Source organism: Hyaena hyaena, unplaced genomic scaffold (genome assembly GCF_003009895.1).
Source record: "Hyaena hyaena isolate Hyena2069 unplaced genomic scaffold, ASM300989v1 scaffold_316, whole genome shotgun sequence".
NCBI classification, from domain to species: Eukaryota; Metazoa; Chordata; class Mammalia; order Carnivora; family Hyaenidae; genus Hyaena; species Hyaena hyaena.
This window is the reverse complement of record NW_024080946.1, coordinates 878,458-947,963: the sequence shown is the minus strand read 5'-3', so window position 1 is coordinate 947,963 and position 69,506 is coordinate 878,458. Positions and strand designations below refer to the sequence as shown.

At 53.9% G+C, this 69,506-nt stretch overlaps 2 protein-coding genes across 3 annotated transcripts in view; one reads left to right on the top strand and one right to left on the bottom strand.

Moving 5' to 3' along the window:
• The window catches only part of EEFSEC (eukaryotic elongation factor, selenocysteine-tRNA specific), a 215,008-nt gene extending 199,663 nt beyond the window's left edge, over positions 1-15,345 (bottom strand). The window contains exon 1 of the mRNA XM_039248618.1: positions 14,850-15,345. Within this exon, the coding sequence (XP_039104549.1) occupies positions 14,850-15,165 (316 nt within the window). The 5' untranslated portion in view covers positions 15,166-15,345. The remainder of the gene's footprint in view (positions 1-14,849) is intronic.
• Positions 15,346-28,463: 13,118 nt separating this feature from the next.
• On the top strand, positions 28,464-67,490 carry RUVBL1 (RuvB like AAA ATPase 1). Of its 2 annotated transcripts, XM_039248623.1 has the most exons (12): positions 28,464-28,691; positions 32,120-32,206; positions 38,690-38,822; positions 46,691-46,842; positions 50,226-50,315; positions 51,065-51,214; positions 52,817-52,880; positions 54,209-54,407; positions 62,159-62,261; positions 66,095-66,186; positions 67,085-67,279; positions 67,325-67,490. In XM_039248623.1, exons 1-11 carry the CDS (start codon positions 28,551-28,553, stop codon positions 67,242-67,244), a joined length of 1,371 nt encoding a protein of 456 aa, XP_039104554.1. In that variant the 5' UTR covers positions 28,464-28,550; the 3' UTR covers positions 67,245-67,279; positions 67,325-67,490. The 2 variants fall into 2 exon arrangements, with proteins under 2 accessions (XP_039104554.1, XP_039104553.1); XM_039248622.1 differs by having other exon boundaries at positions 67,085-67,490.
• Positions 67,491-69,506: the final 2,016 nt, after the last annotated feature.

Sequence of the window (69,506 nt, the reverse complement as noted above, 5' to 3'; positions counted from 1 at the left end):
GGTTCACAGTTTATTTTGTCTTGAAGAAGCCCGGGTCATTCTAGCCATGCTGACCTGTTAACCTGCACACCGACCGGCTCCATCCAGGAGCGCAAGCAAACACTGCCCTCTTGTGCACCGAACGGTCTGCGGTCTGCGTGGAGTTGGGTTCCACCCACCTCCCTGCGGACGGCCTGCAACTGCACGGCTGCCTCCTTGGGGCCCGGAGACGGGTCAGGAAGAGGATGACACCAGGGCGCTTGCTGAAATGTCCCCAGACTGCCTTCAGAGACAGATTTCGAGATAAGAGGGAGAGCGGAGGACTCAGCTGAAGAAATCAAACCAAAAATAACTAGACAATACCCATTCCTCGAAAAGAAACTTCAGTGGTTTTACCATTGCAAGTCTTCTCATTATGTGCCTTAAAAAGTCAGAAATGGTTAACGAATCTACGATAACAAGTGTACAGCACTTCTTTATCTGGGAAATATTTTTCAGGCAAAGAAACTTCACTGGATTCTAGAGGGAAAGAAAGGGCATGGGAAACCCAGGTTGCTCTTTCTCAAAGGGATCCCCCAAAGTTCAGTGATACGGGCCGCTTCTCCTTTCTGAGAAGCCCCACCCGTTACAGTTCCCTGCGACATTCCTCCAAACTGGCATCTCAAGAGGGCTTTAAGGAACGTAAACTACTGTTCCCTTATTGATGCGCTTGAGAAAAATCAAAGGCAGAAAAAATGCCCCCGCAAGCCTGGAGGCAGGCCCGGCCTGCTTGGCAGGAGCCCCACGGTGAGGTCCTGGTCTTCTCTGAGCGGGTCTCCAGCTCTGGTTCTGAACCACAGACCGTTGAAATGTTGCACCCGCCACTCTACCCTTCCGGGCACAATCCAGGAAGGGCCAGACCTCCTGCTAAACTCACTTTCGGGGAAGAAAAGGAAGGCGAGGCTTGCCCCCAGCGCATTAGCTTCCACCCAATGGGCACCCCGGAAGGGAAGGATGGAGAAAATATTTAGGGACGCGTGCTTCGGGGGCTGTGAGCGGGACCCAGGGGGTGGGCTGGGTGCCGGCGACGTCAGCTCCTTCCCCTACCGTCTCCGATATCCAGTGCCTGCTTTAGTGCTTTAGGAATGTACCCTTATACTTCACCGGGCTTGTACATCACAATCCGTCAATGTTAAATGGCCAAACACAAGCACAGAATGGTGGAAACTGTCTAGTTCGCTTTGGGCCAGGACTACCACCAACTCCCGTGTCCCGTCAGCCCCTCCATCTACCACGGGAGGAAGGTGAGGGGCAGAGGACCAGAGAGAGACAGGCCGGGGTGGGGGGTAAAGGCCAGTGGGATGGCCACCCTGAGAGCCTTCCCCTCCGGAAGGCTGGCAGTCTCCCTCCCCCTTGCTCTCCGTCTTCACATCAGAACGAGAAGACACACGGACGCTTTGCCCTCCAGCCGAGCCGAGACTGGCGAGCCCCTCAGGTGCACACGTCCGTCCCACACGGCGGCCCCGCGCCAGGCCACCTGCGGAGCGCACTGGGACACGGTCGGCGAGAGCGGCCCTCGCTCTCCGTCTCCCGCCCCAAAGGCCTCACTCGCGCTCCTCCCTGCCAGCGCTCCGGGGGCAGGGCTCCTGCTCAACCTTCAGGCTTCAGCTCAAACTCCATTTCCTCAGAGGGGCCTTCCCTGGCCTTGGGGAGCCCCCGTGCCCACCCCTGCGTCTCCGGGCCCCCACCATCGCCCACCGCAGCACTCAGTTTCCAGCCCTGCGCCTTTCTGTTGACTTCTGTAACGTCCGCCTCCCCCGCCGCCAGGCGGCGAGCCCCCTGAAAGCACGGCCATCTGCCTCGCCTGCCAAGGGAGACCACCTCCTAATCGTACATTACTCTGAAGTTTCGGGATGAATTAACTGACGTCATGACACACCTTTCCTTCTATCATGTCTGACCTTAAGGAGTACGGTCCCCTAGAATCCTGGGAAAAGAAATGAAAGAAAGCTGAGGACCCAGGCCAGGTGCTCTGACAGCCCCCAACCCACTGCACAGAGTAGGTGACAGAACAAGGCGCTGCCCGGACGGGCCGGGAAGGTCGGGGCTTCGAGGCTGCAACACCGGCCCCTGCAGCCGCAGGGCCCAGGGCTGTGAGCGCGCACATCTTCAGGTGCCTTTTGGGATTTCCCTCAAGAGAACACAAGAAGAACTCAATGGCGACACTGGCCAGCTGGTGGAGGCGACAGGGAGTCTCGGGGGGGCGGGGGGGACAGGACGGCAGGAGCCCCCCTCTCCTTCCCTGACAGGTTTCCTATCATGCAAGCATTCTGTAATGGTGTGTGAGCCCCAAGTTCACGGGAACCGGTCCTCCAGGAAGTTTACATTCAGGAGGAATGCTGGGCCCAACGCTTGACCATCAGAGACAAGAACCTCTTTCTGTCCTGCTGTCAACCCAGGCCGGGGTGGAGCCGGGGTCACCCGCTGGACAGCTAACATGCCCAGTCTGCCTGTGGAGGGCCTCCTCGCCCTTCACCTTCGGAGCCTATTTGGAGAACAATCACTGGCACCGGCCACAGGCCCGCATTATGCTCATTTCCCCGTCCCCGAGCTCTGGGGCAAGTTTAAAAGTCCTCGTCCTGTCTCAGAATCAGGTCTGAATTAATACCCTTCCTCAAAAGAACTCCAGTAGCAAAGTGAAAACAGACGCACTAGACAATGCCCTTTGAAAGCCCCAGCAGGGGCGACCGGTGACAATGCAGCCCCTGGCTCTCAAAGAAACCTTAAGGTTAAAGGTTCACGGAGGCAGAAGAATTACCAAAGTACAAGTTTGTTCAAATTTCCTCCGGCAGATTTAAACAACCAGGGTCAAGCTGAAGATTGCCGGCAAAAACCTATGAGACAACTCGGCCCCTTTGAACTGCGTGGAGAAAGGAAAATATACGGTCTGGGAGGGATCTATGTTATAGCTTTTAAAAATGTTCTTGAAAAGGTCACCCCTGTTAACGCAGAACCGGCCCGCTGAAGGATGTTTGAAAACCGCGGCTCTAAAACAACAGGGCTGCCGGGCCCTCGCCGTGTGCGGCGCGCGGCACCGGGGTCGCCGTGTTCCCGGCACCAGTGCGCTGACCCTCTGTGCGCCGTGAAATCAACCGTCAGCACGGCAGAAATCTGCTCTGAGTTAAACTACTTTGCTACGCAAAGTGGCCTGAAAATGAAATATGAGGACCAAACTTCCACTGCAAGATGAACTTGTCTAACCTGAGGGCAGGCTTCCTCCACTGTGAACTCTGTGTGGCCACCGCCATGGGAGGGGAGGTAGTTGCCGCGGGCGGTGGGGAGGGACCCCCCGTCCATCCATTCGCTCCTTGCTCATGTCTGCAGGCGCTGAACACGTCCTCAGGGCCAGGCCCCGTCCTGGGCCCCCGGAGACAGAGCTCAATGGTAACAGGCTCCTGCCCTCAAAGGGATCAAGTCGGGGGGAAACATACCCCAAGACTTAGAAAATGACAGCAGATGGGGAGCAAATGAGGTCCTGGGGTAGACAGGCTGTCACGGGCCCGCAAATGACGGCCACCGAATTCAGGCTGGGGAAACCCAACAGCGAGGCTTCCCAGAAAAGCGAATGACGCAGCAGCGAGAGAGCACGGCCTGTCTGTCCAGAGACCTGCAAGCAGTTCATGAACCCTGGATCCTGAGAGACACAGAGAGTTAGGGAGACAGAGAGACACACGGCCATCAGGAAAGGCTGATGGCGGCCATGCTAGGCGTTGGGCCTTTATGCCAATGGAGAGCAACTCAGGACTTTCCAAACAGGGAGGTAAAAAACTATCAGCAATTCGGAAGGAGTTCTTGGCCACAGACGGGGGACAGTTTCAGGAGCGGGGTGGCGTCAGAGAGGCAAGGAGGGGCGCTGTCCTCATCCAGTCGGGCACTAACGGAGGCCAGGCTGAAGGGAGCAGCGGCAGTGACGGGGCAGGCTGGACGACACGCAGGAGGGACAGGACTTGGTCACCGACTTATATGAAAGAAGACAGGTCATGTCAAAGGTCATGCCTCGGGAGATCGGACGGGGAGTGAGCAGAGAGGACGGTCTTGAACACGTAGGGTCTGAGGGCCTGGGATGCTCGTTGCTGAGGAAACTAGCCCAATAGGCAGCTGGATACACACGGGTCTAGAACTGCACGTTGAAACTTAACTACAATGACATAAAATGAAAGTTCCGGTCCCTCAGCTGCACTAGCCATGGAACCAGTACTCCTTGGCCACACGTGGCTCTCAGCTACCCTACCGGACTGTGCCACCACAGAACCTTCCCATCGTCGCATCTCGTCTGCTGGAAAGGGCTGACCAAGGCCCTGCAGACGTTTCTGGAAAGCTGTCGCTCGCGGTCAGAGTGTCTGTCAGCCTCTCCCGGCCATGCCGAGTGCCAACGGCAACCACGTCCGAGCCGGCAAACACCAGCTTCCCTCCTCCGCTCTGCCACCTGCTCATCTGTGCAAATGCTCGAGGAACGCTAGTCTTCTCGTGTGGTCTTTTCTCTCCAGAGCACGAGTGCTGAGGCCTCTCCCGGAACGCGCCCGGGCCGTCATTTCAGAGAGGAGTGAACACCGCGTCGGCAAGCGTGCGCAAGGTCCTTGGTGCTTACGGCACGCGGCCCCAAAAACCACCCAGAAATGACCACGAGCAGAGTCCTCTTTTCTTAAGTGCCACACCGCAAGGTAACTGGGAAGGCAGAGGTCTAGTCCCAGTGTCCAATGACCAAGGACAAGCAATGACCCTCCCTGAGCTTCAAGCGGCCCGAATAAATCTACGATAGAGGATGAAGCCATAAGGCCAGAGGGGGCGCATTCCCGAGGCCATGCAGGTCAATGCGAGCGAGCCCAAGCGCTAACTTCACAAGGAAAAAAGTCAGGTTTATCTTTAGGTAGCACCTGTGTACGCCACCAAATAAATATCCTCGGGAAGTAGGTTAGAGACAAAGGAAATTATTTTAGTCTTCCTGAGGCCCCAAGACAAGAGGCGCGTCGCCGCGACACAAGAGATAGGGAAAGAGGGAAAGTCAACTTCTCTCCAACAGCAAAACTTGTCTCTTCTCCTGCCAAGAGAGGGTGGCCACGTTCCCTAAGCCCCCCCAGCCCCTCCCCACCCACCCGACCCACTTCAAAGCCACAGGAGCCTAATCACACCGCACACGAAAATAAAAGACCCAATTAGCAAAAAACAAAACTCAAATAATCCGGGCGAGAAACGAAGCTGGAATCGGATTTGTGACGAACGGCCTGATGCATACGGGGCTCCTCAGGAGCCACCCCTCCTACCGCGGCAGGCGTGGGCGAAGGCAAAGCGGGGGCTCGCAAACCAGGCTGCTGAGCCCCCCCGGGAGCCGGAGCCCGGCCTCTGGGGCCTGGTGCGGGGCGGCTGCACGCCGCAGAGGGAAGTCTCCGCCTCCGGCTGGCAGGCGGGCGTGGGATCGTCAAGGGTCTAGAAGAGACCTGTCCAGAACGTCCATTCCCGGCCTTTCCTCCCGACAGGCAGACCTGCCTCCCTCTGCCCTGCCCCCCAGGTCTGCAGCCCCAGGGCCACGCTGCCCCCCCCCCACGCCCCGATGGTGGCCGTCCTGCCCAGGGTCGCGCTCCCTCTCCCTGCCAGACCTTAAGCCCAGGCCACAGGTCACGGGCCCTCTCCTGGGACTCTTCAAAAGCCAGCAGGGTCTCTCAGCTTAAACCCACCCACCCGCCTCCAACAACAGACTCTCCGAGCTCCTGAGTTCTGGAGCCCGGGGTCTCTGCCGCGCAGCCTCCCGCCCTGCCTCTTCCCCGCGCAGCCCTCCCTCCACGTGGCCCTGCGGCTCTGTCCCCTCCACGCCTCCCACCTCCCCACTGGGAAAACCCAGCCATCCTTCAGAGCTCTGGTAACACAGCCCCTCGCGCCCGCTCGCCTCCTCCCACTTCTCCCACTGGCTGGCTGCCCTCTTCTTCGGCCACGTTTGCTCTCACACCTGTGACTGCTCAGGCTGCTTTCTTTTTCTCTGTCTGGAAAGCTCCAGGCCACCCTTCCAGGCCCAGCCGAGGGTCCCCTCCTGGGGGATCCCCTTCCGGCCTGTCCCAGGCAGGGGCACTCCCACCTGAAGCCCCCCTTTATAAAGCCCTTCTGACTCTGCATCTTATCCCACCTGGCTGTTGGCGGCGCCTCCTGCTCTTCCGTGGCCTCTGGGCCGTGCACTCCTCTGGACAGGCGCGCCCGCATCTGCCCTCACACCCAAGCGGAGCGCACCAGAGGTGTCCGCAGCGTCTCTGAGTACGTGAGTGAAAACTCCAAATAACAGTGCCCTCTCATCCTCTCCCACCATGCGGGCTGACCAGCCCTCAAAATGGGGGCTATGAACCCAAACGTCATGGGGCCTACGCAATCTGAAGAGCACACGCCCCTTCTACCCGGCTCCAGGGCCGTGCCATCACGCTAGGGCGTGGAAATCTTCTTGTGTGTCTAAAGAAGCCAGGAATCGGGCTCATTCAGTGAGGTCTCTTGATTTTTAAATACTCGCGATGAATTTTTCCAACTTTAAATATTAGATGGGCCACCAAGACCCATCTGCAGGCCTGACCCTGGCCAGGACCCTAACATGGGGTGAGAGCCTACCACGAGAGGCACAGACAGGATGACCCAGCCCTGGCCAGGCACTAAGGACAGAAATGGGCATGTCCTGAGGGACCCCAACAGGAAGCAAATGGCGCTTACCTTAGTCTGGATAACGTGCTGGGCACATTTAATCCTCTTAATGTATGTTCATCTATTTAATTCAATTCAATTATTCACGTAGCTCAAATTTTTTGTTTTACTTTGAGAGAGAGAGAGAGAGAGAGAAAGAGCATGAGTAGGGGAAGGGGAAGACAGAGAGACAGACAATCTCAGTCAGGCTCCACACTCAGCACGGAGCCCAACGGAGGGCTCGATCCCACAACCCTGGGATCACGACCTGAGTGGAAACCAAGAGTCAAACACTCGACTGCTGTGAAGACCCACAGAATGGAAGAAAATGTCTGCAAATCATCCATCTACTAAGGGGCTGGTAGCCACAATACATGAAGAAATCTTACAGCTCAATAATAAAAACCAAATAACCCAAGTAAAAGATGGGCAACGCAGCAGACAGTTCTCTGAAGATCATGAGCTGTCAGGGAGACGCAAATCAAAGCCACAACGAGCTACCCCTTCACACCCACCAAGATGGCTGCGATCCGAAACACAGACAACAACAAGTATTGGTAAGGCTTGAACGCAGCTGGTGGGAGCGTGAAGTGGCTTAGCCGCTATGGAAAACAGTCTAGCAGTTCCTCAGTAAGTAGAAATACTTACCCTCTGACCCCGCCATTCCACTTGGAGACGTGCACGTAAGGGAATTAACACGTACACCCACAGAAAAACTTTTACACATATGTTCAGAGCAGGATTATGGCCAAAAAATGGGAACAGTCCAAACGTCCTTCAGCGCGTGAATGGATCAAAACTCAGTCGGTCCATATAACGGAATAAAAAGGAATGGAGTACAGCGGGGGGGGGGGGAGTTACTGTTTAATGGTTATAGAGTTTCAGTTTTTTAAGATGGCGAGTTCTAGAGATGGATGCCATTGAACTATAGACTTAAAAATGGGTAGATGGTAAATATCATGTAATACTGACTTCACTACAATTAAAAATAATTTTAAAAAATATTCTTTAAAAGAGGAAGGAAGTATATATACTTCATGCTACAACACGGATGGGCCTTGAAAGCACCACACTGAGTGAAAGAAACCAGATACCAAAGGCCGCATACTGGACGATTCCACTTTTATGAGAAGTCCAGAAAAGGCAAACCTGTGGACATTGAGCAGATAGATCAACGGCTGCCTCGGCCTAGGGGAGGGCAGCGGAGAGTGGCTGCTAATGAGCCTGGGGCTTCCTTCTGCGGTGGTGAAAACACTCTCGACCTACACTGTGGTGACGGCTGTTCACAACTCTGTGTGACCGCACTGAAGACGAGCAAGCAAACGCTTGGAATGGGCGCAGGTCACCGTACGTGGACTTCAGGTCTCGATGAAAACACTTACAAACATGACGGATGTCCACGACGTGCTGGGCCCCGAGCCGGCTCCGGAGCTACAGGGACAACTCGGGGGCTGTCTCTGCCCCTGCGATCCCTTCGGACCCACGGGAATGACGGGGGGAAGCCGGCCGTCACAGCAGAGCAGGACAGACCCCAGAAGGGCGCAGTCGGGTCCCCTGCCCCTCCCGAGGCCATCTCTGAAATGCCAGGCCCCACCTCACCAGGACACAGGCCTGCGGGTTACCCAGAGCCCCGGGGCTCCGGCCCCCGCCGGGCACAGTCTCCGAAGCCTGCTGGTCAAAGGGAACAGCCTCGGGCCCCAACACAAGGTGCCTCCTCTCTAGCCTGTTCGAGGCTCCAGCCAACAAAAGAAGGACGGAGCGGAGACCGTGTCTCGGGGCTTAATTTGCGGGCTGTTTCCCAGGACGCCTGCCCAAATCTTATTCCAACCTCGATGAAGTGATTTTGAAGAAAAACCCAGGAGACAAAGAAGATCGAAAACAAAGGAGATGCTAAGTAAAAAGTTTAAAAGCAATTAATTTTAAATGATTACAGCTTTACCAAAAGCTGTGGCTATGATTTCCTTCTGACTTTGATTATAACCTTCCAGCGAAATATTTGCCTCCAGAAAGGCAAAGTCTTTGCATTATTTTCTATTCCTAGCATGACTACAAAAATATTCTTTGATTTAACATTTGATATGTTTTGTTCTCAAGGGCAAGCCCCATGAGAAGAAAAATGTACCCCAACAGAATGAAATATGACTACCTGCTTCCATTTCTCTTTCCTGTTGGTTCCTGCTCAAATATTCCGCATTAATTTAAACCCAAGGCTGTGTCTCTGATACTGTGCTACTCCCACACTGTCACCCAAACCGAAGCAAAGTCACCCGCTGTCCAGCACTAGGACAAAGCGCTGCAAACAGAGCTCAACTTGAGAGTCTCCTAGAGACAGCTAAAGGCACTCCAGCTCGGGAGGAGATGGGGGTGGGGGGGGCGGTCAGACAGTGATAAGGGAGCAGGCAAAACAGAGAAACTGCTATGTGAATACAGGCGCACTCGGCACCGAGGGCAGCCCGCTTCCTGCTGGGCATAAAGAGGCTTTAGGCGCATGAACGCAAGAGGTACCAGGACTGGCCTCAGCTTCCCTTTGTGGTAGACGGCACCCCGAAAGCACACCGGACACCAGGCGGGAGACTCTTACTTAGGGTGAGCGCGTCTTAACGAGGAAGAGAAGATACAGGCAGCCGGCCCTGACTGGGCACGAAGGCACAGTGAGCTAAGGACTGGCAGAGTCTAGGAGCGAAAGGAGTTAGGACGGAAGAAGCATTTCCAATTATATCGACTCCTTCAAATAGGTCTCAACATTTTTTTTTAAAACATTTAATCATTTCTGAGAGTGAGATAAAAGAGCGAGTGGGGCAGGGGCAGACAGAGAGGGAGACACAGAAACCGAAGCAGCTCCAGGCTCTGAGCTGTCAGCACAGAGCCCGACGCGGGGCTCGAACCCACGAACTATATAGTGAGATCATGACCTGAGCCGAAGTCGGATCCTTAACCGACTGAGCCACCCCAGCACCTCTAGGTCTCAACATTTTAGGACGCACAGACGGATACTGTAGCGTAACGTATTTCTACACCGAATCATGAAAAGACGAGAGGCAGGGAAAACCCAAACTGGGTTCTTGGTTTGGCAGGCTGGTTTCAGGTGAGAAGAATGCCCGGACTTCTGGCACAGCCGGGCCCCTTTGGGGTCTGTGCTTACACGGCCAGCACGCTGCTTTCTGGGCCCAAACGGTGAGGTTTAAAAAACCTGGTTGAAAACACACCTTCGTGTCCACGCACCTTGGTTCACGCATCCAAAGAGAGCATCTCAGACAGACTGCAGGACACACTCCTGATGAAACAAGCCAGGGGGACAAGCCCTCTCTCCACCGCGGCACCAGGAGGGCAGAGAGTTGGAAAAACAGAGAAGGCCAAGTAGCCTAAGTTTTACAAGGACTGCTACCTCCCAGGCCGCGAGGCCCGGAGCCCCGGGCTGCTGACTGCGCCCCCTCCAGAGAGAGTAACCAAGTCAGACGTGCAAGGCTCTGGCAGCCCATCGGCTCCGGCCGGGCAGGGCCCAGACAGGGTCCGAGCCACGCAGGAAGCACCGCTCACACGGTGGGCAGAGGCGGCGAGGGTTCGGGGTGACAAGTCGTGGCAGAAGAGCTGCTGTTCATTAACAACCAGAACAAAAGACCAGGAGACAATACGCTGTTAATCCTCGCAGCCACCCGAGGACTATAAATTGCCAAGCCAAGATAGCGGCATTTTTCAGCCCTCCTCTCTGCTGCCAGAGTTAGATTGAAGATGGGTCCAAGTCCCTCACCCCCACCCAAGCCTTAAAAACATACATTACTGAATCTTTTTGAAGTTCTAACCCTGAAAGATTTATGCCCTAAAATGGATTCGAGAAAAACACTGCCCTGAAACACTACTCTGGGGGCTGCGGGGGACGGATACACTTTTTCATTCCCGTTGAGAATGCGGTCAGATCAGCACAGGGTCAAGCCCAGCCCCGACCCTTAGGAGCTATTCTTCCTGACTTCTCGGAGCTGGATTTTCCATCTGTAAAATGGGAACATCGCCTCTCACCTCACAAGACTTCTTGGAGCATTAAAAGTAAAAAAAAATAAAAAATAAAAGTAAGAATAAAAATAAATTAAAAAAACATACCATAAGGGCAGCACTAAATAAATGCGAAGCATTACTGTCACTACTAACCTCTCTGGTACCACAGGAGTTTTATCTATGGCCACATGGATCAGGGAGATAAAGCCCAATTTTCTCTGAGTTAAGAAAGAATTCTTTTGGGTAGTGAAAGTGCTTTGGTGGGGGGAGCAATGAAATTAAAGAGAACGGGCTTTAATATAAGATATATTAAACTTCAGAGATACCATCATGGACCTCAGACAATCATTCTAATTTCCTCCAGCCGGGGATAATGTATTCAGCGAAGAGTCTAGATCATTCACAGCAAGCCGGGAACTCTAACGAGAGCCCCGTCTTCCAGCGAGCCCAGGTGCAGGCGCGTCGCCGGCTGCCAGCAGGAGTCCGCCCCGCGAGCTTGCAAAGTTCTAAACCGCGGGCTTGATCCTGTCGCAATCCTGCTTTAAAAGCCTTCCAAGAGCCCGAGGAGAAATCCATACTAAGGGCCTAATCTAAGCCCAACACTTACCGCCTTACAGGACCCGGCCCCCAACCCTGCTACCTTCTTCTTCGCCGCCTCCCCACGTGCCAGGCTGGTTTCCAGACGCAACGAAACGGCAGCAGTTATCTCTGACTCCAACAGACAAAAAGGCGGGTTTAAGCCACAGAGCCTTGCCCAGGGTTTCCTCCACCAGGAAAGCTCTTTGTTCCCTACCATCTCCTACACGGCACCCCCAGCACAGTGCCTTTGGCCTGCGTGCAAAGCGCTCTGCGAGGTCACTGCACACTGGACAGTGCCCCCTCCCCAGCTCTGCTGTGAGCTCCGAGGAGGAGGGAGAAGAACCACATGCGTAGCGTACCTACCAGGGGCCAGGCCCCATGCTGATTGCCTTCCGTCCGCTAACCCGTGGAGAGAGTTCTTTGCTCGCTATCACCATCCAGCCCAGGAACTTACCGAATGCCTAGCGCACACGAGGCTCGGGCCCAAACGCTAAGAGCAGGCTGGTGAAGAAGACAGACTGGATTCCTACTCTATTCTCGTGGAGGATGGAGACCATGGACAAGTAAACACATACAGAGTATCCGACAGTACAAAGGCTGTAAGAAAATAGAACAGGGACATGAGAAAGTCCACGGGGCGGGGGGAGAGGTGAGGACACTTTAGCTAGGTAGGTCGGAGGAGCCCTCTCTGACGTGACACTCAAGCTGAGATCCAAATGAGAAGCCAGATGTACGGAACAGAGGGAGCGGCAGGCACAAAGCCTGGCCCATTCGATAAGCAGAAACGAGGCCGATGAGACTGCGGGTCAGGAGCAAGGGGTGAGGCTCAGAGGAAGACAGAGGCCAGACCGCGGGTCCTGCGGCCCAGAAAGAGGCTGGGTTTTTTACTCTAAGCACAAAGAGAAGCCACTGGGAAGTGCTGAAGCCGAGGGTAGACACGATCCGATGGGCCTCTGTAGAAGGAGTTCGCCGCCTACTGTGTGGGAATGGAGGGGCAGGGAGAGGGGGACAAGGGGCCAGGTGAGAAGAGCAAGGGCCAGAATTGCAGGGGTGCAGCTGTCAGAAGCAGGGGCCATGGCTCGAAGGCAAAGATGGCTGTGACTCTGAGTCATGACGGTAACATGGTAGTAACCAGGTCCAGGTTAGGGACAGCAGAGTTAGGCAGACAACAGCCCGGGGCGCTTTACTTTATCTGAAAAACAGGGCTACCACCCCCCTGCCTTGGGGTTGTGGCATACGTGCAGGTTCTTAGCACCAGGCGTGGGCCGGCGCGGGTGCTCGAATGCGCGTGCCCTTCCCCTCGCTCTTCCTCATTTCTCCGCAAAGGGTGTGAATCTGCTCTCCCGGAGGAAGGACAGGGGCAGCCTTGGTCTCCCCATTGCACTGTGTTCGGGTCACAGTTTAACACCTCTAGGAAGATAAGGAAAGTCTCCTCACTCAGCAAGTAAGAAGAGCCACGATGCCTGTACAAAAAGAGAAAAAAAAATATCCCTCTTCTTTCCTTCTACGGTTTTACAGGCCAAACTAAGGACCCACCAAATCCTTGGGGGCCTTGTCATTTGATGATGGGGGAAAAGGCGGGTGCATGAAAACACATCCTACAAAGAGGCTCTTTCTAAATGCATGCGTCAGGAGGGGCCAGGCCTGGTCTACAGTGACCTGGGGAAGCATGTGAAAGAGCTCCAGCTTCGGGATCAGGAGGACCTGAGCTGTGCTATTTACCGGCAGCCTCCCTGCAGTCCCGATTTCTTCAGCTGTTACATGGAAACCACCACGCTCCTTGAGGGGGTTTGTCTGGGAAAGCGGCAAACGTGCGACAAAAGCAAAGCCAAAATAAAGAACTGCACGGTTGCTAAGTGCCAGCGTGTAGAAGTTCCAAAATTAGGCTCAATGGTCACACAGTAAAGGAGAAAGTCAGGCCTCAAGCCCGGTTCTGACTCCGAAAGTATGTCCTTTGCTATTCACCTACACTATTTACTAAAAAAAAAAAAAAAAAAAAAAAAAGTGCCTTCTTGTTTTATTTTAACCTGTCTCTTCCATCTCCAACCTAGACTGGCTCAGAGTACGTGTCCAAAAATGGACTTGGATGTGACTGACCAAACAGAATTCAGTTATAAGGAGAGGGGAGGAGAAAAGGGCAGAGAGGATCACATGCCCCTTAATATCCATCTGATGACGGAGACATGAATAGAAGACTTTAGGCAGTGTGACCTTGGGCCGGTCCCTTCTCCTTGAGCCTTCGTTTCCTCTACTGTAAAATGGAGAAATGACCTCCGACTGCCTACAGCATGGAGGGGGGGGGGGTTAACAAACAGGAAAGTACTTAACACACGGCAGCTGGGACCCCACGTGCCCAATGACCAGCGAGGCCATCTGTCACCAAGCCCATGAAACCATCTAGGAAGATGTAGATTTCCGCATGTGCCTGTAGGTGTAGAGAATATCATATCACTGGAAGGAAACCGAAGGCAACGGAAAACAGGGAAGATGACCAAGTACCTGGCTCAGCAGTGAAGAAGAGACGTGACTTTCGTACCATGTGCTTATATGATTTCTTCATTTTCCTCTTAAAAACAGAACATGTTTTAAAGCCCTGTCCACAGATTTAACTGTGGCAACATGCGTCCGGAAAACTAATCCGCAAAGGTATGATAGCGGCTTCCTCTGGAGAAATGGGACGGGCATGGGGGAACTTCTGCCTAATGTGTAATGTTCTATTTCACAAGCAGAATGTATTTACGTACTATTTGTATAATTAAAAATTAACTCAACGGGACATCTTCAGAGGGCATTTTGGCAGTACCCACCGTGACTGAAAATGCACGGTGCCCTCGGCCCCAAACGGGTTCAGTTCCAGGAGCCTATTCTACAGACATGTTAGCACCCCCACCAGACTTGTTCTGGAAAATTCACTGACGCATCGTTAGCAAAAACTGGAAACGAGGTGAATGCCCATCATTAGGAGTTAGTTAAGAAAACGCTGGTCCTAGCGGCCAACGGAATTTTCTATGAGCTTTAAAAATTACGCAGCTCTGTGTGCACTGGGTCGAACTCTTAGTGTGGAGTAAAATAGTGTACGTGGTGCTACCATTTTGTGAAGAAGAGGAAGGGGCTACACGCGCACGGGCGTGCTTGTCCCTACGTGGGGTTTTTCTGAAATGACACAGGAACTGGGGACAGCGGCTGACTCTGCCAAGGGGACCAGGAGCCCAAAGAGCCGAAGAGGGGAGGCCTTTTCTTTTCTTCTCTTTTTTTTTTTTTTGGTGACACTGTTGACATACACCCTCTTCGCAGTCTTTGCGTTTTCTCACTTGTTCGTGTATTACAAACGTTATCTCGTGGGAAAAAAAAAAAAAAAAAAGAATAAACCAAAAGCAAAACCAAAAACTTCAAGGAAGCCGCCTTCCTGCGCGGTCGTGCCGGGCGGTCAGCGCTGCCGAGTCGGCCGGGCCGCGAGTTCGAGCCCCGGGGCGGCCGCTCCCTCGCCGCGGGGCGTCGGGCGACCCGGGCGGCCGCGGCCCACGCCCCTCCCCCGGCCCACGCCCCTCCCCCGGCGGCGGCCCGGCCGCCCCGCCCCCCCCCCGCCCCCCCCCAGCCCGGCCCGCGCTCACCGCCAATGATGGTCCGGATGAGGGAGGCGTGCCCGGGGCAGTCGACCAGCGTGACCTGCAGCCGCGGCTCGCCGGGCTCGGGCGCGGCCCCGGGCGCCGCCGGGGACGCGGGCAGCGCCGCCCGCAGGCGCGCGGGCAGGGGCACCGAGAAGCACGAGAAGCCCAGGTCGAGCGTGATGCCGCGCTCGCGGCTCTGCGGCTGCTTGTCGAAGGCGGCGGTGGAGGCCGTGGTGCTCAGCGCCCGCGCCAGCGCCGTCTTGCCGCTGTCGATGTGGCCCAGCACGCCCACGTTCACGTTCACCCGCCGCCCGGCCATGCCGCCGCCGCCGCCCCGCCCCTCCCGCGGCCGCCCCTGCGGTCCGGCCGGGTAAGCCGCCCCCCCCGCAACCCGCGCGCCGGGCACGCCCGTTCCGGCCCCCGAAGCTTCCGCCCTCCCGCCGCCCGCGGGCGCTGCCTGGCGCGCAGAGGAGAGGGCGCGGGGTCGGAACCTGACCCGGGGCCACCGACGGTGGGGCTGGACGTCACCTGGCTCCCGCCGCCCGAGGCCTCGCGGAGCCCGAGGCTGGGTGGATCCGTCCGGCCGTCCGCGGGTTCGTGGCAGCGGGCGCTGCCTACTCCCGGCTCTTTCACGTTGGGCTGCACTGGGGCGGGGGTGCGAGTCAGACGGTAAACGGGACCCTTAAGGTCTGGAAGCAGACCCTTTTGGGGGTGTATGAAGCCTTCCAGGGAAAATGAATGCAGAGATTAAAAGGACCAGAAGCACTTACAACGAATGGTCGGGAAGACCTCTCCCGCCTTGCTGATTGAGCTGAGGCTGGAATGTTGAGAGCCAGCCAGCCCTGGAAGAATCTGGAAAAGACTTAGAAGACGAAGACAAAGATACCGTCTCTGACCCTGGAAGTCTGTAGCCTGGCTTCAGGAGAGGCTGTCGAGCCCCAAATTGTAAAATGTCGTGTGCAGGTGCGTGTACTGGGGAGAGTGCGGAACTCTCAAAAGATTCTTCAAGTGTCTGGAACCACTAAGAAGGTTGTCATCCCCAGGCAGCAGCCGGGGCTCACAAACAGGCGTCTGCGCTGGCTAGGCCGATGTCACTCAAGGAGACAGATGAGCAAGGCTTAAGATGCCAGCGCATGTGGAGACCGGAGCCGTGAACAGCACGTAGAGGAAGCTCTGCTCACCTCCGGACGATTGATACCAGGCAGCAAGGCTAGCCCGGCATCGCCCATCTTCCCATTTTTCGAGAGAAGGGAGCATTTCTATAGGAAATCTGACTTCTTACATGTCAGCAACTAATTTCGCTTTTGACTTCAACACCATGGTAGGTAGCCAAGCACCAAACCCACTCGATTCTGCCTGGCAGCCAGTTTGCTGTCTGCGACGAGCCAGGCCATGCTCTGATATGTTCACACTTGGCAGGAACTGCTCCCTGATGCCTCCTGTGGTCCAGGCCCTGCACCAGCACCAGGGTCCCCGAGAGAAGCAGACACGGTTGGTCAGTCCGTCCCGCAGCACAGGGAAGTCGAGGGCACGTGTGGGACAGCTGACACCACGCAGCTGCCACTCGAGAAGACATGTGCATCACACAGGATGAAGACTTAGGGCGGGGGTTTAGAGACGGGCACCGCTAGGTGCTTGCACACAAGATACCCAGACAGAAAAGAAGCTGCGTGCTAATCTTACTCCGAATAGGCCTTTCCCGGTATAGTTTTAGTCTGCACGTGTGGCCTTCTAAAATGTCACAGGCAGACACGCTGGAGAGTCGATTACAGGCTGTGATAGTGCGATGTATAGTAAATATTGTAGGGGCGCCAGGGGGCTCAGTCGATTAAGCGTCTGACTCTTGGTTTTGGCTCAGGTCATGATTTAGCGGTTTCGTGGGTTCGGCCCGGCGTTGGGCTCTGTGCTGGCAGCCCGGAACCTGCTTGGGATTCTCTGTCTCCCTCGCTCTCTGCCCCTTCCTGTCACTGGTGCTGTCTCTTGTCTCTCTCAAAATAAATGAATAAACTTAAAAAGAAAAAAATATTTATTTTGAAGGGCGCCTGGGTGACTCAGTCAGTTGAGCGTCCGACTTTGGCTCGGGTCATGATCTCGGGGTTCGTGGATTCACGCCCCACATTGGGCTCTGTGCTGTCAGCTCAGAGTCCACCTCAGATCCTCTGTCTCCCTGTCTCTCTGCCCTTCCCCTGCTTGCTCCCTCTCTCAAAAATAAATAAATTTTTTTAAAAAAATATTTATTGGGCCTTCCTCCTGCTCCTGGCACAGAGCTCCAAAAACCCTTGAAACTTCCTGTGATGAGAATGAGGTGCTTTTGTTACGTTGCTGAGGTGACTGGAAAGCACCTAAGGGTGGGGACTGGCTTCCAGAGGAGCCAACCAAAGGATTAGAGTTGGAACTCTCACCTGACCCCGGGGGAGGGGAAACAAGAGGAGCTGGAAACTGAATCAATGGCCAATGATTTTTTCAATCATGCTTGTATAGTGAGGCCTCCCCCAAATCCCCAAAGGGCAGAATTCAGAGAACTTCCAGGTTCAAAGAGAATGGTGAGCTCAGCTAAAGCATGGGAGCCTCATGCCCCTTCCCACATATTTTGACCTATGCATTGCTCTTTCTGGCAGTTGGAGTTCAATTCTTTTTCTTTAAATGTTTTTGTTTTTGATTTTTGATAGAGCATAAGCAGGGGAGGGGCAGAGAGAGAGAAGGAGACAAGGAATCCACAACAGGCCCCAGGCTCTGAGCCGTCAGCACAGAGCCTGACCCGGGGCTCGTACTCATGAACCTCGAGATCATGACCTGAGCCGAAAGTCAGATGCTTAACCAACTGAGCCACCCAGGCGCCCCAATCCTTTTGTAATAAACTTGGAATCCAGTAGTAAGTTCTCTGAATTCTGTGAGCTGCTGTAGCAAAGTAATCGAATTTGAGGAAGGGGTCGTTGGAACTTCCGATTCAGGGCTGGTCCCCGGAAGTGTAGTGACAGCCCGGACTTGCACTTGGCTTCTGAACGGGTTGGGGGCACTCTCCTAGGACTGAACCCTTAACATGTGGAAGCTGATAACATCTTCAGTGTCAGAACTGAGTTGGACACACTTTACCCTTCACTCCTAGGCTCTGTGGCTAGCCTGATAACAAAATTGATATAAGACAGATTCACAAGTTAGCCAGGCAAATTTAGTTTTGTACTTGGGAGAACTCAAAAATATGAGACTCAAAGAAGTGACCAGAGCAGGTAGCTTTTTTTTTTTTTTTTTTACATTTTTAGATAAAGAAATAATAAGTTTGTGAAGAATTGACGAGAAAAAGAAGCTCGGGCTTGGCATAGCAAATTAGCGAAGAGGTAAACAAGGTTTATTTATATAGCCTTCTGGGCCCTGAATTCCCTATCTCTGGGGCTAAGGATGTCTTCTGCCTAGGTACCCTTCATGTGGGAAATTTATTTCCTGTTTTCGGGGAGGCAGAAGCGGGCCAGCATGTTTTTGTTGCACGGTTTCCCAAGTAACTTTAATTCCAAATAATCCATAGGCCAAAATGGCATATATGGGGGCACCCTGCCCTGAACCTTAACACGGTTAAAAACAAGACAACTGGCCCAAAATGGAGTCACTTATGCGAAGCGCTATGTCATCAAACCGAGAATGAACTTAGTTACAAGTTTGGCTCCCCCAGAAATGGAATCTTAAACCAGCTAATGCCTAGTATTACTTCCTTGTTCCTATGCCCTGAGTATAGTGCATTTGAGATTCATCCATGTTGCTGCATGGGACCACATTGTGAGGTCCTTCTCGTCGCTTCTCACCGAGTAGATGGACCACCATTTTTTTTTTTACCTCTTCATCCACTGAAAGACAGGAAGACATTTTACTAGAAGTGCATTGTTAGTTTTGAATTTTAAATTATGCAAAAGTATTACCTTTTCGATAAATAAGTAAATTTTTTTAATGTAAAATAATGTCAGGGTGCCTGGGTGGCTCAGTTGGTTAAGCATCCAACTCTCGATTTCAGCTCAGGTCATGATTTCACGGGCGTGATATTGAGCCCTGCCTTGGGCTTCAGGCTGAGCGTGGAGCCTATTTAAGATTCTCTCCCTTCTTCTCCCTCTGTCCCTCCCTCCTTTGCACGTGCTTCCTCTCTCAAAAATAAATACTTAAAAAGTAGAATAATGTCCTAAAAACACCAGTGGGACTAAGATCCTTTAATTTTTAGTCCTTAAAGAGTGGGAGAGTTATAAATGCTTTCTCACTATTTCCTGTAGATGGACTCTCCCCCACCACTCTCCTCTCTGGCCACCAAGAAACTGTACAGTCCCGCAAATGGACAGTGCCGATCCACCCTGCCCTACACTCATCCAATAGCTATGCCTATTGCCTGCCACACCTTCTGGAAGCTTCCTCCGTGCCATGACCCACACTAGTCACAGGTTTAGGAAGTGAATGACAGAAACCTTCCATGAAACTGACTAAAACAAAGCAAAAACAAAAACGGAAAGGAAATCCATTGGCCTATGGTATAGTTAAGAGTACAGGCTCTGGCAGCTGTCTGCTCATGCTTGAATCCCACTCTGCTGTTTGAAAGCTGCGTCGTCTCGGGCCAGTTACAAAATCTCTTTGTGCCTCAGTTCCTTCATTTGTGAAGTAAGAGGACGGCGCGGTTCCTAACTCACAGAGTTGCAAGGATTAAATGAAGTGGTATTTGTGTAGCACCTACAGCAATGCCTGGTAGATAGGAAGGGCTGTGTTATGTCTGTTAAGTTAAATAAATAAACCTAACTCAAAAGTCTAGAGGAAGAGCCCATGTTCATGTCAGCCTCATCCAGGGGCTCAGACGATGGCACAGAGCCACCAGCTTTGTCCTTCCCTCCTCTGGGTTTCTCCCATTTCCAGGCAGGTCGTCTCCTCATGGTGACAAGATGGCTGCCAGCACCTCCATCCTTACAATCTGTGTGTCCCTGCACCGAGCAGAGAAGTGAAATGCTCTGCCTAGCCAAGTGTAAGTCATCGGCTCACTCCAAGGGCCAGGAGGAAAGTAGAGCAAACTCCCTGTGGGTACTGGGGTGCTGTCGCCAGCAAAATACAAATCCCATCATGCCCCTCTCTTGTGAATTCTGTCTCTGTCCTGACATCGATTCCACCGAGTTGAGTTTGCTTTAGGCCAGGCTGGTGCTCTAGGGCCACCCTCCCTCCCCCCACACCCCCCCTAACCCACCATCCTAGTAGACTGGGGATCCCTTAACGTCTTTGACTGCCCAGGGCCTGACACAGGCTAATGGTCCTGTTTCTTGAGTGGACTTGCCCCCAAACTTCCAGCCCACAAATACATCCTCCTCTGCAGCAGACTTTGGGGTCCCCTACGGTTCCACAGGCTGGGCACGGTCCCTGGGAAATAACTGACAGGAAATGGCCTGCAGAATTGCGATTATTTGGGATTTGTTCTTAATGTTAATGCGATGCTGGTTCCTTTCTGTTTCTTTAATGCCATTTTGTACGAAGGTAGTTCAAAGTTCTTTACAAGCAGCTAGTAATTAATTCAACTTCATTAACGCCAATTAATCCAGGATTAATTATAAGTTTGCCCAGAGGAAGTTATTATACTTTGCTCTTTGATTTAGGTTTTGGCTTCCAAAGATTCTTTTAGGAGTGAAATGGAAATTTCCCTTTTCTCTGAGGGCATCCACCTTGCCAGTGACTGTGTTAACCATGTACCTTCCTCAATATGTCACAAATTCACCTCGGATGAGACTGTCACTCAGGCCACCAGCTGTGTGCTACACGATATAGCCAGCACTAACCAGACCTAACGCCCCATTAGCCACAGGGTAAGGAAGAGAGTGTCCTGGCCAGAACTGGCCCCCCACAACTTCAAATCATGGCCCTATCTCATGCTGGCTGGGTGACTCACCCTTTCTTCTACCTACATATGGACAGAATAACGTTTCACGAGATCATTACAATCTACATTGGCCAGTGTCCACTCCCTCTTTTCCTGAAAGGCTCCTTGATTTTCCTTGGAGGCATCCCACCTCCCTGCCTCCAGGCCACTGTGGGGACGGACTCCACTCTAGCTCCAGAGTGAGCCTGAGAATCAGGCCCAGTCCACCAGCCATAGCAGTTGGTTGGGTCATGAGCACGTGACCCAGTTAGCACGGTTGGAGAAAACCCTGGGATTGTTTCCAAGGCAAGCAATACAAAAGCGTGCTCTCTGACACTGGACTAAAACCTATAGAAATGTGTCCGGGCTGTGCTGGGATCCCAGGGAGCCTGGCCTGGGCAGGCCAATGGGCCTCCCTCCTACGATGTCCGTGTCCTCAAACCTATGAGTATGTGACCCTACATGGTAAAGGGGACTTTGCAGGTGTGACTCAGCTAAGCTCTTGAAATGGGGAGGTTATCCTGGATTATCCTGTGGATTATCCTTATGAAATCACAAGACTCCTTATCAGAGAGAGGTGGGGGGGGGTCAGAATCAACACATGGCATCACGAGAAAGGCCCCACTAGCCATTACTGTCTTTTAAGTTGGAAGATGGACAGGGCACCTGGGGTGGCTCAGTCGGTTAAGTGCCTGACGTTGGCTCAGGTCATGATCTCGTGGTCCACGAGTTTGAGCCCCGCATCGGGCTCTGTGCTGACAGCTCAGAGCCTGGAGCCTGCTTCGGATTCTGTGTCTCCCGCTCTCTCTGCCCCTCCCCTACTCATGCTCTATCTCTCTCTCTCAAAAATAAATAAAAACATTAAAAAAAATTTTAAAAAGATGGAAGATGGACACGAGGCCAGGAGTGAAGCTGGAAAAGGTTGGGCAGTGGCTTCTCCCCTAGGTCCTCCAGAAAGGAACAAAGCCTTGCTGACACCTTGATTTTAGCCCACTAAGACCCATTTTGGACACTGATCTCCAGAACTGTAAGTTGGCTTAAGCCACTAGGTTTGTGGCAATTTGTTACCACAGCAATAGGAAATGAATGCAAGCATTTAATTGGAGTACTGAGTCTATTTTCATATTTATTGCATAAATGACTATCTCCTAATTCCCTCCCACCTGGTCAGGGGTGTAGAGGCTCGCTCCCCATCTTAGACCTGAGGATCACTAAGACTTACGTAGTAAACAACCTGAGTGCCTGTCTCAGATCTGCTGCTTTCATCCAGGCCACCCTGACCTCTGACCCCACTGCCATGTGGCACAGCAAGGCTGACACTGGGATTCAGCAGATGCCACCAGGTCTCCCCACTGCAGTGGGATGTGCCCTGCTGAAATGGAAACACTGGTCCCCAGCGGAGGAGGTTACAACAGGAGACAGAGGACGAGCCCGTGCTAACCTGCCCCCTGTCCCCAGCCTGGCTTCCACCGCTACTCTCCACGGCAGTTCCCATGAGGCTCCTGGGGTACTGTTTCAGCTGAAAAAGCATGACAAAATTATCTACTAAGGCAAGGACACACACAGAGAAGGCAAATATCGTGGGGGGGTGGGGAACTCCATGCCTTTATATTCCAAGGCTCTGCTACCACTTAGCTCTTCCCAATGCTAGAGCCCCTTGTAAAAGATCTCATTTAATTTCCTTTGCAATCCCATATGTGCGTGTTGTTACTGGTGTTTTACATCCCAGGGAAGGAGACCTAGAGAGAGAACTTGCTCAGAAAACACCAGGATTTGAATCCAGGTCATCCACGCAGGACCCTTCTGCTCCCTCCCAGTGGATCCGTGTTTTTTGTTAGGTTCATCCAACCCCAATGATGCGCACCATTGTCATAATTTATGTCCTATCCAGGTACCACCTACCGCTTCATATGTTTCTTTAAATTAACCCGCTTTTTGACTTAAAAGTATTTTCCTATACACAGAGAAACGATCACTTGCAATAGGAACCACACAAACCTTGGTTTCAGAGCCTCTAGGGAGAGCAGCAAGTGCTAGAAAGGGGTTAAAGTTACACTCTGCCCCTCTAAGACTTACTGAAAGAGAATTAGAAAGGCAATCATGTTCTTACTATAAAAATCAATATTATTTCGTTGTATGCCTTTGTACCACCTCTAAGTCACCAGCCAAATTCTCTTTGTCCGCTCTGTGCCCAAAAGATCAGCCTAGGGCTGAAATAACAAGCATGCCAATGAGGTTGGCAATAACCAGAGAGGAGTATAATTCCACATGTAGGTGAGGATGTGGAAACTCAAGATCACTGAATAAGCCAATTTGTTTTAAAAAGAGATTCCCTCAACAGGGTATTTCTTTGACTTCCTGGATTCTGACTGGCTGGGGTCTCGGGACCATGACTCTGAAATGCACTCCACGCTTGGGAATCATTCCACTTATAATAAGCATGCTAGTCTCCTTGGGGGACATAATTCTCTCAAAAGCTTTAAATGCACGTTCCCAGCCGCTGATCACCAAGCACATGATCTCCCTACAACTAGACTGTCAGAAAATGAATGAAGAGAATGATTGACTTAAAGAACATAAACCCGACGTTGTGACCTGTGAATACCACAAGATTCAACAAAAAACTGAGGATTCTAAGCAGAAGCTGGGAGTAGCGCTAATATCTTACATTCTGATCACATCCTTCACTTTGGCTGAGAGTCTGATCAAAAGGGGGGAATTGCTAAAAACAAGAAACTAAGCTCAAATGGACTCACTTATGCTAAGCCCCACATCACCAGACCAAGACTTAGTGTTGGTTCTCCAGGAAATGGAATCTTAAACCTTATCAGGAATCATCTGATCAGCACTAGTTAATCTGCCTGCAAGACCCTGCATCTCCTAAGGGAAAGTAACCTTGTAATAACCAACCCACTTCTTGTGTCTAGTGGGACTTTCTTATTTCTGCTCCTTTTCATTTTGCGCAGCTCCTCGGAGATCCTTTCTGCTAATCGGACGCTGCCTGATTCATGAATTGTTGAATATAGCCAATAACATCTTTAAAATTTGCTCAGTTGAATTTTGCTTTTCAACATGGCAAAGGATATCAAAGGATATGGATCAACAGCCAGATGAAGAGATACATTGGACGAGGTATGGGGAAAGAGCCTGAAGCTCCCACGTTCTCTCTAAGCACATGACATGCCCCCAATCTCCAGGTGTTCATCAAGCTCTCTGAACACTTTTGGGTGTTTATCAAGCTCTCTGAACATTTTGGGTGTTGATGGAGGCTTCATTACATGGGCATGGTTGATTAAATCACTCACCATTGGCAGCTGATCCAACCTCCAGCCCCTCTCATCTCCCTGGAGGCCAGGGGAGTGGGACTGAGCGTTCCAACCCTTTAATCACTTCTCCTGCGAGCCAGACTCCCTCCTAAGGTGCGGTCCAAAAGCCACCTTATTAATGTCACAGACCTCCAGCTCTCATCGCTTCAGAAATACCAAGGGCTTTAGGAGTTTGATGCCAGAAATAGCACAAAGACCTGTTAGAAAACAAAATTCATTTGAATATCTGATTGGCTTCATTCAATGATTCATGAATTGGGAAGCGTCCGTCTCAGCAGATAGAAGGGAGCTCTGGGGAGCTGTACAAAGTGGAAGGCTTTTATAGGAAGAAGGAGGGAAGAAAAAGGAAGATTCTAGCAAAGAGTGGGTTGTTTCAGGCCAGGTGTCCTTCCTCTGCAGGAAGGCAGGGGTCTATTAAGCAGAGTACCTCTGCCAATAATTCCAGATTGACTGGTTAAAGTCATATTTCTGGAAGGTGTTGAAACTGCAATCAGGTTAGGAATTAAGTTTTGTTGGCTGCCATGGAGCTTAGCACAAGTGACTCCATTTTAGGCCTGTTGTTTCTTTGTTACCAGACCAAGTATGCATTTTTTATGATAAATCACAGTATCACAGCTCCTGTGAATAATGCTGCTATGAACACTGGTGTACAGCTGTCTGCTGAGTCCCTGTTTCCCGTTCTTAGCATATGCCTCGGAGTGGGACTGCCGGGTCATATGGTAAATTTGTGTTTAACTTTTTGAGGAGAAACAAACTGTTTTCCACAGCAGCTGCACTATTATACACTCTCGTCAACAATGCACAATAGTTCCTATATCTCCACATCCTTGCCAATACTTGTTTTGTTTTTTTCTTTCCCTTCCCCTTCCTTCCCTTCCCTCTGCTCCCCTCCTCCCTCCCTTCCTTCTTTCCCTTCTGTCCTTCCTTCCTCATTCTCCCTCCCTCCCTCCCTCCCTCCCTTCCTTCCTTCCTTCCTTCCTTCCTTCCTTCCTTCCTTCCTTCCTTCCTCCCTTCCTTCCCTCCTCTCCTCCTTCTTCCCCTCCTCCCTCTCTTTCTTCCCTTCTTCTCCTTCTTCTCCTTCCTCTCCTTTTCTTTATTTTTCATTATAGCCACACTACTGTGTGTGAAGTAGTATCTCAGTGCAGTTTTGATTTGTATTTCCCTGATGACTAATGATGCTCATGTGCTAACTGGCCATTTGTATATCTTCTTTGGAGAAATGTCTATCAAGCCCTTTGCTCATTTTTAAATGGGTTGTTTATTTTTGTGTGTGTTGAGTTGTAGGAGCTCTTTATATTTCCTAAATATTAATCCTCATCAGATATGTGATTTGTAAATATTATCTCCCATTTTGTGCATTATTATTTCATTCTGTTGAGAGATAGGCTCTTTTGATGCACAAAGGTTTTAAATTTTGATTAAGTTCAACTTATCTATTTTTTCTTTAGTTGCTTAAATATGGTGACATATTTAATAAACCACTGCCAAATTCAGGATTATCAAGATTTACCGCTATGTTTTCTTTTAAGAGTTTTATAGGCCCCCAGTACAGGCTTTTGATCCATTTTGAGTTAATTTTTGTATATTGTATAAGAGACCAACTTCTATCTTTGGCATATGAATATCCAGTTTTCCCAACACAATTCGTTGAAGAGATTGTCCTTTCCGATCAACCCATTGAACGGTCTTGGCACCCTTGATCATATACGTCAGGGTTTATTACTCTTTATTATGCCTTCATGAGGCAGCAGTGAGGGCAGAGGTAGGTTTGACCTGGGCTTGTGGGTTCAAAGGTCAGGTGTGAAAGAAGTCAAAGCAAAGAGGCAGCAGAAGGGGTTGAGAAACAATTGGCTGAGATCAAACTTGGACTGGAGAAAAGAGGAGCCAAGGAACCGGAGATGAAAGAGCAAGGGTCATAGAAGTAAGAAAATGAGAGAGCTGCAGGTCTGAGAGTGTCACCCGGCACAACGCTGGAATGTAACAGTCCACGCAATTACTTGTATAGATGTCATTGCGTTGACAAGGATGTTCAGCACCCATGGATGGAAACCTAACTCAAACTATTTTAAGCCCCAATGTCAGTGCCATTCACACTGCAAGTAGGGCAGAGCTCTATATGTAAGAGGTTGCATTCGGAGTGTCTGCCAGCTTTCTTCTCCTTTGTGTTGGCTTCATTCTTAGGCAGTCTTCCCATGGAGTGGCAAAGATGACCTGGAAACCCATGACTCAAGTCTCTTTCTTGGTATTTCCAGTAAAGGTCCCAGGACTCAGTGTCAGTGGGCTGTCTGCTCACATTTGTGAACCAACTATCATTATGGGGCAGGGGGGAGGGGTGAAGGGATACTTTGATGGGCCAGGCTAGGGTCCCATATCCATTCCCAAATCAAAGCTGTGGTTGGGCCAACCCATCCAAAGCACTTGGACTCAACGTCAAAAAAGGGGAGTTCTCAGGGCGCCTGGGTGGCTCAGTCAGTTAAGCGTCCGACTTCGGCTCGCGTCATGATTCCATGGTTTTTGGGTTCGAGCCCCGTGTCGGGCTCTGTGCTGACAGCTCAGAGCCTGGAGCCTGTTTTGGATTCTGTGTCTCCCTCTCTCTCTCACCCTCCCCTGCTCATGCTGTCTCTCTCTCAGAAATAAATAAAACATTTACATAAAAAATTTTTAAAGGCGGGTTCTCTAAAGAAAATTAGACTGACGGTAGCCAGAAGACGCAGGAGGACGCTGGGTAGGCCACATACGTCCACTACTGGGGGCTTCACCTGCCCTCTACTCACCTTGTGTATCCTGGACAACGGCCTGCTGCACAGTCTTCTGTTGAAATGAAAGAAACTGTCTGGTTCTGCAACCAGGCCCAGACCCTGTTCTACACCAGATGTGGGTCTACGCTTTGCCAGGCACTGGCTCAATTTGTGATTTTGGGCAAACTCTGACCCCTCGTGGGGCCTCAGTTTACTCCTCTGTGAAATGAGAATGCTAGGCCAGATCTGTGATGGAACAGCTCTGGTGGAAGGGGAGGTGGGGGCATCGGACTGGCATCCTGCCTCTCAGCTTTCCCTTTCCCCACACCTACTGGCCACAAAAGAATTCTACAACCCTGGTGAATGTGGTTTGAAAACCACTGGATCAAGTGATCCTACTGAGTTCCCTTGAGCTCCAAAATCCTTAGTCCCCAACCCTCGCCCCTCATATCGGCTGGAAGGAAATCTTCTCTTTGTGCTAAAGTTTGGGGCTTAATATACTAAATGTAGGAAAGGTCTCTCCTAACTGAACAAGACACAAAGAAGTTAGACCCATAGTGTGCCTCACTTTGACTACGAGTTGGGGGAAAGTTTACAGGGTAAAAGGAATTGCTCCTCATCTAAGGGTAATGACCAGGGGAAAGTCTATGAGGTGCCAAGCCACCTCAGTGTTGTAGGGTTGACATAGGACACGTGTCACAACCTCAGCCTTCCAAGGATTTGCCAAAAGCTTCCATTCACAGACAGAAACCATTACCAAGTCCCATAAATCCTACTGTTTAAAGTACATACAAAATAATAAAATAATAATAATAAGGGGCACCTGGATGGCTCAGTAGGTTGAGCCTCCAACTCTTGATTTCAGTTCAGGTCATGATCTCAGGGTCGTGGGATCGAGCCCTGTGTTGGGCTCTGCACTGAGCATGCAGGCTGCTTAAGATTCTCTCTGTCTCTCTGCCCGTCTCCTCCACTCGTGCTCTCTCTCTAAAAAGAATAATAATAATTAAAAATAAAACACATGCAGCAAAACTGCATGATTTCAAGCGTGTATGTGGTGGTATAGGACCTTATTTGACTTTATAAGAAGGCTTAATTGTGAGCCAGACAATGTGCTAGGCAATTGAGTTAAAAGGAGCACAAATGTGGTCTACACTCGCATAATACCTGCAGTTTAGGGAGAGAGGGATAAACATTGACCCAATAGTCTTGAAAACAGAAACCTAGATTCAAAACTAATGGACAAGTAGAAGATGCGAGCATCAGAAACTACTACAGTAGGATTTAAGTTCTGTCTGTCTCCACCCGAATGCAGGCTGTCCTAAGCTCTAGGGAAGTCCCTCAGTCCCTCCTTCTCCCCGTCTCCAAAGCGGAGGTAATAACTTGCGCTCCGCAAAAAGGTATGACTCAAATAAGACAATAGATAGTGGCACAATTAGGAGCCAGACTCCAGGGCCCCCGTTTGGTGCAGCGCCCCCCTCTAAGGCCAAACCCCTTAAGAGGTGCCTTGGCATTTTCGCCCCAGCATCAGGGCCGGAAGTGCTGGCTGTGGGGGAAGCCAGGCGCGCGGCACAGCCGGAAGTGGGTGGGCGGAACCCTGCCGGCAGCCGGCTACGAGCCAATGGGGGCGCGGAGGCGTTCCCGCCCTCGCCAATGGAACGCCGAGCGGGGCGGGCCTTGACAAACCGCCCTAGTAACCGCCGCATGGTAACCCGGGTGCCGCGCGTGTGGTACTTGCTCCCGGATTTCCACGCAGGCGGAGGCTCCCGGCGCCGGCGAGATGAAGATTGAGGAGGTGAAGAGCACCACGAAGACGCAGCGCATCGCCTCCCACAGCCACGTCAAGGGGCTGGGGCTGGACGAGAGCGGCCTGGCCAAGCAGGCGGCCTCGGGGCTCGTGGGCCAGGAGAACGCGCGAGAGGTGAGCGGGGCTGCGGGCGGGGCGCGCGCAGGATGCCCCGCGCAGGGAGAGCGGGCGGCGAGGGGGGCGCAGCCTGGGGTGCGGGAGGGGCCCTGCGGCGGCACGGGGGCCGACCCGCGGCGCCCTTGACCGCTCCACGCCGTTGACGGGTGCCGATGGAGCCCCCGCCGGGGCCGCGCTCTCCTCGCGACGCAGGCGGACGCGGGGGAGAAGCCCGTGAAGGTCCCTGCTCTCCCGGAGCTTCCGTCTTTAGCGTCGTGAGACACGGTCAACGTTTAACCCGCGAATAAAACAATCGTCACGTTTCGGTGGAGCTCAGCTCGGCCATGGCAAGGAATTTGGAGTTTGAGAACGCAGGGGGAGTCTCTGAGGGCTTTGAAGTAGGGGAGTGATCAACCTTAGAAAACTCACTTTTTTATTTTATTTTATTTTAAATTTTTATTTATTTCTGAGAGAGAGAGAGGCAGCGTGAGCAGGGGAGAGGCAGAGAGATCGGGAGACACAGACTCTGAAACAGGCTCCAGGCTCTGAGCTGTCAGCACAGAGCCCGACGTGGGGCTCGAACCCACCAACAGTGAGGTCATGACCTGAGCCGAAGGCAGATGCTTAACCCACTGAGCCACCCAGGCCCCCGAAAACTCACTTTCGTTTGGAGGCCTCGGGAGCCGAAGGAGGGAAGTGGGGGCCAGAGAGGAGCGACCTGCCTCACCCACACTCCCAGCATCCCTCTTGACCGTTCCAGTCAAATCCACTTTTTTATTGTTAAGTGGCAGTGATGCCAAGTCATTTCAGCTACATTATAACCCCGAAACTATTCAGGCCCTTCGTGGTGTATTTTTTGCAGAAGACTGTGGAGGAGGTCGCTTCCTCTATCCACTTGCCGCTGTTGCACGATGGTGGTGCTGGGATTTGTACCCCCAAGTATTTCTGACTCACGACAGTGCTGTTTCTCCAACATCACAGCCACTTTGCAGCCTGCCGCGTGCTGAGCTCAGATTCATTACAAGGCCTTTGCCATAGCTTAGCAGCTGCAGAAACCTGCGCTTAATGCGAGGTTGACGCTGTTGCCTCCCAGCCTGATTGCGCTAAAAGGAAGGGCCAAAGAAAAGCCCCCGGTTTCTATTGGAGCCTCGTCTTTCCAAAAAGGAAATATTGACGAGGTCAGGGCGACTTTGAAATCTCTCCAGCCTCCGCTTCCCGGGGACGCTTTACTAACCTGGTTCTCAGCACCGGGGATCGTCTGCTCCCCACTTTACTAGGCCACATACAGACGAGTTAAAGGACTTGTAGAGTGAATGCCTGTGTGCCTAACTGTGCCGGGAGCATTGTGCTCTGTCGGTTTATCCTCCGTCTGTTCAGTTATCCACCCACCAATCCGCTTTTGCATTTCAAAGCAAGTTGCCGACAGTAGGACACTTTACCCTGAACCCCATTAGCCCATTAGCGTGAGATGAGGAAATTGGATTCACAGCGGTTAGGTGGGTAGATCCAAGGTCACTCAGTGGGTAGTGGTAGAGACAAGTTTTCAACCCATTATGCCTCCTTATGGATATGAGCTTCCCGAGAAGAGAGATGGTGAAGTACGATTTTCTACACCAAACCTTATACGTGAACGGGGCTCAGTATTTATTTATTGAATTAATGGGCACCCGCTGCAGCTTCCAGGTTCTTGCATGACTCTGGTCACACCAGCATCCTTAATATCTGCTCCCCTGAGACATGAGAGAGTGAGACTAGGTGATCTTTCAAAGGCCTGTCCAGTTCTTTTTAAATTTTAGAATCCACTGAACATACCTCACTGGAGAGAATTTGGAGCTTAAACTGACGGAGAGAAACGGAAGAGATCGTGGCGTGTCACTAAAAGCACACATCTACGGTTTGGAAAGTTTCCTTCCAAAGAGTACTGAGGCTTATGAACTTCCATTATTGCGGAAGACCATAGTGGGTGGCTCTGTTTTCTTCTTGGAGATGCAGCATGTGTCTGAAGAGTAACTTCTGGGCTTTTCCAACTGAGCCAGAAATGGAATGTAGCCCATCCACATGCATTCTTTGAATCCACATTTTAAAAATTGATTTATTTAAAGAGTATGTATGAGTGAGCATGGGGGAGGGGCAGAGAAAGCATCCCAAGCAAGCTCTGTGCTGACACAGCAGAGCCCAACTCGATCTCATGAACTGTGAAATCGTGACCTGAGCCGAAATCAAGAGTCAGACATGTAGCCAATTGAGCCACCTGGGCACCACTGAACCCACATTTTTGTAGTGGCTGTCCAAGTGTGGGACAAGGTACTTCTCCGCAGTCCATGGGAAGTAGTGGTAGAGGAGACAAGATGTGGTCAGAAGACCCGGTCACTAGGGTAGCGTCCTCACCATTCAGCTGGATGGATAAATGAGCACCGTAGTCTGCCCTGAGGAGAAGGCACCGTTAATAGTTATATGTTAGGTTATTAAATCCACGTAAGACACCTTGTAATCCTGGGATACGAGTGTTCCGTAAGTGTGGCTCTCAGCCTTCTTTGTAGTTAACTATTCTAAAATATATAAAAATCAGTAACCCATTTATGGAATTGGTATATACACACACATTTATGTATCTACATGTATGTGTATATACGTGCTATAAGTGGTTTAATAGTAGGCAGAGAGTTCGAATGAACTTGGGGTATATCAAGAAATCATCAAGTAATTTACTCTTGAGGATTTGAAAGGCATTCAGGTAATCTTATGGCGCCCTAGTTTCAATAAGATTTTTTTTTCAAATTTGCTTATTTATTTTTGAGAGACAGAGAGAGCAGGGGAGGGGCAGAGAGAGAGGGAGACAGAATCCCAATCAGGCTCTGTGCTGTCAGATGCTCAACTGACTGAGCCAGCCAGGCGCCCCAGTGGCAGTATTTACAGCATTATGGGGTTCACCGATGGCCAACTAGTCGTGTGTGTCTTGATTTTTAACCCTTAATGGGGTAATTTGGGCATCTGATGAAAGCTGTGCCTCTCTTCCCTGGAAAAATGCGTATGGGAACACATACACACAACTGTGTTTGCAATTTCATTCCCAAATTCAGGTGTTGGGCCCCTGAAGTCTATCCCTGGTCCCCAGGCTAAAAAAAGAAAATCACTGCTACCGCGTCAAATACGGCGTCATCAGAGAGGCCTCCCCGGATCGTTACCCTCTTTTCTTTACGTTAGCGATCTCATGCGGTGTGTTTGTGCACGTCCGCTCCGCCGGGCCACACGCGAGCTCCGTGCCCGCAAGGCTTGCTCCCCTGTCACCCTCCGCCACTTCCAGCACCGGGGACGCGGCCCGTGGTGGAGTGGCGCGCAGTGTTGGCTGAACGAGCGCGTGAATTGTTTGGACCAGAAACTGGACATTTTCCCCACGTGAAACGTTTTAATGCTGATTTATCATTTCTTCCCACTGTGGCGTCTAGGCGTGTGGCGTGATAGTAGAATTAATCAAAAGCAAGAAGATGGCTGGAAGAGCCGTGTTGTTGGCAGGACCTCCTGGAACTGGCAAGGTACTCGCTTCCTCTCGTTTTCTCCGTCTGCCCACGAGAATGATCCTCGCGTTTAAGCCAAATTGAATTCGTGGCTTCACTCGTCTTTGTTTAGCTAAATTAGTTATATGTATGTTGAGAAAGTAATGTGCACTAATACAGTTGCGGATCTAAGATCCGTGCTCCTCTAAAATTCAAATTAGCCTGGCTGACCTCCAGGGGAGAGAGGATCAAGTCCTCAGAGGGGTCTCATTGTGTCTAGAACTTGTCCTTGATCTCTTTCCAGTCTCCTTTGCCTCGGAAATACATTTCTCTTGGCCCAGAGCGGCATGAAATCTTGGGGATGACATCTTACTTGAGCGGGAGAGAAAATCAGGCAGCGACCATTTTTCTGAAGGCTCACTTCTCCTCGCGCTATTCTGGCCGCGTGAGAGATGGGGAGGAAGGAGAGAAGAAAGGAATCAGAGATACGGCTTTCGTCGGGTTCGCCCTGCCGTGTTGGGGGAGACTTTGGCTGCCCAGGGAAGAAGAGGGCGTTCCCGGCAGAGGAGGCAGCGTGGCTTGCCGGGATCTGTGAGGGGCCCGGCCAGGTACCGGAGACGTACCAGAGTCCCCAGCCTGAGTCTGCCTGTCCCTCACAAGGGCCACTTGGTAGAACGTAGGACCTTGGGATTGTGTTCATAAGGGAGGAAGCTTTACATTCCAGCTCTGGCGGTGACTGGCGGTGACCCGAGGCAGGTTTCTCAACCTTTCCCGAAGTACCACATGCCTCCTTTCAGACAGTTATCCGAACCAGTCAGTTGTAAGATCATGACGTTATCATTCTGAAATCGTGTAATTGAATTGATGGTGTATTTACATCTATTGGTGTCTAAAAATAGAAGAAATGCTGGGTTTGTGAGAAAGTTTAACCTTTGAAATGCCATTATGACTATGAGCTTTAATCATCTCTCTGCAGACGACATCAGGTTGTCCAGTGTTATTTCCCATTTATTCGCTTGCTTTCCCGTCTTTTTTTTTTTTTTTTAATTTTTTTTTTAATGTTTTATTTATTTCTAGGAGAAAGAGAGAGAGAGACAGTGTGAGCAGGGGAGGGTCAGAGAGAGAGGGAGTCACAGACTCTGAAACAGGCTTCAGGCTCTGAGCTGGCAGTCAGCACAGAGCCCGATGTGGGGCTCGAACCCACGAACCGCGAGATCATGACCTGAGCGAAAGTCGGGTCCAAGCCACCCAGGCGCCCCGCTTGCTTTCCCGTCTTATATCTTAGACCCTCCCTCTCGCTCCGTTTCTCTTCTTTCTAAAGGAGGAAAATACATCGTTTAGATGTTACTACTAGATGTTTGTGGGTGACCAAGTCAGGTTTGTAATTATCACGTTGCCCTTGTGTTCAAAGACAGTTATGTTGGATATAGAAGTCTGTCCATAGCTGTTTTCCGTTGGTGCTGTTTCTCTTGATATTTGCTACCTATTGGCTCCTATTTTTGCTTTTGAGAAGTCCCATTTTGAGGATTTTGTCTTTTCTTTCTGGAGGTTTTTGGTTTTGGTGTTTCACTGTGAGGTGCTATCTCTTGATATCTCTTCACTGTGATAGTCTCTCTCCAGGTCCCGCACTTCCCTATTCTCTCTGTGCTGCCTCTGGAACTCCAGTCGGGTATTTGAACACAGAGGTCCTCAGCCTGGGGCAGTTTGCCCCCCAAGGGACGTTGGGGTGGGCCGAGCAGAGACCGCTGCTGGCGTCTCGTGGGTGGAGTGCATGGGTGCCGCGAAGCGAGCACAGAACGGGCCCTACGAGAAGGAAAGGGCTGGTGTGGACCGTCAGCAGCGCCAGGGCTGGGAGCCCGGGCCACGGCTTCTCGTCTCGTCTTCTTTGTCTCACAGCCTCGTCTTCGTAGTTTCCGTCTCTTGGGCTGTGCTGTGCTCCGCATGATTTCTCCAGGCCTCTGTGCCGGCCTACCTGTTTTGTGGGCTGCGACCAAGCTGCTCTTTAATCCACCCCGTTGAACGTTTTCTCTTTCTCATTTTGAAAAACACGACACCTGCAAAAGAGTCGGAAGAATGGTGTGACGATCCGCCGTCCACCCTGCACGTAAAAAACTGATTGTAAATATTTGGTGACATTTGTATTTTCTCTATTTCTGAACCATTTGAAAGTCACTGCAAGGATGTTCTGTTCCCAAGATACTATCATCCGCCCAAGAAACTTAACGTTGCTAACAGTTTAGCTAACGTCAGTCTATATTACAGTTTTTCCCAGTTGGTCTTTTTTGGGGGCTTTCTCATTTTGTATATTTTTGAATTCAGGATACAGTCAAAGATCATACATTGCATGCATTGTTAGGTCTCTTTTTTTTTAAGTTTATTTATTTATTTTGAGAGTGAGAATGTGCGAGTGAGATGTGAGATAAAAGAGGGAGACGGGGAGAGAGAGTCCTAAGCAGCTCCGCACTGCCAGCCCAGAGCCTCACGTGGGGCTCACCCGCCGCGGGACCCTGAGCTGCACCGCAGAGCCACCCAGGCGGCCTGTATCTCATCAGTCACCCTCCCCAGCCGTGTTTGGTTTCGTTTTCTTTTTTTGACATTGACATTTTTGAAGAGTCCTGGACAGTTGTTTTTTGTAAGAAGGTTCTGCAGCTGTCCCACAGCCATCATCTTATTATTTCATCAGTAGGAAAAGTTAAACACTTGGCAGAACGCTGCAGGGGTCTGATGTCTGTCCCACTGTGTCACAGCAGGAGGCCAGGTTCACGGGAAGGTCCTGGACCCCTTGGTCATGAGTCAGTAATGGGAAGCGAGGTGACCTGCTGAGATGTTGCAAATGCCCTTTCACCCTAAGGCCCCCCCACCCCAGGGTTATTGCTGTGTCAGTTCCCACCCTGGTGGTTGCAAAACAGTGATCTTGTAAATCTGTCTGCGAGTATTAGCTTGCTTTTGCTTTTGTTCTTTGTAAAGAAGGAGCATCCCCCTCTTACAAGTTCTATTTCTTTTTTCCTTTAAAATCTTCCTCTTTTTTTTTTTTTTAATCTGGCTATTTTTGATCGCCTCTTATTCCTTGAATCTGTTTCTTTGTGTTTTCACTATTCTTGCTCTGCTTGTGAACTCATGTTTGGATGATCGAATCTGCGCGGCTTCTCCTGGGAGTGCTTCTGAGGGGCCCTGCTGCGAATGGCGTGGGTCCGGGTTTTCTGGCCATCAGGGTAAAGACTAAAGTTGCACGAGAGCGCGCTCAGACTTTCCTCCTCACCCACAGCCACAGGCGGGACCTCCAGGGTTACACCTTGCACGTCAGCGCGTTTCCGGTTGGTTTTGTTTTCCTTTGTTTTGTGGCTCACCGCTCCTACTCCCGCTTGGGCCTTTGAGCCTCCGTGTGCAGGGGCTGCTCTCTTCCCACCGTGCGTTGCTGGGCTTTCTGCTGTGTCAGAACCCTCCAAGCTTCCAAGGCGACGGTGGTTTACTACTCTGGAGTTTCTTATGATGTCTTTATTCCTGGCTGGTTGTAACAGGAGGGACTTCCCAGGAGTCTGTGGAGTGTGCCGCTCTCCCGGCAGCCCACACTGCTCGCTCCTTTTGTGCTGTTGCGCCATCTCCCTCCAGGAAATAGGGCAAGTTCTCACCGCCGCCGGCTTGTCCAGTCCCTCTCCGCGTACGCGAAGGCGTGTGGTAACAATCCTGCTTTCCAGGGCCCCGCTGTTTAGGCAGCTCACCTGAGTAGAGGCAGGAGACGGTGCTGTTTTAGGGACGCAGGTATGTGGTCCGTGTGGAAGGCCCCCTCTTGAGGACGTCGCGCTGTTCACAGCAGGGCTTTGGGCTCGGGTTTTACAGAAGGGTGGTGCTCAGATGAGATGGGAAATGAAGCGGATTTCTTGTCTTCTTCTGGCAACAACCTCTTTTTTGTGTGTGCCCCTTGCATGGGGGGGTGGTCACAAAGAAATAATGTCTCAGAGATTGGGGATTGCCTAATGGCTTTGCTGCATGCTAACTGACATTGGGTGAGTTAGTAGCTTGTGTCTTTCAGTTTCTGAATCTATCCAACACAACATCAGATATCAAATACTAGATCTTCAAGTTCATAGGCTAGTTGGGAGGGTCCACCGAGACCTCATGCAGGGGACCTAGCACTGTAGACCAGGCGTGGGCGGAATAGCTGCATTGTATACCGCCTTCTGGGAACCTGTACAAGGAAGAGACCAGACATGCCGGAAGCATGTCTTAACCAAGTATTTATCGTATTTTAGTGGAAGGGTACTGATCATCTCTTCTCTATTAGCCAGAGGTGGGGAGATGTCACCGACTCAGATAGAGTCACTGTCTTTGATGGTCACAACTCGGGGTGTGGAGTCAGGGCGTGGAGATACCTGGGTGAGACAGCGGGGTGACAGAAGGTCGTAGGATAGGCTAGAGGGTGGACGGATCGGAGAATGACTGTTTTAGAGGTGTCAGCCTCGGTCCCGGACTCAGATGCCCACTCAGACAGGCCCCAGGATGAGGGAGGTGCCTGGGTACACGCACGAAAGCGCAGGGTGGCTGTGGTGGCCAGAGCAACACCCCAACCCCCCCCCCCCCCAAAGGTCTACAGCAGGTGCCACCACATGGTAATGGAGGCCCATTATGGTCGGAGGTAATGGAGGTAATTTGCGGCCTGACCCTCTGGTTCCTTGGAAGTAGCCAGATCCCTTGATGTTTATGGGAAATTTCCCAACATTAACGAATGGGCAGGGGCGCCTGGGTGGCTCAGTCAGTTAAGCGTCCGACTTCGGCTCAGGTCATGATTTCACGGTTTGTGGGTTCGAGCCCCGTGTCGGGCTCTGCTGACAGCTAGCTCAGAGCCTAGAGCCTGTCTTCGGATTCTGTGTCTCCCTCTTTCTCTGACCCTCCCCTGCTCACTTGCACATGCACGCGCTCTCTCTCTCTCTCTCTCTCTCTCAGAAATAAATTAAAAAAAAAAACATTTTAAAAAATTTTATAAAAAGGAGGCGCCTGGGTGGCTTAGTCGGTTAAGCGTCCGACTTTCGCTTAGGTCATTATCTCGCGGTTCGTGGGTTCTGGCCCTGCGTCGGGCTCTGTGCTGACTACCAGCTCAGAGCCTGGAGCCTGTTTCAGTCTGTGACTCCCTCTCTCTCTGACCCTCCCCTGCTCACGCTGTCTCTCTCTCTCTCTCTCTCTCCTAGAAGTAAATAAAAACATTAAAAAAAAAATTTAAAAAAGGGCAACAGATTGAGTTTAAAAACCCACATGAAACTCAGCAGGGCAAACTGAATTGTGCTCTGGGGAGTGAGTTTGCAACTTGTGATTTTATCCAGGACCTTGATTTGACAGGCGGGGAAATTGGGCACCAGAGGTTTGCCATGTGCCTGGGGTCACAGGGAAAATGAGTCGCAGGACCAGGACTACAGCCTGGCTTCTGCCCTTTCCGCCAGTGCGTTTGTGCTGCGTTACAGGCTGATTCTGGAGCAGATGCTACCATCTTGAAATTATCACCAAAATGGCATTGAAAAGAAAATCTACGAGGAACTCTACAGGGCCGATTTTAAAATACTGTCTCAGGGTGTCCTTTGTTGTGCAGTGCGAGCTTGTTTTTCTTGCTCAGCCCGACCCCTTGGGAACTGACCTTATCCAGGCTCTTGTTTCAGATTTGAGGAAAGACAAAAACAGCACGAAAATGCTCTGGCGTTTCCTTGTCCTGTACCAGCTTTGAAGCATTGGCTTTTCATACTTGACGTTTGACCGTACATCTGTTCAGTCTGCTTGTGTCTAACATCTGTCAACTGGAGCTATCTTACCAAAATCAATTTGTAGTTTGCTAGACCATGTTCAAGTGTAACGTGAGACCGGCTCATAGCTTGAGGATCTTCATAGCTCCCGCATCCTTCTTCACCGTGTGTGGGCCACTTGGTCCAAAGCGAATGTCATGTAATTCAGTCTTTGAGTAGTGTCTTCTGATGGCCTGTGGGTTGGTGCCCTCCTGTGCCTGTAGAAACAGTGAGTAGTAGCTCAGAGACTGAGACTGGAGCGGTGTTCCGAGCCCTGTTTTGATACTGAGGGGACAGTTTTGGAAGACTGTTAATTACGATAGGAACGATCTTTGGGACCCTGCTGCCCAGAGTTCAAGTTCCCACTCTGCCATTTTCTAGATTACAGTTCCCAGTACATGTGATTTCCCTTCTCCCATGTCACAGTTTCCCTGTTTGTAAAGTGGGGAGCGTTCAGTGTGCACCTCACAGGCCAAGTGGGAGGGTCACGTGACGCACTTAGCATCGGGCCCGCACTGGTGTCAGTGAGTGATGACTGTGGTCATTACGGGGATGATTAAAGGTGCCATTTAGGTTATAAATCGACCGTCCACAAAAGTCATTCAGCATTTACTGTGTGAAACATGCCAAATGATGTTGAAACTAAGCAGACTAGATTTTCGGTTATTCTGGATTCATAAGTTTTTGATAGCATGTGTTTCTGAACTATCATGTTTTCAAGAATGTAAGCCGAATGCACCCCCCTTGTTTTCTGTAGACGGCTCTGGCGCTGGCTATTGCTCAGGAACTGGGCAGTAAGGTCCCCTTCTGCCCCATGGTGGGGAGTGAAGTTTACTCCACAGAGATCAAGAAGACGGAGGTGCTGATGGAGAACTTCCGCAGGGCCATCGGTGAGTACCGTGTCCGGGGCAAGGACTGCGCTCATTTGCCCGGTTTGCTGAGCCTCCTCATGCTGCAAATGCCTTTCCAGCTTGTATTTGTCGAACTGCCATTTTCTTTGGTACCGGAAGTGTTATCTTTGCGAGCCTCACACAAACCCAGCTCTCCTAGCTGAAGTGTTTCAGCAGTCAGAGAACATGGGCCCTGGCTACGGGGCCAGGGTGCTTCACGTGACAAAATAGATGTGGCTATAAAGTGATGTTTAAAAAAAAAAAAAAAAAAAGGCAGATTTTCCTGGCAGCCTTATTGTGCTTTTAAAGGTGCCTGTCCAGTGAAAGGGCTTGACTGATGCCATGAGCTTTGTGTGCCATGATGCTGGAGCGTCCCTGGTCCTGGATGTTGAGCCAGAGGAAGCCATGTGGGGACGGACAGAGGTTTGGGCTTGTAGGGGCAGGGCCCCCCAACATTGATTATAGCCTCTCATTCCCCTAAGGAATCCTCTGCCTTTGTTTTGTGCATGAGGACGCAGACTCTCAGAAGTTACATGACTTGCCTACAGTGACCCAGCCAGTGCGCAGCAGCTCTGCAGTCTGAACCCACGTCTCTGATTCTAGAGCCTGTGCTCTGGAGACCTGTGACGAAAAGAAAATGGCCTCTCCCAAATATTTACCTCTGTCCGCTAGGATGTCTGGGCCCTCCTCCTTGCCCAGCTCTGGGGGAATAAAGGTGGTAAGAAATCCCATCTAGAAACAGTTTATTCCGTTTCAGATACTAAAAGTTATGTAGTGTCTGTCTGCACCTGTGGGAGCCTGTCTCCAGGACGTGGTTGCCGAGTCATGGGTTACAAATCCTGGTCACAGGGGGCTGCACGCTCTCCAGGCCCTTTGGTCGTCAAAACAAGGGAAGCGTTCTTCAGGAGGAAACTTACAGGGAAGCTCGGAGGAAACGATGAGAGTCAAGAAAGAGTGGATTTGTCTGACCCAGAATCCTTACCTTGGGACTGCTGGCACCGAGGTCAGGGGTGAATTGCGGAGGGTCTTAGGCACGATGAGGGCCTGGCATCTCTCGCTGCGTGAAGAGAGAAGCCATTGGAGCGTGGTTTGGGTTGTCCAAGGCTCCCCCTGGCCGGGGCACGGACAGGGGACGGCGGGGAGACTGTGAGGAGTCGGAGCTGGAGATGGTGGGGGCTTGGCCCTGGTGGTCGCAGAGGTGGTAAGAAGTAGTCGGATTCCGGATCCAGTTGGATGGTGGAGCCGACAGGCCTGCCCAGAGGATTAGACGTGGGGCTGTAAGAAAGAGAGGGGGCCGGTCCCGGGGATGGGAGAGTCTGGAGAGGAGCACAGTGGGTGTCTGTTAAGTGCCTGCTGTGGAGGGAGCGTCTCTGGCCCCAGTGCCTGGCACGCAGCGGGGCCCGCTGAAGGTTTCTGAATGAGGGAAGGGGTGGACTTTAAAGCAAGTGGGGAACAGAAGCCTCTGGCGGGAGGAAGCTAGCGCTCAGTCTGTGTCTGCTGACAGACACTCTGCTTGGTCTACACGGGGTGTTTTAAAATACACATTGAGTTCGTTGCCAGTGTTTAGAAATTGGGAAATGTCCTATGCGGACCTTCTTCCCGGCTTCCCGCGAGAGGCTGTCCCTCCCGCCCCCCAGCGCGGGCCCGCGCTCCAGCCTGCCCCGTGCCCGGGACGCTGGGCCTGCTCCCTCCCGCCGCCCGCCAGGTGCTGCCCGCACCAGGGCCCTGCGGGCGCCCGAGCGGGGACTCCCGTTCCAAGCCAGGGACTCCGCGAGCTGTGTCTGCAGGCCAAGCTCTGTGCTAGGCGGGTAGGGACTCTTGGTTTTTTTAAAGTTTTATTTATTTCTGAGAGAGATAGACAGCGTGAGCAGGGGAGGGTCAGAGAGAGGAGATACAGAATCGGAAGCAGGCTCCAGGCTCTGAGCTGTCAGCACAGAGCCTGACGCGGGGCTCGAACCCATGAGCTGTGAGATCATGACCTGAGCCGAAGTCGGACCCTCAACCGACTGAGCCACCCAGGCGCCCCAGGTAGGGACTCTTTTTAACCGCAGAATATTTCCTACTGGAAATCTTTGGTACTGTGAAACATGAGATGTTTCTGGTGACGATTATAAACTGAAATATAACATACTTCTAGAAAAGTATGTAAAGCATGCCTGTAATTTAACAGTTTTTCATGAGGTCAAGGCTAATGCTGTCACCGCTTGGCTCGGGGGACGGTGCAGGGCCGCACACCGCAGCTGTCACTCCGGCCCTGTCTGGCCACAGCCCCTGCCCTCTCCCTCGCCAACCCACAAGAGTGCGAGGGTCGCGCGGCCATGGCCTCTGTGCTCGTCAGAGCTGGTTATTTTATTTCTTTCTCTTTTAAAGTTTATTTATTTATTTTGAGAGAGAAAGAGAGAGATTGAGATCGAGTAGGGGGAGGTGCAGCGAGAGGGGGACAGAGAATCGCTCAGCAGCATTATCCCTGACTGACAAACACCGGGGAAACTCCAGCACCCATCAGGTGTGGAAGAGAGGCCTAAATGTGGCTTGTTCATGCCGTCAACACGGAGCCTGACGTGGGGCTCGAACTCACAAACCGTGAGATCATGCCCTGAGCTGAAACCGAGAGCTGGTCGCTTAACTGACTGAGCCCCCCAGGCGCCCTGTATTTCGCCCTTTTAAAGGTCATCTAAATGGAGCCTGGTGTGGGTGTCGCTTCTTTGGCAGCGGGCACGTTTGTGGGGTTCAGCCAGTGTCGTTATGTGTTTGGCCGTCCCTGGGCTTCTGCATCGTAACTGGAGTAACGGTGGAAATGGTCACAGGATGCAGACTTTATAAAATCTTTCCGAATCCCTTCTGAAAACTTAACATGCACCAAAAGTTGCATTTAGCTCCCTAATTAAGATGCCACAACTGGCACAAATACTCGAGCACTTTTAACATTTATCTATAATTATTTAAAAAAAAAGGTTTTTCTGCCATCGATAAAATCTGACAAAACTGACTTTCATCAGTGCATGCGCTCAGGTTGCATAAAGGCGACTAACGCTTTGCAACTTGAAAACAGAGATAAATCCGCTAGGCAGCCGTCCTGCGCGTTGCCATTTTTGAGGGGAGGGCAGTGCAGTCCCTTTGATGGCAGCGAGGTAAAGAGAATTTCTTGATCCTGCCACCGAATAAAAAGGCAGGCCATTGACCATCTTCAAAAAGGAACCCTCCCATCTTCCCCTGCCTTTGAATCCCTGTGAGGTTGGCCCAGGGGTGGGGAGGAAGCGGTAAGCCGACCAGAAATAAAGAGCAAGGAGTCTGTGCTGCTTCCTTGACGTGATGAAGGTCCCTGTCAGGGATTTGGAAACCCGAGCCAGCAGATGAAACCCGGGTCGTTTGTGGTGCCGGTGCCAGAGATAGCGCCCGCCCGGCCCCTTCCCTGGCCAACAGCCACCCCCATTGTCCGTCAGCCGCGGCCCCCGCCTGCCTGTCAGCACTGAGCAGCTTCTAAACAAATACGGGCACTAGTGAGAGACGGGAATGCCTTTCTTCCCCACTCAAGGAATGTCATGTCATGGTCATTAACAGGAAATAGAGCGAAGCACTCCACTGGAAGGAATTTATCTCTGTGGGCTACACAATTTTTGATTTAAAAAAAAAAATCTGCCTTCATTTTGAAAGTACAGAATTCACCAAGGATGTCACAGGCTTCTGATAGTTTGGGAAATGGTTGTCTTGATGTTCAGGAACTCAGACTTTGGTAAGGCGAAAATGAAACACGACCTCTCTTTTGGGGCTGTTCCAAAACTTCCATTTGTAGGCTGTCGGATTGAATGAAGGTAGAGAAGAACCCTTCCTTAACTTTAATGTCCGAGGGATCTTTGCCCGAGAGATCTGGTTGGGTTTCTGGGGAAAGAAGGCAGCGACCCAATGATAAGATAATGCCCACGCTTAAAAGCAGGAAGTGACTGAGAGTGCCCGACACCATGGGCCGTGTTTCTTTTTTTTTTTTTTTAATTTTTTTTTTTAATGTTTTATTTATTTCTAGGAGAGAGAGAGAGACAGCGTGAGCAGGGGAGGGTCAGAGAGAGAGGGAGGGAGTCACAGACTGAAACAGGCTCCAGGCTCTGAGCTGGCAGTCAGCACAGAGCCCGACGCGGGGCTCGAACCCATGAACCGCGAGATCATGACCTAAGCGAAAGTCGGACACTTAACCGACTAAGCCACCCAGGCGCCCCATGGGCCGTGTTTCTTTGTGCCACCGGGCTACTTGCATATCGGAACAGAGGTGGCCTGATGGTGAGGACACCCACGCTGTGTCTGGGCCACCTGTCATCAGAAGTAGTTGATGTGAGTAGGACAGAGTTCTTCGGGCCTTCTTAAGTGAGCGGTTCTCCGCTGCGACTGCACGTTGGCCTCATCGGGGCAGCTTTAGACTAATAACGAGGGCAGCGCCAACCCCGGAGCATCAGCGGCAAATGGCCTGAGTGCCGCCAGGGCACGGAGGGCTGTGGAAGCTTCTTGGGTTTCTACAGGGTGAGCCGTGACGAGACTCCGGCCGGGGTGTAGAGCCGTGCTCCTCCTTTGCCAGGTGCCCCCCCTCCGTGACTTACCTCAGTATTTCTGTGTAAAGTGACGTGGTACTCTTGTGTACACACAGAATAAAGCTCTGTGAATTGTCATAAATGGAAAACCCATGCCGCCAACACCCGTCGAGAGAGTGTGGCCGGTGCCCAGAGGACCCTTCGCGTCTGGCCCCACCCCCCTTCCCCACAGTAGCGGCGGTCTCGATCCTGCATCGTAGTTGTACTTATGCCTGTTTTGAGCCTCATACGTGCAGTCGAAACGTAGTCAGATGCTGACCTCCCCCCATCCCGCCCCGTCTCATCAACAGGCTTCAACTCATAGTTGATCCTGATTGATCTGTAGCCCCCATTCTCTGCCCCCCCCCCGCAGAGTCTTTTGAAGTTAATTGCAGACCTGCTTTTCCATCCATAAATATCTCAGTATGTGTCTGAAAAATAAGGACTCAGAGGAAACCGCGTTGTACCGCTGTCCTGCCTGCAATAAGCGAACGGTGTGTTCCTTAATGTCATCAGGTGTCTAGTTAGCGCTCACATTTCCAGTTGTCTTGTGTCACACTGTGCTTTTTCTTTTTGGAAGATTTTTTGAATTATTGTTTGAATCGGGAGATAGTCTGCATGATAGGCTGGTTGATACGTGTCTTCTATCTTTTTAACCTCTGGGTTTCCCTTACGTTGGTGTTTTTTCCTTGGGGCAAAGCACGCGTGTGGTGGGGACTCGGATCGCACCCGAGGGCTGGCAGGGGGGGCTGCTGAGGTCAGCGGCACACGTTGCCCGGGAGAGGGAAGGACAGAGCAAGTGTTGTGGGCAAGGCAGTCAGCGAGCTGGGCCCGTGCTGGGAAGAAGCGGGGCTCAGAGCCGGAAGACTTGCACCCGCGTCCGGGCTCTGCTGCAAAGGAGGAAAGGACCGTTTGCTCCCGTCTTGGAGCTGACTTCCCGTCTGTAAAATGTCCTCACTCTGGCTGTTTGACGGGGCAGGTTGGGATGTGCTGGCACCTGTGCTTGTCACGGTCCCAGTGCGGGATCCGATGAGGCGGTGACACGCACGCCCCGGGAGGGCTGCTTCTGTGCGTGGAGAGGCCACCACAGCCATAGGTTTCTAGTATGTTCCTACTGGTGTGGCCTGCCGCTGTCCTGAATGTAGGGACTCCTTCTGTGCCCGTCCTCCACTGGCGGGGCCCAGGGGTGTTTTCCTCCTTGCCTTTGAGTGGGTGGCATGTACAGTGACCTAAAATTGCTTTCTCGCTGATGTCGAATTCTTGGGAAACAGATCCGTTAGCTGGTAACTCACCTGCGGTGGGCTGTGGTTCCGGACAAAGCCGTTTGTATCTCTTGACTCAGACCCTGGGAATTTGGGAGAGCTTGTGCGTGCCCGGACGCGTGTGTGCTTCCAGAGAAGCGGTGTTCAGGGGTATGCATTTGTTTTCCTGTCTTAAGAAAACCTTTATTTACAGGGTGTTTGGGTGCCTCAGTCGGTTAAAGTCCCACCCTTGATCTCAGGGTGGGTGAGTGCAAGCCCCCGTGTTGGGCGCCATGCTGGGTGTGGAGCTTACTTATAACTTTATACACACATACATACATCCTAACGGAGTTAAAAAGTAGAAAAGAAAACCTTTAGTTATTAGTAATTATCATTGCTTTGTTAGAAAAACTCAAGGGGTGCCTGGGTGGCTCCATCAGTTAAATGTTTGACTCTTGATTTGGGTTTAGGTCGTGATCTCATGGTTCATGGGTTCGAGCCCCACAAAGGGCTTAGCACTGACCATGCAGAGCCTGCTTGGGATTCTTTTTCTGTCTCGAAATAAATAAGTTAATTAAAAAAATTTTTTTAAAGAAAAGAAAAACCCAATTTTCTTTGTGTATGTATTTGGGTACATATATACATGCAGGAAGAAACCCTAATCATAGGTATGTAGCTCAGTGAGTTTTCATAAAGTCAACACACTCATGTAACCAACACCCAGATCAAGAGAGCAGTATTAGAACTCCAGAAGCTCCTTGTACCCTCTCGGTCACTCTTCCCTGCAGGGGCATGCCTGTGTTGACTTTGGAGGCAAAAAAGGTTTGATCCAGATGAGGCCTGGGTTTTAGGGTGGGGGGTGTTGTGGTGGATTTTGCATCAAATGGGAACCTCTTTAGAGATCGTGGGCATTACAGAGACTGCGGAAGTATCCGTAGACAGATTTCTTAGGTCTTGGATGGTCTGCCCGATGACTGCCTCCCATCCCCCACCCCGTGAGTAGCTTCCCCCATTCATCCATTTACGTGTGTGTCTGTTGACTGTCTTGCAGAGGGGCAGTCAGGTCCCCAGAGTCCGGGCAGTCCTGCGTGAGTGCCGGGTGGGAGGCACGGGCTGCTATGGGAGTCGTCGGACGGTAAGGAAGAAGGGTACGCCAGGCGAGCTTTCTCAAAGGAGTGAGTGTTTTAGCTGGGGAGTTGGCAAAGCCAAAAAGGAGGGAAGAGCACGTTAGGTAGCAAAAACATATATAAAAAGGCACTGAGATCACGTTCTAAAAATTAGTTTGGCGACAAGTATTGAATAGCTTATGTGGGTGATGTTTCGAACAAGGAGAGACACTTGCCTTCACTTATAACATTCTGATCTGAAAGCTGTGGATGTTTTATTATTGGGGGGTTGCTTTGGGAACGAACTACTGTGGCCTTGGAAAACTTCTAGAACAACTAAAACAACCCACTGCAAATACTGAATGACAACAGGGTATTTCTTCTCAGGGTGTGCCCCGGGGTCAGCCAGAGGCCCAGGACACGGGGCAGGTCACAAATCACTTGGCCCGGACCTCTCATCCGCCTAGTGCCCCGAGCTCAGGCCTGCTGGTGTCTCCAGGGATATAAGCAGTTCTTCCCTTGGTTTTGGAATTTTTTTTCAAGGATCAAAACCACAAGAAACCAGGGGATGTGCAGCGGAGCTCTAGTGGCGTTGGGCTCAGAGATTAAACAGGGGCTAAAGCTAAACTTCACCTCTGCAGGTGCGACAGACGCAGAAGCCGTTCTGAGAGTTACGGCTTGTCCCATAAATTCTAGATTTGAACCGAGAAAGTCCCTTTGAGAAGCTGACATGAAATCGTCCGTATTCTGACAGCTCCTCCAGGTTACGTGTACGTTTGTAGTATTTTCCTACCCAGTACTTTCCTAGCCTCGGGCGTACGTTATTAGTAAGACTGACCCGTCAGTCTTTGTGACGAGGAAGTTTTGTGGCTAAAAAGGCCACTGAGGAGTGGGAGAGGGAGAGAATATGAACTTGCAGGAGAGAATTCTGCTTCTCACTAGAGCTCACCTGCCGTCCCTTCCAGGGCTGCGGATAAAGGAGACCAAGGAGGTTTACGAGGGCGAAGTCACGGAGCTGACTCCGTGTGAGACGGAGAACCCCATGGGGGGCTACGGCAAGACCATCAGCCATGTGATCATCGGACTGAAAACAGCCAAAGGAACCAAACAGCTGAAAGTGAGTACGTGCTCCTCAACTCTTTCCTCAGAATCTCTCGGCACCGTGTGGCCCGGGGCAAGTGGTGTCACCTGTCTGTGTCCCAGTTTCCTCTGCGCCACGGGTGAGGACACGTCACGGGGCCGTTCGAGGATGTGTGCATACGGAGCAGTGCCGAGGGCAGGCCAAGTGCACAGGGAGACACAATAAACAGTTTCCCGTGGGTTCCCAGGAGACCGTACGTTAACACGCGGGCTGCGAGCGTGGTCTCCGGTGGCCTCTGTTCTGACCGTGTGGCAGAGGCCGTGGGCCTGTGTCTGAACCTGTAGATTAATTGCTCAGGTCACCGTGCCCACGCTTCCAGAAAGAAGCGGCACGGAGCGGTCTGGTAAGAGTCATAGAAGACGACGAATGCACGTCGCCAGGGCCCAAGCACAGAATCCTGATGCCCATCCCTTTCAGGAGGCGGGGCCGCGGCCCCTACAGCGGCGTCAGCGGTTGGGGCTGCCCAGGCCGGAGCTTTGCGGGGAAGCCGCAGTGCCGGCAGCGCGGGGCCCTCGATCCCCCCGCTCAGACCCTCGTGTGTGAGCCTGGAGGACGCGGGTGGCAGGGGTGCCTGGGGAAGAGTGTGGTTTGGTGCCACACGAGGTCTGAGAGAGAGACCAGGCTCTGGCGCCGGCGGCGGGGCGGCTTGCGGCGAGTTCCCTCGTCTCTGAGCGGTAGTTTCTTCACCTGTTTGCTGGGGTGTTGGCCGCCTGTGTCCTGGAGTTGTTAGCAGGACGTAAAAGCTGCGGCTCTGGGTGTAGCCCTAGTTCCCTAGCCGCTGGTGGCTGCTGTCACCGTGAGCGCCTTCCGTCAGAGAAACGGGCCGATCGGGATCGTAGGTAGAGGCGTTCTAGCTCTTGTTGACTGGATGTGGCAGGCCCTTCGCGGGCCAGGTGCTGCAACAGACATATAATTCTGTATGCGTATAATTGCCCTCAGGTGACAGATGAGGGAGCTGAGGCTTCGTCAGGGGGGCTGAGCGGTTATCCGAGGGCCCTACGGCCTGGCCCCGGGCAGAGCGACTGTGTCCCGGCTGTTGTGCTGTCCCTCCAACTTGCTGTGTGACCTTTAGGAGTCAGCTGAGCTCTCTGGGCCACGGGGTACCCATCTGTGACCTGTGGCGCATCGACCATATGACTTCACGTTCTCCACTTCACCGTCTTCTGCGGTTTTATGGTTCCTTGATTCTGTACAGTGGCTTCTTGGTCACCACTTTATGGAGATCATAAAAATGTCACTTCCGCAGAGGGTCGTTTTTCTTCTTCCTAACAGGGTTTCCACCTCAGGAGCTTGCCTCTGCAGACGTCTCTCTTAAACCCCCCCTCAGCTCCCCCATTCGGTATTAATTAGATTTCTTAGTAGGATCTGCCGCCTTCCCAGTAATTACATCTTCAGTCAATTCATTTGGGAAATTAACCGATATTAAAGTGCTTGAGGCCAAAAAAAAAAAAGGACCCCTCCCCGGTGTAGGATAGCTGAAGTCAGGCCCGCCACTTACACTTCTGCCCTCCATTGGGCCGCTTTACAGTTTCTTCAAGAAAATAACAGAGAGGGGGAGGTGCCTGGTGGCTCGGCCGGTTAAGTGTCCGACTCTTTGTTTCCACTCAGGTCGTGATCTCGCGGTTTGTGGGTTTGAGCCCCACGTCGGGCTCTGTGCCGACAGATAGCAGGGAGCCTGCTTGGGATTCTGTCCCTCTCTCCCTGCCCCTCCCCCACCCATGCTGTCTCTGTCTCTCCAAATAAATAAAAGCTTTAAAAGAAAAGAAAAATAACACGAGGGGGAAAAGAAATGTTTCTTCTGCCCAGATGAGTACTTCTAGCTCTTCTGAGCGTACGTACAAAACACCTGGACAGAGGAGCTCAAATAGTTGGTGTAGGTATTGACCGGGAAGGCGGACAGAATACCTACTTGCCACCAACATCGCGTGCCTCCCTCGCGCCAGGCCCTGCGTCATAAGCGGTGTTCCTTGTGCGCCCGGAGGTTGCCGGGCCCCACCCGCCCGTGGCGCAGAGCCCCGAGCTGCTCCTGTGGGTACTGTCTCTAAGAGCCTTATGGAGAGTTAATTTTAAGTCAAGGTCACCTACTTTAAGTGTGCAGCTCCAGGAATTTTAATCCACTTACAGGGTGGTAAACCATTTTAGAACACGGTCAGCACCCCAAAACACCTCGTGCCCGTTGGCGAGAGCGCCCCTTCCCACCCACACCCGCTGGCAACTGCTGATCCATTTTCTGAACATTTCTGTATATGGAGTCATACACACGTGTGCTCTTCTGTGTCTGCCTTCTTTCACTGAGGCCTGGGTATTTACTCTTTAATTCTGAGACAAAGCCCGCGTTTTTTTCACATTATAAAACATAAAGTTTAACTGAGAGAAACAGGTGTCCTTGAAGTTTAACAGAATCTTACTTTTTTTTTAAGCTTATTTAAGTTTTGTTAAGTTATTAATTAAGTTTATTTATTTGTTTTGAGAGGGAGAGAGAGCATGCAAGAGCAGGGAGGGGCAGAGAGGGGGAGCGAGAATCTGAAGCAGGCTCCCTGCTCGGCACAGAGCCCGACACGGGGCCCGACCCCACAACGCTGGGATCATGGCCTGAGCTGAAATGAGTCAGATGCTTAACGAACCAAGCGCCCTGAGAAACTTGTGTTTAAATCCTGAGTCCTGAGAAAAGATGCTGTCCCAGAACACTGAACGGGAAGGGGGGCCTGACTGTGGACGACGCGCAGGAAAGCCGCGGTCCCCCGAGGACATTCCTCTCCTTCACTGAACCCAGGAGAGCACACAAGGCCTGGAGTCCGAGGGCCTGGGAACCATCCTGCCTTGTGTCTCCCTCTGGATGTTTACACCTGGGTGCTCCTGTGTACATGGGGAAACGGAGGCTCAGGGAGCCTTGTCCAAAACCACGGACCACAGGGTGCGGCCACGGAGAGCGGGCAGGTCCAGCAGGGGCATCGCTCGCGGGAAGTCCCCCCCCACACCTGAGGTGCCCAGGAGTGAAGCAGGGACAGAACCTCCAAAGGGGGCGTTGGGCCCATCCTGTGGTCCCGTGGACGGCAGAGACCTGCCCCCAAAGCAGCCAGAGCCGTATTTGCCATTTTGCGACCTCGGGAGTGAAAGGAAAGAAGATAGATCCCCCCTGGTGCTCTCCCGGGGTGCTCACTCTCCTGCTGTCTCTAGGGGACACCTCCCCAAAGCCAGTGGGCTCCCGTGTCTATGCGCACGCGCACACTTTCCCCAGAGCGTCACACGGGAGCTACTGCAAGTCTCCTGTGGAGAGGAACCTTACGGTATGTTGGAAATAGATGCTGTGTTACAGTTCTCCCGAGACCCGTGTTTTTGGGTTTTTTCTCTTTTTGAAGCTGGACCCCAGCATTTTTGAAAGTTTGCAGAAAGAGCGAGTAGAAGCTGGAGATGTGATCTACATCGAAGCCAACAGTGGGGCTGTGAAGGTAACCCGCAACTCTCTTGAGGAGGCCGAGGCGGCGAGGGGAGGGTTTTCTTCGGGGTGCGGGGGGGGGGCGGCACCCAGGGCGATGCTCACGGAAGGTCAGCAGTTGCCCCGTGAGGTTTAATAAAGTTTGCTTTCCCTTTATCATCCTTCTTTAACCGTCTCATGATTAGAACAGACAGTCTGTTCGAAAAATACTAAAACCTGTTGAGAGGGGGAGCCCGGGGTGAGAAAGCAAAACAACTGGAGTCATTTTCAAATTGAAATGTGCAGTGTATTTAATCTTCCTTTTATCTCTTTGGTATTTTCTTCCCAAGATATATGCATGTGGAAAGGGATGCTGCATTAGTTGGCATTCTTTTTATATCTGATTTTCAGTGTCCTGTACAGTGTTCCTCACTGTTTAATGGATGAGCATAATACTTCATATCGTACGATAAATCACCCACCTACAAAAGAGTCTGAACAGCTCCCTCCGTCTCCAGTTAATCTACTGGATTTGCCCTTTATCAGGAATTGCATACAGTTAAAGAGGGGGGGAAAGAGTCTTGGAGAAAGTATCAGGTGTTTCTCGGCTGGGTTTTTGGAGCCCAGTGATGAGCAGATAGCTCCCTTCCCCTGGCAGCGGGGGGTGGGGCACGTGTGGAGTTTGTGGAGGCGGCGGGAGCGGAGACTCCTGTCTCCCTGGGCGCCCTGCCCCCCGGGCCTTGGCGGCGAAACTCACCAGCACTGGGGCCCCTCTCCTTGCAGAGGCAGGGCAGGTGCGATACCTACGCCACAGAATTCGACCTCGAGGCCGAGGAGTATGTCCCCTTGCCAAAGGGGGACGTGCACAAGAAGAAGGAGATCATCCAGGACGTCACCTTGCATGACTTGGATGTGGCCAACGCGCGGCCCCAGGTACTGCCCGTGCTGGCGCGACAGCGCTCAGGCCAGGGCTGCGAGCCCTTTTGTGTGTGCCCGAAGCTCTGGGAACGCGCCGCCGTCAGGGTCTCCTTTGAGCAGCCGGTCCCTTTCTGTCTGTAATGTTCAGCAATTAACATCAACACGAGCTACGAGGGACTCCTTTGTTCCCATTCCAATGCCCTAGTCACAGATGATTTCCTGCACATTGTTTCTTATCCCAGCCAAGCCTCTGGCCCTGAGCTACCAGCTTCTTCTGTGGCTTCTCTCCAGCATCGGGCTCCCGCCTGGGACCCCGCGTATGAATGGAGGAGGGCAGGAGGGTTCTCGGAGACCTTTGCGGGATTTCAGAAAGCCCAGCAAAGCCCTGTCTGCCCCCGCCCCGCTTGGCAAAATCTTCAGTGTTTCCCTCCTTTGAGCGGGAGTCGCGTCTGCTCCTCACGCTGACGAGACGGGTACTTTGCCTGACTTGATGACGTCTCTTGAGAAGTGTGAGTTGACCTCCCCAGCTCTGCCCTGCTCATAGCCTTTCAGTCTGATTTCCTCTTGACCCTGAGAGCGTCCACCTCCTCACCAGCAGGGGATAGACTTTCTTCCCCGAAGTTTGACCCTTGGGTGTTTTGGCCCTTGGAGCCTTGGCCAAGGGGATGCTTAGGAATCGTCCTGGGCCTGCAGGACCCTCAGTGCTGCCCCCAAACCAGCCTCCTGGGAGCGTTTGCCTGAGTTAGAGCGTCTGGCCAAGAGGTGGGAGTCCGGGATCGTGTCACCCCGACAGCAGTGAGCTCAGCCACTTAGTCAGTTGGTGTCCCCGGGTTTTCCGGGATGTAGGGCTCTGGCTTTGAGTTCCCTCCTCCGTGAAGACGGCATTGTAGTTCTTACCCTGCAGGATCAAGTGCCTGGGTTCTCAGGAAACATTTGCTACGTTTTACAGCTGAACATTTAGCGAGCACCTGTCACATTTAGCGAGCACCTGTCACAGGGCGTGGTGACAGCGGGATCATGAAATGTCGAGCAGGTGACAAAATGGCACCTCTGGCTGATGGCACTCGGAGGGGCGGCGGGACGGCCAGCCCTTCTGCAGGGTCGGCCCCCGAGGTCGGAGGTCGAGCAGCTCCAGGCCAGCTCTGGGACTGTGGTCGAGTCTGGTGAAGAGGCCTGGGAACGTAGATGGGCAAGTCCCAGCGCTTCCTTCCACGGTCGCCTGTCCCCCAGGGAGCCGGAGCCTCGGCAGAGGGCAGGGCCGCTTGGCCTGAACGCTTCCCGGAAAGGAGGCGGCGCTGCGCAGCGGGTGGCACAGAGTGTGCAAAAGCCCTGAAAGGGCGAGGGTGTTCAGAGGAGGGCACGGCCTGTGCGGCTGGTCAGGAAATGGCGGGCACTTCCTGTGAAGGCCTTTCGCTCCTTCTTGCAGGCCGAGGGGGACCCCTGAGACTTCCTCTGTGCTTAGAAGCCCCTCATGCTTTCTGGTGGGGGTGTCTGGGCCCTCCACACCTGGGGGCCCCGTGTCCAGTTGACCATGGGAACCGGCGTGGTGGGGGCGGCAGTGAGACATTCCGGGGGCCTTGGGCAGCGGGACAGACTCACGAACCTTCCGTTATGCAGGGCGGACAAGACATCCTGTCTATGATGGGCCAGCTAATGAAGCCGAAGAAGACCGAGATCACAGGTGAGAGAACCGGTGGCCCGGGAGCACGCGCCTGACGGCAGGGCCGGGGAGCGGACGTGCCGCGCGACACTCTGTGAGCGCACGCAGGCCCGAGGATGGCCTTGGCCGGGTCCTTCCCGCCTCCGCAGCCCGTGGCCGCTGTGGCAGCTGTAGATGAGGCGCCCTGTGTGCCGTCTGGCCCCGAGCGCTAGCGCGGCCTCCTGGAGGCAGGCAGTGTCCTCGCACTCCTGTGGCGGGGGGGGCGGGTCGCCGTGGTCCCAGAAACGGGGGTGGTGCTGGGCCGGCCGTGCAGGGCAGTCCCTGCCGGGGCGCCCTGAGCCTTAGTGCTGGGCTACCGCCCCGACGGCCACACCGCAGCTCCCCGCCCGCCCGCGCGGCCTCCCGGGCCCTTCCCGGAGCTTGGCAGGGGTGTTGGGCTCCGTGGTGGGCCTTTGGTGTGCCTGCCTCTCTTCCCGCCTGGGGCGTCCCTCTACACCTACTACCAGCTACAGCTCTGTCACCGGGAAGGTTTTCTGTCTCACGTTAGCCCGTGGAGTGACGGAGCCCTTTCTAGGAGAGTCGCTAAGAGCAGTGTTGGTGCTTGAACCATTTTAACAACGCCTCCTCTTCCCACCAGCCCTGCCTCGTGGCTCTGGTGGCAGACACGGAGTCAGACCTTCCTGTTCTGTGTCTGTGAGCGGCTCCCTCCCCTCCTTCCCGACGTTAGTGCAGGAGCTGGTTTGGAGGGCGAGAGCCTTGACCTTAGATGGTCCTTTTGACTCTTGAGAGCCGTGGCCGCTCTGGAGCTCTGAGGTGGGACTCTCCCCAGAGCCCGCTGGGGGGAGAGGCTGGTGGCACCCTATTCCCTGTCCAAGGCACTTGATTGAAAGTTAATTAACCTAAGCTTTGTCTACAGGGCCAAAAGAAAGGGTCATTTACCGAGTGCAGAATAGGAAATTTGCATATGAAAACTCATTTCAAACGGGGCTCCCCACCTCTGGGATGTGGTAGGGCCCTGGGTGGGTGGGTGTGAGCAGTCAGGCAAGGCCAGGGGGGCAGGTGCGTGCCCTTGCGGGGACATGCAAAACAGAAAGCCACTCACACACTTAACAGGCCATGTTGACCGGGGGTGGGGGGGGGATGCTGCCGGCTCTGTGACCTCCACGTGGTGATTATCCCCGTTTTCAGATGATGGCGCTGGAGTAGGGCCCCCCCTGCCTGGGGCCACACAGCTAGCAGTAAACCAGGCTCCACACTTGGGTTTGGGTCGGATTCGGGGGGGGGAGCGGGGAAAGAAGGGGAGCACCTCCCCGACCTGACCTTGCCCGCCCACCCTTGCTGTGTCCTAGACAAGCTTCGAGGGGAGATTAACAAGGTGGTGAATAAGTACATTGACCAGGGCATCGCCGAGCTCGTTCCGGGGGTGCTCTTTGTGGACGAGGTCCACATGCTGGACATCGAGTGCTTCACCTACCTGCACCGGGCCCTGGAGTCCTCCATCGCCCCCATCGTCATCTTCGCCTCCAACCGAGGCAACTGCGTCATCAGGTAGGAGGCTCCCTGCCAGCCTTGAGGCTCTTCCACCTTCTGTTTGGCTTCGGGCTCGCTTTGGGCGTCACTTTAAACCCATAGCGTCATGAGCGGGGATGGAGATGGGGGTCACGTTCGTTTTGAGAGAAACACGCCAAAGTGGCCTGTGTTCACAGGTGGCTCGTGCGTCCGCCTCCTACCATCATGGCCGCCAAAGGCAACAGCCAGTCACCCTGTGGCTGAATTTGAGGGCCTCGCGCCTGGCGTCTGGGGTCGCCGTGTGGTGTGATCTGGTCATTGAGTTGGAGTGGGCAACGTAAGGTCAGACGGCTGGCCTCGGGCGGTCCTGCCTGTGTCAGCTTCTGTCCCCATACCGGCTGTGGGCACTCAGTGTTCTTGCTCCATCTTCTAGATGAAGAGACAGAACAGCGGAATGACTTGCCCCTGGTCAGAAAGATCGGCTGAGGACCCAGATCTTTCTGATAATGAAACCAGTATTTTCTCTCTATTCCAGACCTTCCCGGAGCCACACTGGCGCCTGCCCCCACCCCAACCCCGTAGGCCTGCTTTGGGGAAGGGTAAATGTTGAGACCCGGGAGGTGCACGAGCGGAAGTGCCCACCCTGCCAGGGCTGGGCTGGGGGGCTTCCCTGAGGTTCTTTTTCTTCCGATTACTCTGGAAGCCGATGAGCCCCTGAGAGCACGCTGCCTTCGTAGCTCTGAAGGGCCCTGGACTTGGTCGTTTTCTTGCTCTTTTGCTTAAACGTTGGGGCCTGGTCCCAGCAGTGCTGGGGCACGAAGCCGGGTGGCGAGGAGCCCTTCTCGAGCCTGTGGCGAAGTCATGTGGGTGAACAGAGCCCTGGATGCTGTGTGTCCTGTCAGCAGGGGGGGCTGGGGGGGCGGTGGAAAAGAGACCCCGGGGCCCATGACTCAGCACAGAGATGGGGCCAAACCGGGTGAGGATCCTGAATTGCTGGTTCGCCCACTTCCCTCTGAGCGAGGGTGGGTCGCATCCGGGAGTTTAGCTCACTCTTGATGGAGAAGCTTTGTCTCCACTGACGTTGCTCAGAAACTGTGCGGCCAGCTCTGGGGCAGGTCCCCTCTCCGGTGGTCGCTCTGGCTCAGAATCAGGATTTGCACGTGTGACTCACGGTCGTGTGGCAGCAGCGTTACGTCCCTGTGACGCTGTCCTGACGAGACCATCGCAGGGCTTTCTGCATTCCTGCGGAGAGGATGGCTTGTTCCGGGGCCGGGCCAGCCACGGCACCTGGGAGCGTCCGGGAGATCAGGGTGTGGCCCGGCGTCCCTCACCCCTGTGGGCTTGCGGGAGGCTGCTTGCTGCGGTGAGGCCGGGGTTGAGCCTGGAGTGCGGGCGCCCCCTGCTGGGGGCCCCTGCTAACGGGCTCCTGTCCCTTACCTTCTGGCAGGAACAGGGTCTAGGGCTCAGAGTACCTGCACCGCACCCGGGAAAAAGTGCACAGGCAGGTGGCTCTCATCTCAGAACATGCCTGGTGGGGTGGAGCCCCGGCCAGCCCGAAACCCAGGAACCTCGGGCCTCGGCTCCCCCGCTGCTTCGTCACGGGCCACTAGAGGTTGTGGCCGCAGCTGCTGCCTGGAGGAAGGGACTGGTTACCCTCTTCACATGAGGACACAGAGGCCCCACCAGGGTGGGGGACTTGGCTAAGGTCACAGCACGGAAGGAAGGCTGGGATTTGAATCCAGTGTTGACTGGGTTTAGACGTGAAATGATGAAACTTCTGGAACGTTGGCGCAGTTTTGGCAACATCTGACTTGCTTCCCAGCAGACTTTTTCCTAGAGGGGAGCTGTTGAGGCTTCTTGCCCTTCAGACCCGCACGTGACCTCCAGAGCGCGGAAGGACAGGGAAGAGGAGGAAGCTGCCGGTAACTGAGGGAGGCCGAGTCTCGGCTCAGCTCACCCCAGGTAGTCTCGGGCATCCCGACGATCACACGGGCAGGTGGTGTTCCTTCCGGGCTCGCGCGGGAGTGCGCGTGCGTGGGCGCCAGAGCTCCTGCCGCCCCTGCTCTCCTGCCCTGCTTCTGGTCGGGGGGGGGAGGGCGGGTTGAGCTGGTACAGGAGCCTTGACCACCGTCACTGAGCGGCCCTCGCCCTCTAGGTCACGGCTCCCTGTGCACAGGGCAGGGGAGCCACTCCTGCAGCAGCACCTGGTGCTCAGTTTCTTCCTTGAGGCCTGAGGCCCCTCCTGGAAGGGATGACCCCCCGGGCGCCCTGGGAGGTGCAGCTGTTCCGCTCTGCCTCAGCCGCCTCCTTGCCGCCCCGAGTCCCCTCTGCGCCAGGGCCCCCCAGCCATTAAAGGAGAGCCTGGCCTTGATCCCAGCTCCCGGACCCTGGGAGGCCTTCTTTTCTTGCGGGGAACGGCCCCCGGGGGTGAAGGAGTCTCCGTAGGAGCTTCTCTCCACTTTATTGCACCGAAGAGCAAGACTTATGAAACAGTGTGGCCTCTGTTCCGTGTATCCCGTGGCTGAAAATGGCACTTTTTAAGAAAACAGCTTTATGGAGATGGAATTCACCTGCAAGCTAACTCACCTGTCTAGAACGCACAACCCTCGGGTGTTGGTGTCCTCGGGGGCTGTGCAGCCGTCGCCATCTAACCGTCTCACCGTAGAACATTTTCATCCCCACGGTGAGCGGTGCCGCGCCCGGCAAGAGTACCCACCCGGCCATGCGTCACCCCCGGCCTCGCTTCCCCGTCCCCCGCTCCTCGCCGTCTCCGCACTTGCCTTCTCTGGACACTGCGTGTCGGCTTCCCCACGCGGTCTGTTGTCTCTTGTGCCAGGCTTCTCGGGGCCTAATGTCTGCAGGGCCCATCCCCGCCGTAGCACGGGTCAGGGTGCTCTGGTTTCCAGGCTGTGCGATACCCAGTAGCACATTTTCCCGTTCATTAGTTGATGGCCATCGGGTTGGTTGTTGGGTTTATCTCTGTGGCTGTTAAATAATGCAGCCGTGAACATTGGTGTACGACTTTTTATGCAGACTTAGATTTTTATTTCCCTTGGGTACCTACCTATGAGTGGCATTATTGGGTAGGATGGGAACTTTTTTTTTTTAAGTTTATTTATTTATTTTTGAGAGGAAGAGAGAGAGAGAGAGAGCAGGGGAGGGGCAGAGAGACAGGGAGAGAGAATCCCAAGCAGGCCCTGCACCATCAGCCTGGAGCCTGACACGGGGCTCGAACTCCGGAATCGTGAGATCGGGACCTGAGCCGAAATCAAGAGTCAGACGCTTAGCCAGCTGAGCCGCCCGGGCGACCCCAGGTGGCGCCTCTCTTTAACCTCTCACGGGCCTGCCAGGCTGGCTTCCACAGAGGCGGCACGTTCCCACCAGCAGGGCCTCAGGGGCCCTGCGCAGGACACTTGCTGCTGTCTGTCCTGCCAGGTGTGAAGTGGCCGCTTCCGGGGGCTTTGATCTGCATTTCCCCGGGGGCTCCTGATGTTCAGCATCTTTTCGTGTGCTTATTGGCCATTTGTACATCTTCTTGGGAGAATTGTCTGGTACTGTCCTTTGCCCCTTTTCTTATGGGGTTATTTGTCTTTTTATTCGTGAGTTGTAAGAATTCTTTAGGTGTTCTGGATACCAGACGCTTACCAGAGGTATGATTTGTAAATGTGTCCTCCCATCCTGTGGGGTTGTTGGTTTGGGGTTTTTTTTCAGTTACTTGATGGTGTTTTCATGTTTTGATGCAGTTCAGGTTTTCTGCTATTTTTTTCGTTGCTTGTGTTTTCAGTGTCATCTGCGAGAAACCATTTTCTAATTTAAGGTCACAAAGATTTACATCTAAGCATTCTATAGTTTTAGCTCTCGTGTTTAGGTTGATGATCATTTGTAGTTAATTTTGTGTTGGGCCAGGGAGGAAGTCTGTCCAGACTCAGCCGTTTGCGTGTCCAGTTTGGTGTCCCGTTGTCCGAGGACCATTTCTTGAAAAGACTGTTCTTTCTTCATTGGATCGCCTTGGCAGCGTCATCGAAAACTCAAATGGTCCTCTTAGCACGGTTTCCGTGTCCACTGTGGGCCTTTGGGAGGTGCCCTGGACGCTCCGCAGCCAGGCGTTCTCGCGGCACTTCTGTCCTCGGAGAGGCTCTGCGTCACCTGTGTCCCCGCGGTTCCGGGTTGTATCAAGGAGCCGTCAGGCAGCCGTTCTCAGCCAGGGATGTTTTTACTTGTCACGACCCGGGGTGCTGCTGGCATCTAGTGGGTAGAGGGCAGGGCTGCTGCCGAGCACCCTACGGGGCGCAGGACGGTCCCCTGCAGAAAACTGATTTGCTCCCAAATGTCAAAGCGTCCCAGTGGGGGAGCCCTGAGTTGTAGTAAGAGGGGAGCACTCACACATGACTCCACCACTTACCTTGTAGGTGGTGGAGCTCTGGGATAAGTTTCTAGAAGGGCGATTACCTCGTTCCCGCAGATACACCCTCTTGGATTTGAAGGAGGGTTAGGCCTCTGGCGTCACAGCCCCAAATCATGTGTCTGGAAGAGGCAGCGCTCACACACACCGTTTGAGCAATCGTCAGATGGCCGAGTGGGGACGTCAGTATTGGGCTGGGGCCAAAGCCAAAGTGAGGCTCCGGGTGCAAGAATAAGTCTGCGATTTTAGCCAAATGTAATTATTCCAGTTTATTATTAGCAGCTTCATAATCTAATACGGCACTTACGGCGGCGTGCCCGACGGGATTGCTCACCCCCTGGGCGGGAGCTGATAGGTAGGGCCCCCGTTCCTGGCCCGCGTGGCCACCTGACGACTCTTTGTGCAGAACAGAATTCCAGAAACTGCTTTTCACTAAGATGTTGTCAGAAAGAGACTTTGTACCCAAGATTCATAGCTTGCACAAATGTTTTGACTTTAATTCCTGAAAATGCTTAGCAGTCTTTAAACAGACTGTTTTGTTTACATTTTTGGTTTCATGGATTCAAAACTATAGGAATTTTTTCCCTTTTTTTTTTTTTTTGGATAATAAAAGGAAACATCAAATTAAATTTTTAAAAAAAGCAGAAATAATCTGAAAAAAAATGGTGCAGATCACCTGAAAAAAGTTCCACATCTTGGGGAGCACATTTGCTGGAAGGGTTGGAGAAAAATGAAAATGCCCTTTAGCTTAAGAATTTGAGTTCTCTGCAAATCCGCTCCTGAAAGGAACCCTTGGATCTTTCTTCACACCAAAGCGTGTGTGGTTTTCTCTTTTGAGCGTCTCCTGTGTTAAGGAGGCGCAGACTCTCCTACGTTCCCACGGTCAAGTTCTTTGTTTCAGCCAACTCTCGGTGGAGGGCAGCTACCGCACCGACTCCCCGACAGCGTCGGATACTCCGTTTCGCTGATTGAGTCTCTTCGCTCGTGTCCTCATCCGTGTCTGCAGTCGTCACCGTCTCTCCTGCGTCCCTGAATCCCACAGTTAAATGTTGACCGTAAGCACACTGTCTGCCTCGGAGCTCGGTCATGTCTCAGCTTTGCACAAGGTCGCACGTCCAGGCTGAGCTGCAGAGAGCCGGGGGCCGTGCAGCTGCTGGGGCTTTGCTGCGGGGCCGCCTGTCCGCTGCGGGCACGGCCCTATGAGCAGTCCTTTTTGTTGTTAGTTTTTAAGTTTTTTCTTTATTTTGAGAGAGAGAAGCGAGGGGTGGGACGCAGCCAGAAGGAGAGAGAGAGGATCCTGAGCAGGCTCCACGTCGTCGGTGCAGAGCCTGATGGGAGGCTGGATCCCGCAAGCTGTGAGATCACGTCCTGAGCTGAAAGCGAGAGTCAGATGCTTAACGTACCTGAGCTGCCCAGCGCCCCCCAATCCTCCCCATAAGAAATTCTTAGTGCGCTGTTACAAATACTGTTCTTTTGAAATTTGGTTAAGGAGTACTTTATTTTCCCATCTAACCATTTCTTCTTTATACTTTCTATGTTTGTTATTATATCTGAAATTGAAGGTGATTTACCACGAGTGTTACAGAATTTGGGATATCTTAACATGGCAAAACTGAGGTCTTTTAAAGAGTTCCCAAGAACTCCCAAGAGAAATCCAAAGTAGAACTTAAAAAAACCAAACTTCTGGCCTAAACAGAGTCAGATAACTAAAAATTATTCGTAGTTTTAATTTTGATTGCAAGCGTACAAAATTCTGAGATTTGAATCATGACAGAATTTAATCTTTACAATTCTCCCTCGTTACTCTAAAAATCTTTTTTGGTGGAAAGGATTTGTTTTCTCTAAAGTTATCTTAATATTGATATTTGCTGTCTGTCTACTTCCCTATTTATTCTGGAAGGTCTTCATTGTTTTTCATATTAGATTTAACAATTATTCATCAAGTGTAGCATTTTACTCTTTCTTTGAATTGTTTTCACTTGGGAAAATGTATACAATGGAATTTGCAGCTTTCGTTATCTGTAAGCGTACAGTTCAGCGGTGTTAATTTCATTCACAGATTCGTACACCCATCCCCACCGCCCGTCTTGAAAACTTTCCATCAGTCCAGGCAGAAACTCCGTGCCCATAGCAGTCGGTCCCATCCCCCCCTTCCCCGGGCCCTCCACTCTGTGTCTACAAATTTTCCTTTTCTAGGTGTTTCCTCCCAGTGGAATCTGACAGCACCTGCCGTGTGGGACCCTGGCTTCTCCCGCCCGGCGCCCTGTGATAGCGCGCATCGGGATATTTCCTTCTCGCAACAGTAAATACACGTTTATGGTCCGACTGACCGGACAGGGTTTCAGCACAAAGATTTCTTTACTGAAGTTGCATTTCTTGAATGTTCACTTATACCTGAAACTGAATACTCTGATATGAACAACTAAATCCAAACAACCTTCCTTGCTCTTTGTTCCGCTGGTGAGTGGCGACCAGAGACCCCGCGGCCTGGCACACGTTAGCAGCGCAGGAGCGGGGCCGCCGTGGACCCGCGGAGGCTGAGGTGGGGGCCCGTGGCATGTCGGGCTTCCGGACACTGTGGCGCAGGCCAGCCTGGCACGCTGCCAGCCCTGCGGGCACACGTCCTGTCGGGCACCTGGGGTCTCGGGGCCCTGCTGACTCCCCTCCTGGGCCGTTCCTCCTGTGGCTCGGTTAAGGACTCAAGAGAAAGATAGGCCCCAAGTGCACGACTGGACAGCTCCCGAGGAAGGAAATCGTGCTGCATATAAGGGAGCACAGTCAAGTGATTCGTTAGTAATCCAGGAGCCGTCAGTTCAGACACGGTGTTACCCTTCCTTTTCTAAACCAGGAAAACCACAAAGCCGTGAAGAACCAGACTACCCTGTGCGGCCACAGTGCCGTGAGATCGGCTCACTCCCGTCGCTGTGTAGATGGGGACCTTCACTCCCTCACACCGGCACTCGGTGCTGCTGCGGAAATGTTCGTGGCTGTATGCATACAATTATTTATCAGACGTCGTTATTAATAGCAATGCTTGGAAACTACCTAAATGCCCAACGGTTTGGGTTAAGTACAATATTTGATAGTTTATTAAGACAGAAGCAGTGTGGACAAAACCCAAACAAAAATCCACATACATAGTGAAATTTATAAAGGCATGTCTGCGACAGTTTGGTAAATATCTATGTGAATATTTTTAATAGGATCCTAGGTGTCTTTTTCTTTCCCCCCCCCCCCCCCCCCCCTTTTTCCCTATGATACTGGTATTTGCTAAAATAACGAGGTTGTTTTTGACACCACGGAAGTGCCACGGCTGGGCCCCTGCTCCCGGTGTCTGGTTTCCGGTCTCAGAGAGGCCTGGGTGACGTGGTCGTCGTGGTCCTTGCAGGGGTACCGAGGACATCACCTCTCCCCACGGCATCCCTCTTGACCTGCTGGACCGCGTGATGATCATCCGGACCATGCTGTACACCCCACAGGAAATGAAGCAGGTGAGCCTCCCTCCCCCCACCGTCTCGTCCCCTCATTTGCCCCGCCATTCCCTGACGCCGCGCGGGAAGTGTCCACAGGGCACCCCTGCCTCCCGCCACCGTCCGGGCCCTCGGCTGCGGACCTTGGGCCAGTCCTCCAGGGCGCCAGTCCTCCTGACTGAGAGATGGCGGGGCTAACGGGACGTTGCTTGAGGTGCTCCCGACCCCCAGCTGCCTGTGCTCTTGGCCGGAGTCTCTTCCGTCATCCCCCTTCTGATAAGCTTTAGGAAAGGGGTAGTGAAAAGTTTCACTCGATGACAGCCTCTAGGGAAGCCACCAGCTCCAGGGAGGAGCCAGTAAGATCTGATTTCGTGACAGCCTCTTGCTGTCCAGGCCATGCCCTGTCCGAGGCCCCTGCTGTTGATACAGTGGGTCCCACTGCAGGCTGGCTCCGGCAGGGGGGTGGGGGGGGAGCTGGAGCCTGCCCGCCGTCTTCCTGGGGGCCGCGGAGGCTGTAGAGAGATGGTGAGTCCGGGTCACATGGCTTAGAGTGGCCCCTGGGAGTGGGGGTCCTAAAACCAGCCCATCACCTAACACAACGCGTGCTCACCATCCCCTGGGAGCCGAATTTGCGGGAGCTCCGGGGCTGGAAAGTGACGCGGTGTCCGCGCTCGGCTGTACCCTGCTGGCACCGCCTGGCTCTCCGCGCAGGGCCTGCCTCTTGCTTATTCCCGAGCAGAGGGCACGTGCCCAGGCACTTTACACAGATTTCTAGTCCCCTTATGGGTGCTTCCAGGTGGCTGTCATCACCCTCTCCCCCTGCGGAAGCTCAGCCCCCGGGTGGCAAGGCCAAGATGCCGAGCCAGGAGGGGCCCTGCGGGGGCCCAGGTCCCAGGCTCAGTGGCGGCTTGTGCCCTCGGTCGGCGCCCCGCCGGGGCAGCGCGCTGTGCCTGGCCCTGCTCTGCCCACCCTGGTCCCAGCTGGTCGTGGCGCCGCCGTGAGTCCCTCCCTGTGGGGTCCGCGCACACCAGGGCTGCTCTCACAGAGCGTGGGCCCTCTCTGCTGGATGTCCCGCGAAGCCCGTGGACCCGCTTCTCCAGCACGATTCCATTCGATCCCCGGTACCCGTGGGGTGGGAGCGCTGTCACACTGTCATCTTACAGGTGGGGGCCCGAGGCCGACGGATCCCCCCGGGCTCAGGAAGCTCGTCAGGGCCGAGTGGGTGACAGGACTGACAGACTGCAGCGGACGGGCCGGGAGCCCCAGTGCTTCCCCGCAGGGCCCCTGGGGGCGGCCTCCCTGCGCCGCTGCGCCCGCAAGGCCCCTCCTGGCAGCGCCCGCTCGCCCCGCCCCAGCCCGCCCGTCCTGCTGGCGTCTGTTGTTGGCCCGCGAGCGCCGTGCAGATGCGGGAGCGGCGACGGCGCAGAGCGGCCCGGGCGCCTGGTGTAGCAGACGGTGGCCGTGGCCGGGGGCCTGGTCGCCAGATGACGGGCTCCAGCTCACGGACGAATACGGGGTTGAAGCCGAGGTGTTCGCCGAATGGAAGCAGAGGCCAGAGCAAAGGAGACGCCGGTGGCACCCCGTCCCTACCGTGGGGACACCCCCTGCCAGGAGACGCCGCCCGCGCGCCGGCCGTACTTCCCGGCTGAGGGACTCGGGCGCTGGGCGCACCTCTGGGAGGTCTGCCCGCTCTTCCCAAGGTTGTCGTGAGGACTGAGCGAGGCGGCGGGAAACTGAGGGCCGGGCCGGGCCGCCGCCCTGCCTCCACTGTGGTTAATGTATCGTCGTTGCAGGGGCCTCTGCTGGGTCCTTAGCACAGCTCTCGAGAACCAGCTTTGAGGCTTGGGAACAAGGAGGGTCCTGGGGTCACAGAGGTAAGCCGCAAGGGCAGCACCTCACTCAGAGTCTCCACTTAACCTCGGCTGCCTCCAGTCGACCGTGGGGCACACGGTCTGAGTGCTCCTGGAATGTTCCGTGCTGTGCGTCTGACTCCGGGGCCGGTCCCCACCTTGGCTGAGCCGGGAGAGCCTCTCGGGCCCTCTCTCGGGGGAGCAGAGGTCAGACCAGCGTGCATGGCTTTGCTCCCGTGGGTTCAGGGAAGGCTCCGCATTTTCGCCGGGGCCTGGCAGGCGTCTGAACACAAGTACCTGTGACCGTGTGCCCTGCTGTCCATGCCAACGCCTCGTAAACTCTCCGTGCAGGTTATTAAATGATTGAAGGTGTAATTTATGAACTGTCCGTTTCCGAGCAGTCGGAAACAGGAGCCCCTGCGATTGCTCTGACCTGCTCTCGGGAGAGTGAGCAGAGCGCCCCTGACTCTCCTGCTGAGGCCCAAGGCCCCGGGACTCGGTATTTGCATCCCTGGAGCTTCCGAAGGCGCCCGGGGGACATGGTTCTTGGCGGGACCGGGCGGTTTCCTTACTCCCCAGCTGTCCGTGGGAGGCCCTTTTTCTGTGAGAGCCCAGAGCCGCCTGGCGCTGGCAGCAGTGGTCGGCGGGGGGCGGGGGGTCTCTCCCTGGGTGGGTCTCTCCCCCTGCTCCATCTGCTGCTGTCCTTGGGCCTGTTTGGTGACATCCCTCTGCCCGGTGCACGTGGCTTACGCCCCAGACGGTGGAAGGTGGAACCCTGTGCACCAGCTGAGTCTTCCGACGGCGGCGCCACCTGGCGGCCCGCTCACCGCGGAACGGAAGTCCGCGAAGCCGCTGCCGTGTGTGGGACTCATCTGAGCAAGTTGCCAACGTTGAGAAATCAGAACGTTTCATACAGACGTCTGAGTTCCGAGTCTCTCTTGAGAAACTGAAACTTCCCTGCCCTCCGCCCTCGCGGCCCGTGGCCCCGCCCCGCCTCCCGCTGCCCCTTCTGCCCCGGCCTTTGGCCTGGTCCAGTCGTGTAGGCCCGGCTGCCCCACCGAGCAGGATTTGCCCCGTTCACAGCGGCCAGCGCGCTGGGTCCCCACGCCCGAGCGCCCGACATGAGCCGCCCGCCCCCACGGGCCTCTGCCTGGAGCCGCCAGGCCGGTCAGAAGGGTCTGGGCCGCAACCCCAGGTCCCTCTCTTCCCCACGCAGGGCTGTGGCTGGGGCTCGGTCCCGCCCATCCGTGTGCCTCTACCTCGGGTGTTTTTATGGCTTTAATTTAAACAAGGGCTTCTTGATATCTTGTTTACGAAGCTGCCAAAGTGAAAAATTCCTGTATTATATGAGGCTCGAAGTCCTCGAGTTATCTCGGCTCCCCAACACACAACATCATTATCCCGGCTGCCCCTTATCACTCAGCGCCGGTGTGCCTGCGGGGTGCCGGGCCCTGTTAGCGCGGCCGCGCCGCCAGCCAGCCTCCCTCCGGCGCCGCCAGGGCCTTCCCGCGGCAGCGCCGGCCTCTCTGATAGATCAGATATCTCCCTGCCATGTTATGAGGGCTGGTAAATCTCTAAAAGTAACTTTTTTGATTTATTTAACCATCGTATTTATCAAACAAATAAAAAATGTCTCTTCTTGCCTGAATCCTCATGTAGGGTGGTGCTCCCCCCCCACCCCGGGGAGGAAGGTTAAGGCCCTTGAGGGGCCCGGGCAGGTTTGGGAGGGGTCCACGCTGTCCCGGTCCAGGGACGGCAGCAGGGAGGGTGGGGAGGCAGGGGCCCAGCCGCCCGGCCACGCCCCCGAGGGGACCAGCCGCCTTCGGGTCACCGCGAAGCCTGCCCCCAGAGTGCACGACGCCGGCTCCCTGCCAGCCCGGGGTGGGCCCCTTCCGCACTGACGACACCAGGGGAGGCACACGGGGACAGGACTGCTTCTAGAGCACTTGGCAAGGGGATGCCTGAGGTCGGTCACTACTGATCATGGTCTTTCTCCTCCAAAAGATTATCAAAATCCGAGCCCAGACAGAAGGAATCAACATCAGCGAGGAGGCGCTGAACCACCTCGGGGAGATCGGCACCAAGACGACTCTGAGGTGAGCACGTCTCCCGGGGCTGCTCCCCGCCCCACGCAGCCTCCGTGGGGCCCGTTCTGAGGCTCTGGCAGGGTGCTCTCAGGGCACGGGACCGCGTCTGCCCTCGCTGCCGTGATGGGCGTCGTCCTGGGCCCCGCAGTGTGGGGCGCAGTGTTTAGGTGGCATCGCCCACACGGCCAGAGCAACAGGTTAGCTGAGGAGATGGGGCCCGAGGCAGGCGGCTCACTGGCGGACCCCGCGTGGCCCCTCCCGTGGCTCCGCTCTCCAGGCTGTGGTGGCCGGGGCGTGGCACGTGCAGGCGAGGAAGGGTGAGCGTGGCCCCAGACTGCTGTCCTGACCGTTCACCGGTGGCCCAGAGCCACCTGCCTGTGGACCATGTCCCTCTCGGTGTCCTGACTGCTTGTGAAATCATGACCTCAGCCCCCAGGCTGTCCCTGTTTCCCTTTGAGTCCGTTCCTCACTCGAAGGCCGAAGCAGACGCGCAGGGTGTTTTCTTTGGCTGGAGCGGTGCTTTAAGACCTCCGGGATCCGTGTGCCCTTCTGGGAGGCGGGTTTGGATTGGCCGTGTGCTCATTGGCCGTCTGCCACGCTCGGTGTCCACTCGGGGCCGTAGCGTTCCTGGCCTGCGCCTGCGCCTGCGCCCACCACAGCCTGTGGTCCCTTTTATTTTTTGTTTAAAGATTTTATTTTTAAGTGATCTCTACACCTATCATGGGGCTCGAACGCACAGCCCCGAGATCAGGAGTCTCTCGCACCAGCGACGAGCCAGCCGGGCTCCCTGGGGCCCCTGGGGTAGCAGCGGTCGCAGCCTGTCCGGGAACTTGCAGACTGTGGCAGGGACTGGGGGGGGCTCCCGTCTGTGGCCCCGGGTCAGCCCTGCCCCTTCCCGTCCCTGAAGGTACGCGGTGCAGCTGCTGACCCCGGCCAACCTGCTGGCGAAGATCAACGGGAAGGACAGCATCGAGAAGGAGCACGTCGAGGAGATCAGCGAGCTCTTCTATGACGCCAAGTCCTCGGCCAAGATCCTGGCTGACCAACAGGACAAGTACATGAAGTGAGGCCCCGGGCCCGCGGTCGGGGTCGCGGTCGCGGTCGGGGCTGCCCTGCACTCGGGGTCGCGTCGCCCTGCGCTCGGGCCTGGGGTCGGGGTCGCGGTTGGGTTGGGGCCGCCCTGCGCTCGGGCCCGGCGTCAGCCCAGCGTGGAAGGGGTTTCTTTTTAAATTATCCTAACGTGTGGGGCCGCTCTGAGGGAGCCCCGCTTCCCCGGCAGTGTTTTCTAATAAATCCTTGTGGGTTATTTTGAGGCCGTGTGTGTCTCTCTGAATTTTTGAAAAATGAACTTTGTGCCTTAGGACGGCTTTAGCTTTCCCGTGCGCCGCACACGCTCCCTTCCTGGGGACGCGCCCCCGTGCCCGTGTGCTGCGTTTGTCGCACCTAACAAGCCAGCGCGGGTGCCTGGTCCTGCCCCGCCCACGTGTCCTGCTTCGGGGAGCCCCCCTCCCCCCCCCCGGGACACCGCGTCACGTGTAGCTGTCCCATTGGCGCTGATGGATCTCACCCGTTCTCTGCTTCTGGCAACCCCGACCGGCGGAGGGCAGTCTGCGCACCTGCCTGGGCGCGTGTTTGATGCTTTTCTCTCCATCGCTCTGTGGAAAGGCCACAGACGTGAGCTGCCGCCGTTGATGGCCGACCGCAGCCACCTGGTCCTGGTCACGTTTGTCACGTTTCTCTAGTCCCCCTCCTATATCGTCCACTTCGGAACAAGTCACTAAGCACGGCCCCCCAGAAGCGTGGGGGGTTCGCTCCACCCCCTTGAGGGCGGGGGGCCGGCAGAGACTCCTGGGGTTCTGCATAGGAGATTCCTGCTCCCCCCGCCCCGTCTGGGTATTTCCTCGGCCGCGGCGGTGCGGGCCGGGGAGGGCCGCTCACTCTCCCTGGGTTATAGCCCAGAGCCACGTCACTCCTTCTGTTACTCACATAGGTCCCGCTTCGACCGTTGAGAGCTCTTTCCGTTGGCGCCTGTTCCCTCTGACGCGTTCGTGCCCTGAGAGGGCGGGGAAACAGCAGCCCCGATGGACGGACACCCCGTGGGGCGAGCGCCGCATTCGGCTTCTGCCCCGCCCCGTCCTCACCGCCAGCTCAGCCACAGGCGCGGCGCCTCGGTAAAGGCTTCTCTGCCCACACAGGCCGGGTCTCCGGGCTCCTTTTTGTTTCTTTAAACATTTATTTATTTTTGAGAGAGAGAGACAGAGCGTAAGTGGGGGAGGGGCAGAGAGAGAGGGAGACACAGAGCCCGACACGGGGCTCGAACCCACGAACCGCGAGATCATGACCTGAGCCACGCAGGTACCCTGGGCCTCCGTGCTCTTAACGCACAGGGGAGAAGACCGACCAAGATGGGGATCTTGATCCGATCAGGACTTTAACCCCACTTAGCCACCAGGGCCTCGTGGGGCAGGCCGGCCTGTGGCCCCGCAGAGATCTGCACCTGGGCGTGGCCAGGGCACTGGGGCCAGAGGGCTGAGGTCACGTGTGGGAGTTCATCCAGTCCGTCGGGGGTCCCCTGGCCACACTCACGCCCCGAGAAGGCTGGTCCCCATTGCTGGAGCGGGTCTGGCCTCTGCGGGAGGTCCCTCATGGAGGTCTTGGGGGTGTAGCGGGGTGAGGAGACGGGCTTTGGTGGGAGGTGGCGGGACGCTTCCTGAAATCAGGGCTGAGCGCTGTGGCCTGTCCCCCAGCCTGTACCCTCTGAGCCTGTGCCTCTGTCCTTCCCAACTAAAGGCTCGCTAGGAAGAAGCAACACCTAAGGTGTAGCAGGATCTGTAAGTTCTAGAGCCCGTGTCACGGTTTTCCATTTGATTCCACGTCCTCACGGTGGCCCTAGGAGTGGGCACAGGTCAAGCCACCTGCCCAGCTGGGAAGAGGTGGGACCGGGGTGCGCGGTCAGCTTGGCTGGAGTCGGTGCTCCTGACCCCCGTGGGTAAGCACCTTGCTCGGTGCCGAGCGGCCTTCTGGATCTGACCTCTGTACGGGCAGCCGAGGCAAGTGGGCTCAGGTGTGAGGACAGCGCCTTGGCTCGGGTGGCCCAGAGGCTCAGAACAGACTCTGCCGCGGCCCCCGGACCTTTGTGTCAAAGGGGCAGGATAGAACCTCTCGGGCCCAGGGTTGGACAGCGCCCTCCCCACTGCGCAGGGAACCCCGGCGGCCAGACCGCTGAGGAGTGAGTGGGGGCCGTGTGTGCTCACAGCCCGCGCTCCTGCTCCTCGGGGATCTCGGCCTCGGGGGCGCCCAGGGAGATGGTTCTGGATAGGTAGGAAGGT

Bases quoted from the DNA above. Each gene is read 5' to 3' on its own strand.
- RUVBL1 (XM_039248623.1), top strand. From the start codon at position 28,551: ATGAAGATTGAGGAGGTGAAGAGCACCACGAAGACGCAGCGCATCGCC. The intron at 38,823-46,690 runs GTGAGTACCGTG...CGTCCCTTCCAG, and splicing joins GAACTTCCGCAGGGCCATCG to GGCTGCGGATAAAGGAGACC. The intron at 62,262-66,094 runs GTGAGCCTCCCT...CTCCTCCAAAAG, and splicing joins CCCCACAGGAAATGAAGCAG to ATTATCAAAATCCGAGCCCA.